We start from the raw sequence: 72,089 nt of genomic DNA, 5'->3' as shown, positions 1-72,089 counted from the left end.
AATGACGAACAGTTCAAATACGTGCGATTATTATATTATGTGCATTTATTTATATATTATGTTATGTGCATTTGTAAAAGCGCAAATGATGAAGTACATAGCTATATCATTTGGTTCTTATTTTATAATATAGGTATATTTTATTTTATAAAATATTTACTGTGTTTATAAAATTCATTATTTAAAGCGAGTACCTTTTATTTTATAAAATTCATAAAAATATTTAAAATTATATAATACATTACATTATACTTTATAAATTTTATTATATGTTATAACATATTCACTGTAAGATATTTTATATAATATTGAGGTTGTCGGAATTCTTTTAAAATCAATAAAATCAATGTCCTTGTTCGTTATTTCTATTAAATTATTTTCGACATTTCAAAATGTTTAATGTAACGGGTTATTTTATTCTTTTAAACTTTCAGCAACAATTCTTGATTCGAAATGTATTTTTTTGTTAAATATTTTGATACGTTTGACAGATTTTATTTGGCAGTGTGTTCTTGTATTTTTGTTTCCACGAAAAACAAATCAAAATTACCTTATGCAGAGTTCGAAATTCGTATAGTAGCTATTCAAATAATCACTTTAATAAATTGACAAAATATGTTGTATGTCGTAATTATGGAAACTAGTTTAATTGTTTCTTAGATGCGGTTTTAGTATTTTATGATGTTGCATTAATATCTGACATTGAATTGCACATCTGCAAGCTGCAAACATCGAAACTTCAGTATCAAAATGCCCATCTTATTCTGGTAAAACTCCCTGTAATGAGGAATGAACAAATGGAAGTATCGTGTCTACGATTGTAAATCAACAGACATCTACAATGTGGTTATTGAAATTATCATAACAATAACACAGAAGTTGGCTCATAGTGTATTTGTATTTGCATCATTGCTCAATATAATTCCCAGAAACCTGACTTTGAAACAAAATTCACGATATTGGTTCAAAAGACGATGCTTAAGCAGTATTTTCCTGTGCTCCCCTTTCGTTTCACTAGAATCTATTGTATTTGCACAAACTCTATGACAGTCTAATGTGAATTTCTCTGTTTTTACTTGAATTCCATCTATTTTAAGTAAAAAGTCAGTTGAGGGTTTACTGAGGTGGCCAACCAGAGAATTCAGGCAGCATCAAACTTATAGAACTGCGAATGTTGGCTTACAGAACGTTAAATCTAGCATGTGAAGATGGGTGAAAGTCTGTTGGTGTTGGACCTTCGAAATGAACTTGATCTGTAATTAGTCTGACACCTCATTAGCAGTAAGTATATTAGCTCTTTTTTTGTAGTCAGGAATAAGTGTTGGGGTCATTCATTGCTTTCATCAGTCATTGATGAAACTTTTCGAACATATTAATCTACTTGTATACGCTTCGCAATGGTAGATGCTATCCGTTCAACGACTCAAGTCTTTCATACAGGTTTGCTGTTATTAGAACAAAATATGCTACGTTATTCTTCATCTCTCACAAACATTCAATCACTACGCATTGTTCTTCTTTGGTACATATAGTCGGCATATCAGCTACAACGAAGTTTTAGATTTGCTGTTGTACGCATGAGCAATCGCAAAAAGCTAAATAATTTTTATGAAGAGTCTTTATAGATAACGTGCAAACCGCTCTTGGTATATCTCTTACCAAAATGCTAACTTTTCACTATTCTCTGCGTATTCGTGATTAAGTATTCAGCAACTAACAAAACAGCTGTTTAAGATCAAGAAAGAAGAACTGGCTATGACAAAATTATCACGTGATTTGCACCAAACGAAACTTTACACGACCTACATTGTAGTAAGTTGATTAGCGCAGTGATATTGATTTATAGCCATCCGATATTCTATCCAATAGAAGAAGAAATAATAGATCACCGACTGGAAGAGAAATATATTTGTGCCCTTGCTAACTCACATAGTTATATCTTTATGATAATTATTGTTCTGAATCATGCCGTCATGTGAAAGACAGTTTCCATTATTTTCTGTCTTTTAGTTTTCATCTGATATCCCACAAGCGCTGTCTGGTAAGAAACAAGAACTGGTTGTGATTTTTCTAACAATTTATTCTAGGCCATAAGGAGACGCACTGTTAAGCTAAATGATGTAGACATGATAAAGTGCATTGCAGAGTTTAACGATACATGACATTGCTTTGTTCCTGATGAGCAAATTAATGTTGTCATAACTATCGCTTTTTCTTCACTGTGTGTGTGTGTCGTGAAAATGCTTTTTGAGGCCCAAATTGTGCCATATTTCAACTAATACTGAATTTTCTAGTCGAATGGACAGTAATTTATGTTGTTTTGTATGCCACTGTTCAAAGAATTCCTAATAAATTATAATCGTTTTTTCTTATTGGGTCTCATCAGTATTTCATCGTTATTTATAAAATCCTTCTGATGATTATCCTATCCTTTCATTTCATTTCAAGAATAATTTAAATCGGTTTGTGTACCCAACTGGGTGACCCGATTTGGTTCTGTTCGCGCACGACACAGAAATTATGACGAATAAATTCACATCTAAAAGAATTCGGTTCATTGAATTAAACTATTACTTTATCTGCGCTGGGAAAACAATTTTTGTATTGTTCTTTTATGTCTCTTACAAAAACGCCAACTTTTCATTATTTTCTGCGTATTCGTGCTCAGGAAAATTAGATGGCTTTTACGTAAAATGCAACGCATTCTTTAAGTATATGAAATTCTGATATGCAATTATTATACCAAAGAATCCTTTACAAAGCATTATTCATTATAGTAAGTAACTATTCTAAAGTAATAATAATTACTACTAGATTTTAATTTGAAGGCATGTTTATGATTTAAAATGCATGTTTATGGTATTTTTTCCAAAAATGTAATAAATATATTTTTATCTAAATACACCCTTTTCACTCTTAAATCATTTTTCCATTAAAAATGAAATCCGCAATGGAAAAACTGCGGGGTGAGATGCGGTGATTGATTCATTCAATCATTACCCTTGGAGGGTAATGGATGGCAATGCTGTAGCCAGTGAAGTTCTAACTGAGGCTCGGCTATTGCTGTTACCCTCCTGCCATGATCAGAGCTTTAATTTAATAGCTCAATAACACCTTATCCCTACACTGTCCTCTACAGATAACGGGTAAGATGAAAAGCATTCTTGCTTCGCCCCTTTAAGCCAGTCCTTATAAGGACTAAGGAAAAACTGCGGTTGGATTGATTGATTCATTCAATCCAATACCCTTGGAGGGTAATAGATGGCAATGCTGTAGCCAGTGAAGTTCTAACTGAGGCTCGGCTATTGCTGTTACCCTCCTGCCATGATCAGAGCTTTAATAATAGCTCAATAACCTTATCCCTACACTGTCCGCTACAGATAACGGGGAATATGAAAAGCATTCTTGCTTCGCCCCTTTAAGCCAGTCCTTATAAGAACTATAAGGAAAAACTGCAATGGAAAGACAACATCAAAGGAAGAGCAGGGAGTTAATCGACCGTGAGATGCGGTGATTAATACCCTTGGAGGGCAATGGATGGCAATGCTGTAGCCAATGAAGTTCTAACTGAGGCTTGGCTATTGCTGTTCTCCTCCTGCCATGATCAGAGCTTTAATAGCTGAATAACCTTATCTCTACACTGTCCTCTACAGATAACGGGGAAGATGAAAAGCATTCTTGCTTCGCCCCTTTAAGCCAGTCCTTATAAGGATCACGCTTTAGCTTGTCCAATATACTTTAGTATGAATTCATTAAAAGTATTTTACTAATTTGATTCTGTATACTTGAAATGATGGGATGAAAATCACTTTGATTGGACGAAGAATAGAAAATGTAAAAAGTTTTGAATACATTGGGAGTTAGATGACAGAAGACAGTAGATCTAATTATGAAATTAAACACAGAATTAAAAAAGCAGCATTTTTCCAAATATACCATATATTAGGAAACAGAAATCTGAACAAACACTTAAAAGTAAGAATCTTCAATACAATGATCTGAAGTGTGGGGACGTATGGATGTGAGTCCTGGACGATCAATAAGGAGATGATTGAATGCATTTGAATTGTGGTCCTTGAGAAAAATGGATCGCATCAGCTGGACTGAACGAGTGAGCAATGAAGAGGTTCTTAAAAGATTCAAAATGAAAAGAGACTATATGGCTAGTATCCAAAGAAGAAAATAGCATTTGCAGGACACATGATGAGGGATTCTTCTGGAGAGCTTCCCAGAATAGTATTTCAGGGTATGATGGAGGGAAAGAGAGGAAGATCCTGACTGCAATGGAAAGACAACATCAAAGATTGGACGGGCAAGAATCTTACAGAAGCAAGAGATGGAGAAGTATGGAAGCGGACTGTTCATCAGCTGCAACCCTCTTAAAGAGGAGGTCACAGTATTAGAATTAGAATACTTGAATTTATGCGAGAAGGGAATTAGGTAAATTTAAGAAAAAAAATCCGGAATTTTAAGATAAAATAGGGATTTGTATTATTTTTTCGCATTAGTTTTGTTTTCGTTAATAATGACCGCTCAGTCCTGACAGATGATTAGGCATTCTTCATAGCTAGTGATCACGTGATCTTGGTAGACAGATTTTTCAATGTTTAAAACACACACACTCTGTATTAGAGCATGCAAAATTCAATGCGGATAAAACAAAATATGCTTTTATTTGTCTAGAAAATAAAGCAGCAAAATAATCGCATAGAGTAAAAATTCCTTTACTCCATTGTTTTACTTTGAAAAGAAAACAAGCGAAAAAAACATTATTTTGTGTGCACTTACAATAATTTATTTTAAACGAACCAATTAAAATTTATCTAATATAAAAATAAACTAATCTTAAAGGGTTAATGAAAGAAACAAACAATAAAACAATGTAAATATCAGTATTTCTTCTTACACCTAACTGATTTTTAAATCAGTTTATTTATAAACGAAACCATGTGGTATGATGAAAACGGAAGCAGTGATGTCGTTGCCTTTCTGCAGAATTTCATATATGAGTCATTGATCAGAGTAGCTGAAGTTGTGATGGAATTTGACTTATTCTTTTGTCATTTTTAATCGAAGTACAGAATTCTCTGTCTGTTATGTGCAAACAATCAATTGTAAGATGATTCGTCTCTGAAATGGAGTCATTTTTCATGAAAAACTATACAAGTAAGTTATTTTGACAAGGATGCCGACTATAAACTATCTCATTTGTTGTTATCGTAAAAAATGATTGAACAAACGGACGCAACAGTACTTTATATAAGTTTGAAATATATTGATAGATTAATATTCCATTTGTTGTACAGGCGTGGGAAACTGTCCATATCCTCGATAACCTGTTTCTGGAAATCGTCAGTCGAATTTTAAAGACAATACAAAAAAGAATTCTCCAATATAACATATTGAATTTAGAAGACTTGTAATGTTTTTTTGCTGTGTGTGTGTGTGTGTGGTATCCAACAATATGTCTTGAAACAACTGGCTTTTTCTCTAAAGTTTCTCATAATTCCCAATTCCCTTCGTTGGGAAAGATAGAATCTTTGTGTTTATTCTATAATATATTTATTTTACAGCAATTTAAATTTAGATAAAACAATATAAATAAAATAAAGCTTTTAGATAAAGGAAAATAGTTACTCCCAAGATCTTGTGTTGAGTTCAGCATCTATTATTGTCTATCATAAGGGGGGGGAGGATTTCGATAGGTTTTGTGAATTGGTGAAAGTTGCTCAAAGGAAATAAGAATCCAACACGCATTTGATAGATTCACATTTTATGATTCCAATATAAATGTAGCACTTAACTTTCCTTGAGTATTGCGTTGCTAAAATAATCTGCAATGGCTTGGGATACTTAAGGGGAGAGAGAACAATAGAAGCAGAAAGATTTGAAACATGTATCTCGTTCCTGCTCCCTCAATGCTGGGAAAGAACGTGACGTTATCTCCATTGTAGTGTAATCTGTGTGCCTCTAGACCGCACAGCTTTATGGGAAAGTAAATCAACTAGGTTCTCATATCCACTGAAAACTTGTAATAGCTTTTAACAAAAACAAAAATCTGTATATCTGACGGTATATTTTATAACGCTTTTTCTAGTGATGTAAAGTGTTCTGTGCACTGAATCAAGAATAGTCATTCTGTTTTATTTCATTTCTAAAAGCTCCAACAATTGTATAGAATTTCGCGCGAGAGAAATGTGTACGAGAATCACAAACAAATGACTACGTCACAATGCTACTTGAAAGAATCTAGTTTATTTACTGCAAACGGAAACTTGCAAATACAGCATAGCAGTGATCTTGTTTAAGAGGACATGCATATTAGGCCTTCGTTCAACTGCTCAAGCAGCTATTGTAGTATATAAGTATTAGGAGAAAAAACAAGTTTTTTATTTTATTTTTTTGCATCTCACTACACTGAATTTTCACTCCAATCACGCATTTTTCCTTTAAGACTACTTGATTCCATCTCACTTCTCGTTTCATTGGTAGCCATCTATGTACAAGTCACATAGAAAGTATTCACAAAACATACATAATGTTTTTAACATAAAAAACACAAGTTTTTTAGAAACCCACGGATATATTATCTCTTTTAATAGCACGTGACGTACTTAACACTAAACCTAGAGGTGCGGGTCACATGGCTTGTGGTAACTGCTACAGTAAAGTGACAACAGACGTGACCAGCTTATGGAATAAGCTTTTGGAGAAAAGTGAGATCGACTGAAGACTTCATTTTTCCAGTTTTTGCTTCAGTCAGCATCACATCCACTATCTAGTACATTATTAAAGAATATTTTCCGCTAAGTTTTTCGATATTTTTTTTTGAAAAAAAATGATAAGATGATCTGCTTAGTTTCCTCTTTTATAATTGCTATTAGTGAAAAGTCTGAAATATGCATACAAATTTCTGTATGTGATAGATGATAAAAGGCATCTGGTTTTGATATAAGGTTATAATGTAAGTTCCAAATATCTTAAACATTTTTATATATTTAAATAATTAATTCTAATTTATTGTTATTACTAATAATGTAAGTTATATACTACTTAAAATTCTAAATAAAAATTTAAATAAAAAGAAAAAGCTTAAAAAAATTTTAATAATATATAATACACCTTTCAGTTGTTCATATTTTTATAACTGATAATATGCCACCAGAAAAAAAATGTTATATATTTTGTATATTTTGTATTTTGTAGAATGTTATTATCTGAGATATCTGAAATATTATCTGAGATATCTGAAATATTTGAATATAAATATATATCTGAATATATTTAGATATTTAGAAAAATTATTGGAGTATTTCTAGAGCTGGAAGACTACAGTAAAATAAAATATTGAAAGATAATTTGCTTTTACTCCATTCATTTACATTTTCACTTTTAACGTCAAGGGACAAACATTTAATTATAAACCCGTCTGTAGGATATTTCTAAGGACGAATTTATGCTTCTGATAACAAACATGGCCGGATATTTATCGCATCATTTGACTTTGATCGAACATTTAGGTGACATTTTAATCACATAAAAGACCACAATTAATACTTTAAATTTTAAAATGATCTATATAAAACAATTTTATTAACATTCACATAACACGATAGGGAAAAACATTACCACAAGCCAGTGACCAAACCTCTGGTTTCACAGACAGCTCTTCACATTGACTATAAACCATAGCAAAAGTATGATAACAACACCGGGACATGCGAAACCATTTTATCGGTATAAAAACTTTGGCCGTACTTATATTTATTGCTTAGATTGTAAGTAACCGTTCATCGATGCTATATATGGATGAAATGGGTACCGTCTCCTTTAAGAAAGATTTACTTATTGCTTCTATTCAATTTTCACATGAAATTGTAGCTTAGCATTACAGTGGGACCAGCAAATGAATAATTATTTGGAGGTTAGAAGACAAATTATATTAATTCTAAAATTTTTCTAAACTAATAGTGAAAGTTTAATCTTCAGCTAAATTCTTATAAAAATGGAACCATCTGAACTTTGATCTCTGAACAATATATATCTACACTCCTTAACCTTCCATTTTATTAAATAAGTGAAGTATATGTAAACTTAATTTATTTGGTATTGTTTGATGGAGGAGTTAATTTATGGCTACATAAATTAACTCCTACATCAAAACACCTTATCCTTACACTGTCCTCTACAGATAACGGGGAAGATGAAAAGCATTCTTGCTTCGCCCCTTTAAGCCAGTCCTTATAAGGACTATAAGGTATTGTTTGATGGGGGATAATAAACACCTTTGTGCTTTTTTTTATTTTTTAACCTCCGAACAACCATTCAAAAACTAGTACTTTATAGAAAAATAAATAAAGCGACTAGCATATCGTATAACAATTTTCATAATAATAAATATATAGATAAGTGTAGGATTGATTGTATAAAATGACTTAGAGGTGTACAAGCTTACAACAACATCTAAATAACAGACTGGAAAATAATTCATTTTTTTTCCTTTCACAACTATACAATGCTGGAGTAGTAGGTGTGCACCTATGTATTATTGCTAAATGGATGAAAAGACTAAAAACCTTACCACTTAAATGGCTTCTAAATCTAATCTATGAATAGCCTCGTTTATTATACAATAGAAAGAATGGAAGGAACTTCTTTATTTTAGTCATGGAAGAATAGCTTAGTCTCTAGCGAGTATTGATGTTGTAAGAATAATATAATGAAATATGTGAACACTATTGGTTGAAAAAGTTCTTTGAAAAACTAATGTTTTTTTTTCTTTATCCTGTTAGGACAGCCTTTAATGTTTTTCTTATTTTTGCTCAGAACACATTGCTTCACTTCAATGTACGAAGAAATATTTCTCAGTTAATGAAAAACAGATTTTGTTGTTGATCCTTAAACAATTATAAGATGTAAGTTCTCTCGTTTTTCCCCACTGCATCTGGATCTACGAACAGTGGAACGCCAGCTATCAAAGAAATGCTAATTATTGACAGATGGAATGTAAAATGAATATTAGTCCTATCGATACATATAATAACTAATGCGACATCATCACATAAAATTTAAGCAGTTTGAATTTACCATTTTTTTTTCTTAATTTATTATATAAAAAGTATTTAACTTATGTAGTATTTAAAATTTGAAAGTAAAGAATAAAGTAAGCTTTTCTTGAAAAATAAATGAAACCTAATAACTAATACACCTTTAAATTTTTCATATTACTATATTACAGTAGTGGCAATAGATCACCATGACAACTATCGCATGAGAAGTGGTTACTGGGAAATTATAATAAATTAAAATTAAAAGTTGAATGAATAAATATAAAATATAATATATTCAAGCCAAATAAATACATATAATTACAATAATATAATATAATAAAATAAAAAATATTGTAAATAAAAATTTCAAGTAAATAAAATAAAAATAATATAATAAGCAGTTAATATTAAAAATATAATAAATAGTTAATATCAAAATAACATGAGAATAATCGTAAAATAAAAATAAATAATGAAGATGTAATAAATGTTTTGCTGTACAAATAAAATAACTAAGGTAATTTATTCAATATTTACATAGCAAAATATAGAAGATTATGTGAAATTATTCGGTAAAATATGAAAATCTGGAATAAATAACTGACGTTGCGATGTATTTCTAATTTAATCTAAATGCTCACTTGAAATCCTGTCAGCCATAAAAACTGCCAAAATATATTTCTTCTAATGGCCAGAAGAGATCGATTTAAATGCAACGAATTAAAGAATTCGTATAACTCTTCTTTCAATATGCGAAACAATTGTACGCAATAATTTAACACTGTTATCATCATTGGACATCTAGTAATGTCTTATTCCAAGAAACGAATGTTATTTTGCTTTTATTATCACAAAAAAATCTCCTTGTCCTTAATAAAGGCATATTGAAGAGATAACGAGAGTATTTCAATGTAGCTATCTAATGCTATCTAGCTATGAATGAAAACTCCTTAGAGGCACGCATTAGCGTATCTGTGACCACCACGTGCGCTTGCATGCACAGTAGGATAATTGATATAAATGAGAGGAATTTTTGATTTTAAGTGGATTTTTATTTTGTGATACCCAAAAGCAACATTAGTAAAATTTAGTGGAGAGTGTATTTAAAATATTCAAATTTATAATTCCAACAGTCAGTTGTAACAATTTTTGAAGATATTTTAATAAAAATGGTGGATGATTTATTATGTGATGATATCTTCAGAATTATTTACTTGTTCGCCTTAAAAGGCAACGTAATTTTATTGGCTTAACAGACACCAAAAATAGAATGAAATGATATGGATAGTGATTATTTTTGAAATTATATTATGAATGTTTAAATTTAAACATCTCTCTCTTTCTCTTTTATTTGTATTTGCGAGTAGCTTTGCAAATAGTATAGTATTATATGGAATGGAAATGGATGGTACATGAATGAAAAAACCATAAAATTATGTTTAGGTACGTACAGATGTCAATATTGCTCGGTGATTGATTTTTTGTAGCTCTATAAAGGGAGCACATAAATACCAAATTATTCCCTGTTTCAACATCTTGCAGAGCTACAACAATCTCTGGATGTCAGCCAAATTCACATATAGTACACTCAGAAAACTAAGGCTCACATACGATGAAGGTGATAAAATCTGACCCATTTTATTAGTATTTCTCTTGTAGAAGGAATTCTTTCCTTTGGTGCAGCGTGAAGATAAACTCATTCTCCATATTGTGAATATACTTCGAGAATTTATCATTCGGACACTCTCGTAAAGTCTTTCTGGTACATTCTTTAGATATTCACGTAGTTTCTCATGTTTTTAAATGGGTTTAAGAATTCAATGCAATATTAATGGTCCATTTCATTCATTGTAGAGAACAGAACTTGGATATTTAATTTTTTTAAAATTATTTTAGTTGACAAGAGCTGACATGTGTGTTCATTTTGTCTTCGAAAAATATTAGATATATTCGAGTAAGAACGGAATTCATAACTGCAATGACATCACTAAAATTATTGTTGATATTTGGAAAGAAGCATGCAAGCAGTTTCCCTTTTTTGTTTCGAAGAGTTATTTTAGGGTCATATTGCCAAGACGTTACTAAGCCCACTTGCTTTAGTTCTCTTTTAACAGGAGACTTTATGTTTAGCAAAATAAAGTACAGTTATTATATAAAAATAGAGAAAGAACACACTGAAGATATCGCATAAAAAGACAACGTTTTTTTATAACAATCCAGCATAACAGAGATTGCGAAATCTACATAAGTGCAGGATGTGGGCTAAGGATAAATGAGCTTTGTTAATGTTCTTTTTGAACAGATGGTGATCTTAGGTTTTGGTGGAAATGGGTGAAGAAGTCTGTTCCAAAGGAATAGAGGTAGATAAAATGAAATTGATTCATTTTATTCGTAAATAAATCCAAACTGATTTGTATATGAATGTTGATTTCTGTTTTGAGTTGGCAGGAATCTCTGAGAGTGGTCACTAATTAATGTAATTCAATGCATTATTCATAACATTAATAATTCATTTCCAAGGGAGGTTTTAGGAACTCCATCCCAAATATGATAACAATATGCTAAGGTGAATATGCAATTATATAAGTATTCTTAAAATAAAGATGATACAATGTTTTTGGAGGCTATGGATTTAATGGGTTTGAACCGAGAACAGTTAGAGGCGTACTTTAGCTCAAGAAGCAAAATTCGATATTGTCAGAACCCCTTAGTATTATTATAAGGTGAGGGGAAGTGCGTGAGTTCTTTCATAAGAAAAAGTAAATAAGACTGTGATGCAGAACTTGTAAATTTAAAAGGCTTTTTACTCATCCCATTGGGGGATTGGCCAGGAAATCAATGTTTAGGCCATGGTTATAGAAGACTTTGAAATTTTGATTGGCTTACGAAAAGGAACTGAATACACTTTAATCTGCAAACCAGTGGATAGGCTGATTTTCAGGTCAACCTTGTGAAGGAGGAAGAAAGATATAAACCCACCCTTGAGTAATTGGGAATTACTAGCGAATCTCAAGAGAGGAAACCACCTAACCTGACCCGTAATGAATGACTAGAGAAGTAACTGTCTCATTTGCAAGGAATGGAAGATGCAGATGATAAGATGAAAATTTTTTATAGGCCTCTGTCATACGTTATCATATAGGAATAAGTAGTTGACTGAAAATAATGTTAATTTAAATCAGCTGGTGATACCGATTTTATTTACGCTGTTAGGAAATGCTGAATTGAACTAAATATTCTGTTAGGATTGATAGCAAAATATGTTGTTAATTGAGAGCGATGGTAATACATTTTGTTTTAAAATATTTCAAAGATTTGACATGCGCTGAAGGAAGTATTTGGTTAATAGGTATCTGATAAATATGTATTCTAAAAATGTTAGTAAAATCGGATTGGTTTGGAATCATTTCAACATTTAATTTAAATAATTTTCAAAGCAAACTAATGCATCATCATCCCAAATGCTTACTTAATTGGATTCATCTCCACATTGTTGATAAAATGCGATATATTTTAGAAATTAATAAGATACGAGTATTTCACATTCTTGCTTGCTTACAATATATCCAAGAGAGAGAGAGAGAGAGAGAGAGAGCGAGAGAACGGATATTATATTTCAGTCATATTCATTCCACGACTCGACTCTTATTTTTCCTGCCATTATCCATTTCCTTCTTACTATTTACATTCATCTCCTGTATGTATAAATCCTTACTCGGAAAAAAGTTTGTAGTGTTCTTGGTAAAGAGAAAGGAAGCTATTATTTCTACTGATGTCTTGGTTACTGCACTTTTGATTTGATCTTAACCCGACACACGTCTCTGAGATAAGTGAGGCATACAGACGATTGGGTATCAGCCATCTCATACGAAATATACAGAGAAAGATCAGTTGTATGTATTGCAATGGAATATACTTATCTGACTAGAGAGCGATAGCTAACTTATTATTGCTTTCATGGTAAAAGTTCACTGCACTTCTTTGCTCTCAAGAAACGACTCAGTCAGTCGGTTGGCATTGCACACTAAAAACCACTCTCGTATATAATTTCACCGACCGTGCTATATTAGAAATCGAAACCCTTAGAAAATAATATTACAGGTTTATAAACTCTATCCTAGTCTTATATCAGAATAAAATACAATATTGCTGACTATTCCCGGCCAACATAAACATTCTATTATGCATACATTATTTTAATAAAATGAAAATTTATGAGTATTACTAAATATTGTGCTAAATTCGCATTAGAACCTATTTTCAAATATCTACACCATTTTGAAACGCAAATAATTTTAAATAAGTTGTGCATCTGGGAGAGAGAAGTTGGATTAATGTTGTTATTGAATGAATAAGTTGGTATAGATGATTTGTATATATATATATATATATATGACTAGGTGATTCACGGTGTGAACAGACCTGAGTTACTGAGACTTTAGCGAAGTGATCAATTATTGCATACATTCCATGTTCATCCTTCTTATTGCTATACATCTTAATTCCTCCTTATTGCTATACATCATTATTGCATGACTACGGAGAATTTTTTTTTTGCTGAAATCACAGTGTTACGACTAGATCATTGTACAGCTTCCACTTCCAATGCATCCCTTAATTGAGGAAATGGACGCCAATTGGCGTCTTGAGCAAAGAGGTGACCTTTCGAAGCCTGTTTTTTAAATTCTGTTTGTATTTTTTTTTAATTATTACCATTTTGGCTTTGCTCTCTTCTACGTTAGTGTAGATCACATGAGTTCTCTTCGTTAGACGAATCCACACACGTAGGATGGCTGTCGGCCGCGTTAAGGACCGCTGAGGTATTCTCTTTGAAGCAGGACGACTCGTAATGCTTGTTCAGGTAGGACTTGAGGGCAAATGACTTGTTACAACGCTGGCACTGGAAGTGCTTGAAGGCCGAGTGGGTCTGCATGTGTGCGCGAAGGTTGGAGCGATCGGCGAAGGCCTTGCCGCAGTGGGCACAACCAAACGGCTTCTCTCCCGTGTGGGAACGCATGTGACCCTGCAGGAGCCACGGCCTAGAGAACGCTTTACCACACACAGAGCACTTGTGGTTGAGGTTGTGCGTGAGCACGTGCATGGCCAGGGCCGGCATGCTGACGTACACTTTGCCGCAAGTGGGACACTTCTTGGCCTGCTGCGAGTCTGGACTGCGGTGGGTCTGTTTGTGACGGGACAGGTTGGACGAAGTGGCGTAGTGCTTCCCGCACTCCGAGCAAGTGTAGCGGGGACGTTCTCTGTCGGGCGTAGCGGTTGGCTCTTTCCGTCTTCTCGACCGGCCGTCGGTGATGAAGAAAGCCTCGTAGGTGTAGCCGACGGTGACCCCCGTCGCTCGGTCGCTGCCGTCGTCGCCTCCTCCGCTGGGTGACTGCACGGGGGTGTTGTCGGGGATGTTGCCGTTGTAGAGGAAGTGGGGGTGGCCCTGGGCCCCGCTGTTGCTGCTGCTGTTGCTCGACTCCGAGAAGTTGTAAATGGGCGATGGTCCTCCGCTCCCTTCCTCGTCATAAGCGTTGCTGACGATCACCCCTTTGGCCTGCACAACGACGCTTTCCCCAGGCGGCTTGTCGAAGAATAGAAACTCCCCTGGAGGAAGTTCCGTGGATGTTGGAGACAGATCATAGATGTAACCTGGAAGATGAAAGAAGTGAGTTAGAGGAGTTTGCGAACGGAATTTTAGTTTAAACAATTCGCTAACGACTATTTGCGCATGTGCAATGGGTCCTTCCCTACCACTCAGCAGGGTTTTTATTTTGTTTTATTTTATTAATTTAAAAGCTCCTTCACAGAGCTATTCTGTCACTAAATATTGCAATGATAGAAGCAGATTGGTCAGAATTGACAATTTCCGATTTCTCTTTACCTCGAGTTTTCTAATATGTTTTAAGTTAATATTTTAGATTTTTTAAAATGATAATCTTCGCAGTGGTTTGTTAATGAGAGACAAGATCCTACTTAAGATTGGTTTATCTCATCGAACTCCCTCATCTAATTCCAAGTTGCTCCATTACAACAATGTCAACAACAAGATAAAAGTGCGTCGTCCTACTTTTCAGTATCAATGACAATGTTAGGGTTTGCAAATTTTCCAAAGAACTAAAGCCACTTGTAAATGGACAGAAGGATGAAATGTTGGAACTGCCTGACATCAGGGAACAAGTGTAAAAATCAACGAACAGGAACGACTCCAAATACTATTTCAAGCAATTGTTCAAAACAAATATTCCATCCACTAAAATGAAAATAATACCTAAGAATACGAATATTTTAATATGCAATCAAACAAGAAAAAAACTATACTCTGTAAATGTAATACATACGACTCGCAGAGGTATTCCTCATGAAATATTATATGAGAATATTTCATGTTTTAGTAAGAATCACCTGCCAATCTTTAAAATAGAGGCTTATGTAAGGTAGAGACTGCAGCATCTTCCAGTTATGGATGAGGTTTTCTGTGTTTGTAGCGCTAAAAACTCAACAATTTGTGTGTATAGAAGAGGTCTGCTGTTCATGAATAAGCATGATGATGCATCGATTGGAAAGCCCTTACAAAGATCCTGAGAGGGTGATAGTTCCCATGAGTTCCGAACTAGGGTCTTTAACCAACAGACACGTGTCATTACGACTACTCAATGAGGATAAGTTCCTATTCGTTAAATGCTAACTTTAAAACTAGCAGCCAAGTAGTCCGGAAGATATCATTTGTTTTCAACGTGTTCCTACATGAATATCAGAAAATACTAAGACTTTTTTTCTCTCTCTCTCTCTTAGCATTATTACATAACATTAACGAGGTTGAAGTATTTCCTAATACTTCTATAACGGGAATTATTCTTAGATCGATGCTAATTTCCAAGAGGAAAAGCGAAATGGGCGATTGATTCGAAGTTTAAGACGATTGAAATTTTAGAGTATAACGATGGGTAATCATCATTGAAGTAACTTAAATTTGATAGAAGGGAATGTTAAGCTTTCGGTGTGAAAAGATGTTGCAATAAAGATGAAGTGAATCTGTCTTGTTGCATCTCCATCATTTATGCAGTAGACTTGAGTGTACGAGGATATAATTTAAGGAATTTTAATTAATATTTCCGTGTGCCTGTTGACATTGATACCCAGGAGAAGCACATATTAAATTTTCATGGGATATTCAAAATTGATTTATGTACAGCAGTCCACTGTGGATAATTGTTAGACTTTGCATCGATGGTTGCGGTATTATTTTGTTATAATTAATGTAAATTATTTAGTTTTGTTTACTTTTTATCCTTCTATGAGATGCCTCTCTTAATTCGGATATACGAGTGTTAAACATGGGATATTTGTGAAGGAAAATTCAAATATATAATATACATTGGCTTTCAATCATACGAATGAATAAAAAAGAAAAGAAAAAGCTGACGGAAATTAAATTGATATTATTTTAGAGTTTTGTTTACTTGAAAAGTCCTGATAAAAGTTCCCCCTTATAGACGGGATGCGAACCCAAGTCTTTCTAACCGACGAATATCATTGAAACCCACTGAACTATTGAAGCGCTCATCAATAAAATGGCAATCAATGTTTTAAAATGGAATAATTTTTCTCTTGGAATATCATTCAGGTGATCACTCCTAAATGAGGCAGGAACTGAAGAGATTCTGCTTCTTAGACAAACTTTGGCACATGCCAATTGTGATCACTCCAAAAACAATTAGTATGCCCACTGTATTATTTGGTAGTAATCTTTAACCAGTTCTTTTGTCTCGATCTTTCTTGATCTGATTCAAGAAGGTAGGTTGGAAGTAAGAACTGGCTATCACGTTCATAATGGATAACAAATTTAGTGATGACACCCAAATAGTCTCATCTAACTGATGCATGTGTATAATATAATAAACTTATTAGAAGGATTTCGTTGTAATCATGAACTGAGTCTGCCCCACTACAAATCTGAGCAGGTAGTTTACACCATTTTGTTGTTAGACTGATGCTGAATCAACATTGTAGCCTAACATAATAAAGTGGCTCCGATTGTGAGGTATCAGAAGCCTATGCTAATGACCTAGGCGTTTAACTCCTGGAAGAGCTTAAGGTATCACCTAAATAAAAACAATAACCACACACATCATCACTTAAACCCCTCCATACTTTATCCGATTCACATAATATGCTGGGAAGCATTAAATATGCACCGCTGAGTTGCAATTTACTTTTAATTTGTTTCTAAGAAATGTGCAGCAATAAAAATATTATGATGTCATTTATGGAAATAAAGGATTCTGTGATGGATACCCTTATTACGTTTGGTAGATTTTTTAGCATCTTTGGAAGAATCGTCCATATAGTGTACATGAGTGAAGGGTTATTTTAGAGGAACAATAGCTCACTGCCTGAAGACACGTAGAAACAAGCCACAGGCTTTAACTGCAGCGCAGTTTATCACTGTACCTGAAAGCAATCCATCACTACCTAAATGCAGAACATGGTAATGGACGTAAGAAATAAACTACAAGGAGAGTACTTGGTTTTTGTCTACCAAAAGCAAATTAAGTAATCTTGGAGACCTGAAACACTGTAAAGAGTGTTTCAGGTCTCCACACAAAGGGCAGCAATGGAAGTGTTTGCTAGCCATTATACACAAGGAATTCTAAAATCTGTTTTTCAAAATCCTCGTTCATTCTACTTTCGAACCATTTTTCAAACTCCTTTTACCTACCGAATATCATTAACACTAACTCACCTAATGAGCGAAAGAAAGAAGCATTTGGAAACACTCTATAATTCCTTAATTACTAGAACAGAATAAAAAATTGCCTTTTGGGTGAAGTATTGTATACGAGACCTTGCCTGTTGGATGTAATCTATTGACATTCGATAAAAGAGTTTTTTCTCCTTTTATTTCTGTGGGACATGCATCCATTAAAGGCTACAATGCCGAGGTTGCGGTAAATTGGCTTTGAAAGGGATAGACACAAGTGATAATAGAAAAACTATTAGTCATTAGTATAATAACATCCCTTAATGATGGTAAGTGAAAACATTTGACTTTTCATGAGTTTCTCGCTGCCTATGAAGAAAGGAGTTACAAGTGTCTGCAGGGCAGAGGGAGAGGATGTTTTTATATTGGGTTTAAAACCAAATGAGCTCCCAACAAAAAAGCTTCCTTTTGTTAATTACAGAATTGTTAAATAAACAAGCAAACAAAAAACTAATAATTTCAAAGATAATAACGATCGTCAGAGTTTTTCCGGTACTTGTTTCTATTGTAAAATATAATTAGTTCCAATTAGAAAGAAGTAATTGCTGACATTGACTTGATTTTCTTGAACGCTTAAAAATAATTGTCAAACTGCATTTAGATACCTATCAAAGACTGAAATATGAGGTGTTTAGTACGGATTATATTGGTGTTTGTTTATATCACTGAAAATATCGACGAAAGTTTAAGCTAAGATAATGATGTATTAGAATTGAGTTCACTAATATGTTTGCCTCGAATATATTAAATTACAAGCTTGAAATAAATTTCTTTACGAAAAGAGTTCCAGAAACTAATTTCAGGAAGGAACAAGTCGAGTCAACATTCAAGCATGCGAAAATTATCTTCTCATTAGCATTTGTTTTCCTCATTAGCCTTATAAGGACTGGCTTAAAGGGGCGAAGCAGAATGCTTTTCATCTTCCCCGTTATCTGTAGAGGACAGTGTAGGGATAAGGTGTTATTGAGCTATTAAAGCTCTGATCGTGGCAGGAGGGTAATAGCATTAGCCGAGCCTCAGTTGAAACTTCGTCGGCTACAGCATTGGAATCCATTTTGTTCCAAGGGTATTAATCACCGCATCTCACGGTCGATTCTTCTGTCTCACACCCCCTCACAATTTTGCTTTTTATTTCGATTCAGGAATAATGTCATTGTTATATAAAATTAAAAGTGGTGTATATGAACGAAGAACGTGTGCTTTCATTATTATTCCTTATGTGTACAGTATATTAATAAATATTTAAGAAAAAACATTAACAGAAAATATATATGGAGGTGATAGTATTATATGGGACCTAGATTAAAAGAAAAGTTTAAAAGCATTTCTAAATATAGAATAAAATAATAATCATGTATTTTTTGAGCATTGATAAACCAGAAACGGCAATAGGGGCACACACATACAGAAACATTGAACACGTTCAAAGCCTGTACCTGAGGTAGAAAACATTAAAATATCAAACATATCTCATTCACTTTCTCTAAAATATTGCAAGTAAAATAAGAACATTTATACAACTGCGTTCGCACAATTAGAGTACAATTGTTTTAATTAATCTAGAAAAAAAAACATTTCTTATCTAAAGATGTGTCAGCAGCTACATGCTAATTCTTTAATATTAGATGAAACCTAGAACACAAAATTTAGAATCTAAGATACGGTGATGGAAAGTTAATATTTAAAAAGACGTGGCCAGCTTAATCAAGATAGATTAGGAGATAAATAAAGTGATAATTATTTAGAAAGACAGAAGTGATGTGCTTTGGTAGTTTTGTCATCTTAATGGAAAATCAAGTGCGAAGAAAATATTGAGAATTGGAAGTGAAGAATGTTCTACCTATGGAGAACAAGAAGCTGATTGGTGAAAGAAGACATCAAGGGAAGGATGTTAATGTGGAAAATCGTGGAAGAGAAAGAGATGCGGTTGATAAGAAGAAATGGAAAGAACTGATGATTCAGAATAGTATCAAAGAAAAAAAAAACTGATAATAACTAAAGATTCTTCTGTTCATTTACAATTTAGTGGTAAATATCTCACATGGTTGGGAATTCAATTTAATTCACTTATTTTAGTATACCAATGCGTCACATACAGGTATTGAATGTTCCCGAACCTGTTTGTGGGGTGTACAAACGGAAGTAATTTCTGTAAAGAAAACTACGTGCATTTGTTTAAAATAGGACTCATCATTCTTATGTAGCTGTTAAGTGGAAGAAAAACGATATATATGTCAATCTGTTATATGCAAATATTCATATTTATTGAGTATTATTAGTTCAGCTGCGCATACTGTATGTTACCACCTCATAGGTCTTTATTCATTACGAGCACATTATTCTAAGATATATTTTATCGATCGATATGTAATGCAGGTTTTATTTATCTAAATCGAGTTAAAGAATCAAATTATCCTTTTTATTGCTCCCTCACCTAACGAAGCCTTAGATTACGTAAGAACACTTTAAACAGAAACATCTTACCTTCCGATTAAAAAATATTATTTTTCCATTCGTCTTTTCTCTCAAAGTCTGGTTTGGCATCCAACAAATGATGCAAATCAGCTAGAAAAATAAATGTAATTAACCTACATAATACGCTGTCACTTTAAAGCTTTAGCTGGTTTGATTATAATTCCAATCAACTCTTACTCCATTCTATTCGTCGTTAAAAGCCTTTTCTTCATCGCCAACTTTTCATTGCATCTATGTCATAGTTCGCTAACAGTGCACTATATTTTGCGATGATTTACCTCTTTGCACAAAATCATAAGTGAATTATTTATTATCTAGTATTTTATTCGTATTTACGGGTTGATGGAACTTGCTGGATTTTTCCAGTTAGGTTTAAACTGTACATCTCCATTCCACTCTTTCTTCTTCCAAATTATCTTTCAAGCAACCGCTGCATTTTTGTTTTATTCAATTAAACATTAAATGGACACCTCCAACTTGTTTTTTAATCGTTGTAATAGTTTCTTAATTTCTAAATTGTAAGATAGCGGGTTATTTAGTGGATTTATTTCTTTAATTATTAAAAGCAATAAAAACACTTGAGTTCAAAGATCAACATCAGTCGATTTTGATAACAATAACTTTCTGTTAATGCTTTTACTGAATAGATATTCAGATTTATTAAAAATATTAAAATAAAATAAACCGTTAATTGTATTAACATATTTCATAATTTATCAATAGATCTCTGGTGGGCTACATTTTAGTTGAAATCATTTCGCTGGCTGTATAAAGTAAATTATATTGCGAACCATGGATTGACAATTGCTGGCTTACATAAATACACTATCTTGAAAGGTCGCTTCCTAGCATTACACTGGTGATATGCAGAGAAACCATTATTCTGAAATGGGACTGCAGATTAGTAACAGTAATGACACGTAACGTGCTGTACATGAGGAATAGCTGCGTGTTATCATTTTAACATAAAGAGGAACACGTTTACCTTTGACCCTATTTTGAAGGAGAAATAAATTAAATGAGCAGCGAATTTCAGTAGCAGCCTTGTTTGAAATTTGAGTAAACAAATCTACTTCATGTACGACGCCTAATTCGCTCGCATTGCTAGCTGTATCCCAATGGGAATTTATTTCATGCTTTGTGTGATAGTGTTCACCGGAAGTGACGTCTTTAGTGACTTCAGTTCTATCTCTTTAAGTAATTGCACGACTTCCGTTTTGAACTGGTACCTTTCGGATTGATCTTTTGTCACTTGACGGCGATTTGACGAAGCTTATTGCGACTCCATTAGTAGCTGTCTCACGTGCCTTGTTTGCCGTACTATTTGAAGTGGCGCAAGAGTGACTCTGTTGCCGCTAAGAAAACATGAATCAGCTTAAAGAATCCTCGTTTATCTGAAACTGACGGTCACAGTTATTTCGGCGTAGCAAATCTATAAGTATTTCATCAACTTGGTTTTCTTAGTACTTGCGTATGAATGCATACGAAACTACGGAAACCAAAATTAAATGCTTTTTGTTGTTAAAGTATATTCTAATTTCATTTAGATGCTCTTGAAAATTTAATATCTCCGAATTTTCAGGTGTTTTAATGAAATTTCTGTTAGTGCATTTATTCCAACATTTGTTGAAAATATACATGGAATTAGGTTAATGATTTCTTATAATTCCATGAAATGATGCTATATTCTTGTTTTATCCAAGTGTGAAAAAATAAAAATTACTCATGAAGTATCTTCATGACTGACCTACTTATATATATAGGCTGTTGACTTCACATGTCTTATTATCCCATAATCCTTTTTGGACGTGAATATTATTATGCATTATGGGAAAGGTCAAACCTAGACCGATTTCAACTTTTATTGCGGTACGGATAAAAAGTGCAGGAGTACCTTTTAAAGTCATACAAGATCAGTCAAAACCTCAGAGTGACCCGAAAGGATCTCTAAACTTTAAACTCACCACTACTTAACTGACTCCATTTCAGGACAAAAAAACACATAGTAGCGACAGACAGACAAAACGTTTAGACATTATTATCCAAATGCCAAAAGTCCTTATAAGGACTGGCTTAAAGGGGCGAAGCAAGAATGCTTTTCATCTTCCCCGTTATCTGTAGCGGACAGTGTAGGGATAAGGTGTTATTGAGCTATTAAAGCTCTGATCATGGCAGGAGGGTAACAGCAATAGCCGAGTCTCAGTTAGAACTTCATTGCCTACAGCATTGCCATCCATTACCCTCCAAGGGTATTGGATTGAATGAACCAATCACCGCATCTCACGGTCGATTGATCTCCCCAAATGCCAAAAGTAAATTAATATACATTTCATGTATTTTTCATATATAAATATTATAAAGGTTTATTAGCATTTTTTCTAAAATTTCTGTATAATTTTTAGAAATTATCAATTTTTATTCTAATTTACGAAAGCAAATTATATTAGCCAAGGAATTATATTCTTGTTGTTTTAAGAATACTTGTGACATAAGACTGAATGATAAATGCACGTAAACACAAGAAAGATATTTAATTAACCAAATATTTCGGTCTGGAAATAGCAGACTATCCTCAGTGGTATTACAAGAGATGTCTCTAAGTATGAAACAGAATATTTAAGTAGACACATGATTGAAAAAAAATAATGAGTAATCTTGATTAGACTTTCCCAGATTTTTGATATAGATATACAGTCATTACGATTCAGGTTGGGGCGATGGAGCAAGGCCTCCACGCTTTCCTAGAACAAACGTTCAAACCTATAACAGGATCTATGTAAGAGGCGAGTCCTGGACCAAAGGATGCTGTGGTCAGTTTCAATCCCGTTCTGAGCCAATCCAGACTTTTCAGGTTTGTTGTGAAGAATGGAGGATTGATGTTCTTGGATTCGTTTTTCAAGAGAACGTCCAGTCTGTCCAAAATAGGAAAGATCACAGTTGCACGGAATTTGATAAACTCCAGGAAAAGATAAAGTTAAGCATTTGTCTTTAGGAGAAGGAAAACGAGAAGACAATTTGTTAATAGGTGAATACGTAGCTGTTAAATTATATTTCTCTAAACTTCTTGCGATAGGGTCAGAAATACTGGAGATATATATAGCCCATCATCCATGTCAAAAAACAGGAATTATAAAATGCCTCATCAGAAGAGGAAAAACTAATTGTTCTACTTTTGATTATCTACAGAAAGAACTTTCTGCTATCCAACAACACATGAAACTCAATGGCTTTTCTGGACAAGTACTCAACGTCTTCTCAATTCTTATAATCCTCTACAAAACAACAAAGTTTCAATACGTCGAGTGCCAATTCCTTATAACTCCGGTATTTCTGAACCTATCGCAGCATCCTTTGGACCAGGACTCGCCTCTTACGTAGATCCAGTTATAGCTTTGAACGTTTGTTCAAGGAAAGCGTGGAGGCCTTGCTCCATCGTCCCAACCTGAATCGTAACGACTGTATATCTATATCAAAAATCTGGGAAAGACTAATCAAGATTACTCATTATTATTTTTTTTCAATCATGTCTCTACTTCAAAATATTCCGTTTCATACTTAGTGATATAACATCACGCGGCGTGTTCTATTTTAAACGATCTATTGTTAATATTCTAGCTTGTATTTTTTTAAAACTGTTCTTGTAATACCTCTGAGTATGGTCTGCTATTTCCAGATCGAAATATTTGGTTAATTAAATATCTTTCTTGTGTTTACGTGCATTTATCATTCAATTATATTCTTATTTAATACGAAGTTTAAGTATGAATTATTTTTACAACTGAGCTTCTTATCTAGTAGAGACTGTTGACTTTACATCAATTGCCTAAGAATGACTAAAGCAGTTGAGATGATACTTGAAGCGTAAACCTTTTTTTTATTAGATAAATGATTAATCAAGAATATAATTTCTTGGCAACTATAATTTACTTTGTAACCATGTGAAAAATCTACAAATTTCTTATATTTTTATTATTGTTATTATTAAACCATTTTTACAGTAGTATTTTTCATACATGAACTATATATTTATTTTAATTATGTTCTAAATTACTGGATTCATTCAATCTAATACCCTTGGAGGGTAATGGATGGCAATGCTGTAGCCAATGAAGTTCTAACTGAGGCTCGGCTATTGCTGTTACCCTCCTGCCATGATCAGAGCTTTAGTTGTTCAATAACACTTTATTAATATTTTATATTCTAAATTAAATCTAATCTAATGCTACTTCACAAAATGTTTCGAGCGGATTTGAGGGAGAAGGCTGGAATACCTAGACGAGAATTCAAAACTAGCGCGTGTCTGAATGATAAACTCTCCGCTGGATATTTAAGGAGAAATATCGATCCATATATATGGTCCAGAAAATTGATTCATATTCCAATCAAAACCACAAATAGGTGACTTTGTACTTATTCGCTCTCATCACTGTTCCTTTGATATCGTTTTCTCTCATCCTTTTTTATTTCAGTTTTTAATTTTCTTTATTTTTAATTATTTCTTATATATCACAGAAAAATATGCCAGCGAGTACCAATTGCATAATCAATATCAGGCGTATTAATTTCTGAAAAACCATCCTGTTAATAATAATATTTTATACTATAAGTAGTTATTTTATTTCTTAGGTGGTAGATGTATGAGATTGGATATCGTTATTAGAGATAACACTCTCGAAAGGATGGGTAATTGCGTAGTGCATGTCGTACCGTGGGTAATTTTTATATATGTGACTCATCCAACCTACGAAAGCTTGCAAGCCTAGAGTATATTATTATCATGGGTGGGTTAATTATTATTATTATTTTATTTTTACATAATCTGGAAACTCTGGTTCTAGGGACCAAATCTGGAACTTTTAAAGTTCGTTTCAGACCTACAATGAACCAGGACGTTAGAGAGCGAGTGGGTGCATTAACCGCTTGCCAACCAGGCTAACAAAGGAAAGGTCAAAAGTGGAAATCTGAAACCAAACTTGAATACTTTACCACATCGTTTCAGCTGGGATGGCCTCACACTAAATGAGAAAATCATCTATTACCCAAGTAATAGAATACTTTCCCATGGACTGTAAACGGGAGAGAAATCACCATCCACTTGGTTAACTAGCTTGCAATTATCAGTACTCAAGGCACATTCCAATACCAACATCTTGAACGATGCTCTTTTGCATATCATCAGCCAACTGTAGCCGCATGAGATCGGCTAATTTGCTTACAGTTGAAAAGGTCCATCGAGTCTTAGGCGGGATACGAACCCGAGTCTCTCAAGCCAAAGGAATTTGTGTATACCGACTAAGCTACGGAGATTCTCAATGCATGAATTATGAATATAATAATAAAATTATATTTCGAGATTTTATTTAGCGGACTTCATTTAAACTGAAAAGCAGCAACTATTTCATCCTCCAATGAGTTCTGGAGGGCAAACTTTCCTGCACGCAGCACCAATAAATTCAAAGTCACCAATGTTTCCAACTCTGACAAGCCTATGTTTCAAGTACATTGAAATCACGGTTGGACTTTAACTTGCTGGTCTCATTACTGGTATCGTAAAGACGATGTAGAAGATGGTAGATATTTATACATTTTTGTTATGCATATTTTCCCCAAGATTTAGTGTACTTTTATATTAGTCAAAAAACTGAGTCTCAGTTTATATCAAAAGGAAGATATTAGCCATTTAAAAGACGCTTTTTCCTTATGACAAAGACTGAGTACTTACCATATAGATGGCTACTGGCAAAATTAGCGTCATCCACTAATAAAATGGCGAAAACAAGGCTGGAAATGTAGGTTAAACAGTTTCTTTACTTTCTATAATGGCTGTGAAGAGCAGAAAGAGAATTAGTTAGCAAAAATATTAATCTGATTTTAATTTCTGATGTCTGGCGTGCTTCCAAGCGAAAGAGGAATGGAATGGAAGAGAACCAGATGGCTCGTGTCAGATTGCAAAGAAATATCCGGAGTTTGCAGTGACGATGTTTGAATGGTTTTAAGCTAGTGATTCTCACATGAATTGACTCTTATTATGATTTCTTGAAATAGCAATTAGACGTATTAGAAAGATAGCCTACGAGAAAGCTAACCGATGGAAATATGCAAATTAGATTTGATCTTGAACGAATATTTTTCATTTGTGTCCTTGGTGAATTAGCTTTTGTCTTCCGATTTATGCCCAGAAGTAAGAGGGAACGTAATTTGCATTCGGGACAGATACTGTACTTGCCGTGAGAGAGAGAGAGAGAGAGAGAGAGAGAGAGAGAGAGAGAGAGAGAGAGAGAGAGAGAGAGAGAGAGAGTCGTGTTTTTAGCTAGTACTCTCATGAAATTAAGTAACTACGAATTATTGGCGTAATATATTGGACAATATTAAAACATATCGATAGACCTTAAATCTCCTGTTGCTAAAATATTTGATTACAAAGGAAAAAACTCCATTTAATTAATATTGACATTATTTTAATTTCATTTCAATTGATATTATTTATATATTTTTTTCAAATAATAAACAAGTGGTTGGAATTTTTTTACTAGTACGTTTCACTATTAGATGTAGTTTTTTAAGTTATTTCTTAGTTCTGAAAATACCAAAAAGCTAGCCATGACAATAAATTGAATCTGATAAATTCACTCCTGAAAATGCTATTATAGGAAGGAAGTCTTGAGTCAGATATCTGTGAAGAGTTTATCTTCTCAATGCGTGCATATGCTAGCGCAGTTGGATGGTCGACATTGTCCCTTGATTCGAAAAACCTGCGTTAGATTCTGTTTGACACGCAACATGCATGTCTAAGGGATTTTCAAATGAAAATGAGTTATATGGCCTCATACGGAGGTGGTGGTTGCTTTTTCCCCTTGTACTAAAATCATGGATTCTCCTTATACCACAAAACAAAGTTCCTGGCGAATACAACGAATTGTGAAGCACAGAGAAGACTGTGGATGCGAATTAACCTCACTATCTTAGTAAACATTTGGTCTATGAAATGCAATAAAAGATTAAGATAATCTCTCTCTCTTCTTCAAGAGAAAGCGACGCAGATAATAGGCGTGTGTGTGTGTATGTGTATGCGCGCGTGCGTGCGTGCGTTATAATTTTCGCCTCCACACTACACTAACCCAACGGTCAACTATTCAATCAAAGAATCACTGCGGTGATGAGGTGCATCAGTAAAGAGAGAATCAGTGGATTTTTTTCCACTGATGAATGAACAACCCCTTATCCTATAAGGGGGGTGAAGACGTTTCTTTCAAGTTTCTGTAGCCTGGCCGATTGTTTCTTGGGTTTCTTTTTATCATTAGATTCGTCTTTTAGTAACCACAACTTATGTAGGAGAGTCTTGTTGCATTTTGTTTCACTGTTCCGATGATATAATCTCTCTACTTCTTTCTGTCTGTCGTCTTTTTGGTCTTCTTGCTATCTCTCTCGAACTCAAATTATAATAATGGCTGTCCATCTATCAGTTATCATCCTACTAAGTGCCAACCGACTTTCCCTTTGACTATATGATTATGTCTATGACTACAGACATGTTTTGTGATCTGTTCTGCAACATGCATTTTTATCATGGGTTTATTTTTCAAATTACGTTTCAATTCCATTGAATTTGGCATATTCTAAGTTGCTGTGATTATTTATTCTTTTTATCTAAAATCAAGTTTTGGGAAACGAATGCAAATGTAAACAAATACAATATACTCCATAAGCTTCCTTTTAAGATATACGCAAGACATTCTTTATCCAATGAACTAATTTTCAGATGTTATTTTGCGCTTTGGTTAATTTGGTCTTTATAGGAGAGTCAAATTGTACTGCAATCGCAATGTAAGCTATGGTACTGCAATTGTACCCCAATACAATACCTTACAATAACACTAAGTGTGCAATCCCCGGTCCATTTTCACTACTATACACAATTAAAATAATTTAGTCCACAACCCTTGCTTTTTCACTTGATATATCACCATGTGACTTGTCCCTGCGTGTGCAGGGAATGCAGTATAACTTCTACAACGCATTATATAGAATTTGCCTTTAGGTTGCTCATTTAATTCATTCATCCCATACTAATAGATATCTATAATTAGCAGAATTCAACTATCACAGTCTACTAAATTTTATGATTTAAAAAAATGCAGAGCAAAAAAAAAATACATGAAACATGTGCATGTTTCAGTAAAGAAATGAACAGTCTGGATCTTTTAGAAAAGCGAAGCGAAGAATATTTGGAGAAGCGGCTTCTTAGAACTGTCCTTAAAACTCTTTCCTGGCTTTAATGACTTGTAGTTGTGTGTTAAATGAGCCAGTTATGCTGCGCCATTACTCAGAGAACGTATATGCAGTGCTCTATGGATGAGACTGCATCCAGCACAGTATATATATTTACAACATCATAAACTCCACAAACACCATTTGTCAAGACATAATTAATACAACACTCTACGGCTGGAATACTCTTCAACCTTTTGAAAATCAGATGACTTAAATAACAAAATTATTATAGAGTCCTTATAAGGACTGGCTTAAAGGGGCGAAGCATGAATGCTTTTCATCTTCCCCGTTATCTGTAGAGGACAGTGTAGGGATAAGGTGTTATTGAGCTATATAAAGCTCTGATCATGGCAGGAGGGTAACAGCAATAGCCGAGCCTCAGTTAGGACTTCATTGGCTACAGCAGTGCCATCCATTTCCCTCCAAGGGTATTAATCACCGCATCTTACGGTCGATCCTTCTCATCCAGTAAATAGTCCTTATAAGGACTGGCTTAAAGGGGCGAAGCAAGAATGCTTTTCATCTTCCCCGTTATCTGTAGAGGACAGTGTAGGGATAAGGTGTTATTGAGCAATTAAAGCTCTGATCATGGCAGGAGGGTAACAGCAATGGCCGAGCCTCAGTTAGAACTTCATTAGCTACAGCATTGCCATCCATTACCCTCCCTCCTCATCCAGTAAAAAAATAATAAGAATTAAATATTAAGAAATGATTAAAAACTAAATGAGGTGTGCTAACTACATAATGTTTTTTTTTTTTTTTTTTATAAACACAGAATTTAAAAAAAAAATATGGAAGTAAAACTTAATAAAAATATAACTTTTTACAAGTTTTTATTATAAAAAAAACTAATTAAAAAAAAGTTCTATTTATAAAGGAATAATTTATCCTTATAGATCCTTATAAGGACTGGCTTAAAGGGGCGAAGCAAGAATGCTTTTCATCTTCCCCGTTATCTGTAGAGGACAGTGTAGGGATAAGGTGTTATTGAGCTATATAAAGCTCTGATCATGGCAGGAGGGTAACAGCAATAGCCGAGCCTCAGTTAGAACTTCATTAGCTACAGCATTGCCATACATTACCCTCTAAGGGTATTGGATTGATTCTCCGATCCATCCAGGAATAATTTGTGCCTGTTTAAGGCTATTTATACTTTACATCCGGCCTGTCCTGTAATCAGAAACTGCAGGGATGAAGGAAATAATGGGAAATATCAAAATATCATAAATGCCTTTTTTAAATTCATTTTTTGATTTTGCTAACGATTTCCTCTCACAAAACAAGTAAAGTGGCTACGATGAACACACAATGAACATACATAATGTGCTGGATTCATAGTTTAATAGTTTCGAACAACAGAACACAAATCGGCTGCTGAATATTAAATTGCTACTTGGGTTCATTGTTCAAAATGTTCACATTGTAGTCATTTTGAATAATTATTTAAATAAATAATTTAACTTCTTAATAAGAATAATGGTACATTGTTTAGAGAGTTTAATCAGTTTCGTTCCCACATCGATTAAAATTAATAATATTTTGGTGTGGTAAATGTAGATTAACTTTAGGGAGAGATTACCCCATTTCATGTTTTGAATGCTTACGAATTTACACGTAATTTGAAAATTTATTTTTCCAGTTTATGGAGAAATACATTTGTTTTCTCTATAAAATGGACAAAAGTTTTCAAAAAAAATCTATCTCGTGTTCGAACTCCCCAAATAATTTTTGGATGACTTTTATTTATACAAGTATGAAAAAAATTCTGATAGGTTGTCATTCACACACAAAATAATGAATTTCATATTCGAATTATTTGTTTTTAGGATTTTATGTTCTTGTAACTTAGTTTTAATGTTTTAGCAAAGAAATGCAGTTGGAAAAGCATAATTGATGAATCCGAATAAATCAAAAGCTCTTATTTTTATTAATTAATTAATTTGTTTGTTTTGAGTATCAAAACTGAGCCGATAGCAGGCATGCGTATTATATTATAGTATTACACAAAATGTGAAGTTTCCACATGATCCAAAACGAATTCTATCATATTTTATTATAGTAAGAAAGCATGCAGAAGCATCTTAGGGTATGTGCCTTAATAACTATCGATTGCGTGGGTTCTACGGCTGGTTTGTAAGAAAAATATGAGTTTCTAGGAAGGAAGGAAATGTATCTCCATATGAGAAATGATATTTGGTTTTTCCATGAAAAGCTCTCGAACTTGAATTCAAAACTTTCCTAAAAGTGACTTCTGTTAGTCCTAATGAATCTAAATTCATAATATAAATATTAAGTATTTATCCACTTATTGTCTAAAAAAGTGACATTGAAAGGTTTTTGTTTTTAATTTTTGCACAAAAACGTGCTTCTTATTTTCCAATCTTGTGACGTTATTATACATTCGCCATCATCAAATCTTCATTAACTCACAACTATATATTAATCTTTGATATTCCCATCACGCAGCATCTGAACATGGCATTGCCATACCATACAACATTTCCAGCTTACATTATAAAAGGAATGTGGTTCCTACCAACTTAAAATAATTCTTTCGCTATTCGATGGCTAAAATGTTCAAATACAGTTTATGTGTAACTTATTCAAGTTAATAAGAATTAACTTGAATAAGTTACAAAGTTATAAATACAAAGAAGTGCTGCGTTAGCGACAGCACTTCTTTGTATTTAGATGATAGTTTTTGTGTGAAAATGTTTCCAAATAAAAACATATTCAAAATAAAAACGTTTCTACATCGGATTATCAGAATCATTCAGTTTACGATTTATAGACACTCTCAACTCTCAACTATTAGTTTGTTTCTTTTATTTCTTGAAAATTTAATCAGTTGAGGAGAAACGCCTCACCAGAGTAGTGGTACGGTTGCTGTCTTTCTAACAGAAAAATGCGGGGGTGTAAATCCTTTATGAGGGCTTTTCAATTAAAAATGAAATAGTGATCTCATGTGGGAGTATTAAACTTTTAATCCATACAAAATAAGCAAACCAGTCTAAGAACTCGAGATATCTGACGCTCCCCTTGATCTTTGTCATTTAGAGTTTCATAGTAGCGATACACGTCACAAGCATGTGAGGTTTGAGAGTTTTCTGAAGAAATATGAAACAAATCTTACTTGAACATTGATACAATCGATCCTCACAAAATCACAACACATTTGATCTTTATATAAAACTTAAAAAAAAACTAAATATTATAACTGCTATGCACACAGATGTATAGAGTATACATTCGTGATGTTGCTTTCACTTAAATTAGAATTCTAAAATAACCATTGTTACGTGCGGTGGTCAAAGTGGACTCCCTGGAGGAAAAAAACTATGCGAAAATATCCTTCATTTTACTAAGCTATCGATTTGTTTTTCAACACAGAACGAACACTTCGATGGAAGTCACTGTTCTGAGAATATTCACAATAATAAAAAAAAAGAAAAACATAAAAAAACTTTGTTTTAGTTTTATAAACTAAGCTTAGAAAAATCCCATGGAATATGTAGTTTGATAAATATGGAAGGATTGGTGACTGGTGCACATATTCCCAGCCAAGCAACTCATTACACCATGCATGTTTATACTTTCTCTATGAGTTATGCAACAAATGATAGCGATATATGAGTCTCCATCTGTGCATATATAAAAAAATATCTTTGCCCACCATCCAACAGCATCTGATTATTGTATACATGATAGAAGAATACATTAGCATCCAAGGCTACTTGAACATACGGGCTCTACAGTTGTCCAAGCCTATACAAATAAAGTAATGTTCATCCTTTGCGGCTATGACTTAGTTTTGCTTCTACATACACGATCTGAACACACAATGATATTTTAGACCACACAGAGATGAGTAGTCCAAAATGACAAAGGCATTATTTCTATGTTTTTTTTGCAAATCACATCTTTTATAAGGAAAACATGAGATCATACAAGACTAACAATAGATGATCTTCCCAAAGTTCTTGTACAAACTCAAATAGGAAGCCCTGCAAGTGAAAGTGTCCAGCTGTTCCACTTAAATTGAGAGTTCTCAGAATAAGATGTATACTTATTGCTGCTATTTACATAAATGACATGAAACGAAGTTTTAGAATTGCATTGTCATCTTCCGAAATGTCACGAGACACTCTGTGATTTTTATTTTAAGTAGTTAACTAAATACAACACGATTATAGATGTAATCATTTTCAAAAAAATATGGGAAATTTTTAATAAAAGATTTTAACGAAAAACAATAGACAGTTTGAATTATTGCGAAAGATATCTTCACTAATAAAAAATTAACAGAATTAAAGGTTCGTTTTCTGTATCCATTCAATGATGCTTAAGCTCTTCATAAAGTGGAAGGTATCAGAATCTCTTTCCGTTGTGCGTTCAATCAACACGGTTAATCCCACCTGTCTTTTTGATTTCACATCAACTCCAAGAGTGAAAATTATTTCTGCATTCACGAGTATAAACCATGAGTTGATTGGAAAATAAGCACATTGAATATATTGCAGTGGCGAACTCTAGAAACTAAAAAAAGAACCTTAAGACTGATTCTATCTTCGTTTTAACATTGATTGCTATAATCCCTGTTGATTGATGCAAAATTGAATACCAATATATTAAATGAAGTCGCTTGCTCGTAATGAAAATTCGTCTTAAAGATTTTTCTAAGACATCGCTAGACGTGAAGCCAAGAAGCACGAGATATAACCAATAAAACAGCTGCGCACAAAAGAGGTGTCTCAGAAACAAGTCACAAAATGGTTGTTCTTTGTAACTGTTCGCTCCAAGAGTCGTAAGATTGACTGTGATCGACCGGGATTCGATGTGTTCCATCAGTCTACGAGTTTTCTTTTTCCCCTGAGGAGCCTTCTTATTCTTCGGTTGGTATGCAAGACCTAAAACGTCTTCGATTAATAGAGATCTTTCGGTTTTCTTGACTTCGTAGAAAGTTTTCAGTTCGTGGAACATGAGGAAGAATAAAACGGGAGGAAAAGAATAAGATATTACGAGAGAGAGAGAGAGAGAGAGAGAGAGAGAGATGTACTTCTACTATAAATGAGTCAGATTCGTAGCTCTCTGTGTTTTTTCTGTTGGATGTGTTTAGGTGATCAGATATAATACTAAGGGGGGGGTTTCTCCCCATCGCGCTCGACCGCCAATCTCCGACTACGTGCCTTCTATTCACGCAGATTCAAAATACGAACAAGCACCTTCTTCGTGAGCTGTTTATACGAAGTTATCTTAAGTTTAGATAACTTAAGATAACTTCGTATAAACTTAAATTTATACGAATTAATTTTTTTGTGCTTTTTTTTAAAAAAAAATCGAATTCTTTTTATATGCAGTTAGATTATGAATATTTGGACGAAAATATTCAATGCGATTATATCACGTGCAAATTAGCCTCCCTCGTACAACATCCACATAAATATGATAATTAAAAATCCTTCCAAGGGGCGATTTGTTCGTAGAGCGTGACAACGACAACAAAATACTCAGATTTCTATTTATACAATGATACGCATGATTAGCTTTAGAATCACACTGTCATCTTCCAAAATGTCACTCATTGATTTTTATTTTAAGTAGTTATCTAAATACAACACGATTATATATGTAATAGGTATAATAAGTTTCAAAAAGTATAGGAAATTTGAATGAATGATTTTAAGGAAAAATAACAGACATTTTGAATTATCGCGAAAGATATCTTCGCTAATAAAAAATTAACAGAATTAAAAGTTCAAAAATGAAAATGTTCCCATTTGTGAACATTTTGAAGACATTTTGATTTTAACTGAAATCAAAATATCTCCAAAATGTTTACAAATATCATATATTTGGGAGGGGGAAAAACTAGCACTCGAAGGGAGGTTACCACTGAGATATCATAGATGAATATTATCGGCCGGCGTTTTTTTTACTATTATTTTTTTTTTCCACGTGACTCACACACTCGAAAAGTTTCAAAACTGTCATACAGGGGTGAACTAAGAATTTTCTAAGGAATTTCTTTTTGTCTATTTTTATTAATTTTATGTACTTTTTTAATTCTTACATACTCCGAAAATCCTGCTACAGCAAACATAAGACTTTTTCACAATAAATAGGGCAGTGGTCTCAAACCGGGGAAATGAATTTATCTTTTGCTTAAAGACAATCAGATATCCACAGAAGAATTGGAACCCGAGCTTATTGGTTGGAAAGCGGTTACTCTAAATATTGATTCAAATTCTGATCATCAACTTGCTTATTGGAGACTGGAAGCGACTTAAAGAAAGACAAATATTTGATCTTTAGGACAAAGCTTCCAGATTAGATAACCTTAATCCTCTCGTTGAGCTATTGCAATTTACAACCTTTGGTGGGTCGTGGAATTCACATAAAATGTTTAAGAATAAATTTAGTAATTACAAGGAGAAAATCGAATTAATTAAATGATATAAAATTTTATTTATAATTAATGTACAGAATACAATTACGAAGAGAAATGCAGCCATTTTAATTCGATACGTTTGAAGAATGAATTCCATTTTCCAAAAATATAGAATATTTGCAGAATGGAATTCATGAGTCAAACAGGCTTAGCAACTGTAACATTCTTACTTCAGAGAATAACCGACTTATTCGTGAAGAAGAACAAAATCTTAATTGATTTTAGACGTTGTATTTTGTTGGTGGATTCATCACCTAAACTTAGAACAAGTAAGCATTTTTTGAAATGAATTTAAGAACGAAATCAAAGTTATCATAAAATAAAACAGAGCAATGAGGAAAATTATAAGTATTGGACACGATTGGAAAGCAATCATAAAAAAAAGCATTCGTTACTATAGCAACTGAATCGGGAGTCAGTTTGCAAACTGAGTGCTTAGTTGATTCGTATGCATATTATTTCTTAGCTATGAATACAATTAATTTCAAAACAAAATCAGTAATGTGAAATCTTCACTAATACTTGTTTCGGTGGTTTCATTTTTGGTTTCAATAAGACAACTTTAAGCAATGTCAGAAAAAATGTGGAATAATATTGATAATTCTTCTCTGGATAGGCAGCATAGAAATTGATGAAAATTTTGACTGAGCGACTTCTGTTTCAGTTGAGCCATTTTAACTGCATGAGAATTCAAAATATTATTGAATTATTAATATTTTCAATACGTAAGAAAAAATAATAAGAAATGGACCTACTTCAATGTTTTCCATACTAGTTAGCTTTTGTCTCCTTTAGATATAATTTCTATTTTGCCTAGTTTGGCTTCTTCTTCAGTTCATTCGTCCCTTAGGACAGGTAAAGTGGTGTCGCGATTAAGGGTCACATATTAATGCAGCCGGAAAGACATTAAGAGCAATGATCCGTATGCTCATGAGGCCCGTTTGTCTGTTTTGGGGAAAGAAATCCCACCTCTGCACGAGACTGGCTAACCCACCATTTGAAACCACATGACAAAGATTCCTCACGTCATAGACGGGAAGGGATGCGCTCTAGCTTTGCCACTAAACTGGATTCAAATCAAAATCCAAATATCTCAACAAATTTAACTGTTTGATGTTATGTTATTTTTATGGATTTTTGCTAAAGCATTTGATGCGAAAAGCACCACATCTCAAGCCACTGTCGAAGTTGTGCATGATGGGGATGGATAGTCTGGTTACAGAGATGGTTGGCTGATAGGCGCCAGCGAGTTGCGTATGGGAAGTGTGCAGTGGCTCGAAAGGTAACAAGTAAAATACTACAGGGTTCTATTCGAATATTGTTGAATGTGCACATCGATTATTCAGCTCAAGTTTTGAGAGGAGATGTTCAACTGTTTGCTGATGATACAAAATCGGAAAGAGCAAGAAACTTTGAATAGATTGGATTGTTATGGACAGAGAAGATGAAACGAAGTGCATAGTAGTGGAGAGGGATGTGGAGCACTGTGGATAGAGAGTTGAAGTTCAGAAGCACATTGCAAAAGTTGTAAAGATACCTTAATAAACCGCTGCTAAGTAGGAATAAAGAAGCGATAGTTACAAGGCTGTAATCAGGCAACTTCTGGATTTCTGTGCAGTAATGGGGTTGCCTGCATATCCGGGTGATGAGGAAGCATCACAAATGCAGATTGGAGTGACTTTAGGATTGAGTAAACTAGTGTATTAAGAGATTGGGCTCTGTAAAGTTTTACAGATAATAAAAGAAGAAGAAGAAGTGATAAGGTTGAGACATAAACATTGGTGAGAAGAGCCTATCATATCAATATAGGGGAGATGTTGCGTTGGATAATAAGCAGCGGGAGAAGGGGAGGCCATCCCTGGAAATTGCATTACAGAAGTTAGTGTAAAGCAGATTTTTTCATGATCATCAGTGATTGAGTGGAATGTGTTTAGATAGTAAATATTCCGAAAATGAATGTTTACAAGGCTTCGTACGATGTGTATTGTGATCTATGAGAGTTTGGATTCCTGCGATGTTTTTTGACTTAATGGTCACCTAGAAATGATACTAAAATGGTTCTGGAGTACAATTTGGGAGCGCGCGTTTAAATAAGCTTAGAGAATGTAATTAAAAATAAAATAGCATTATGTTAACAATGTATTAACAATGAATCAGACGAAGTGTGATACATTTTGGAGTTGTTTATTATTATCGCCAAAGCAGCTAACACTATAAACGTTAGTACATTACGGTTGTCAGGCCTGTTTGTCCATTTAACTCTAAAAAAATTCGGGTTTCGATAAAATAAGCCGTTTCTAAGACCATCTAAGAAAGACTTTCTCCACTGAATAGTTTCTTTTTCCTTCTGTTCTTCTTCGAATAATGTTCTAATATGAGATACGTATTCTGGCTACTATATCACACACACTCTCTAGTGGAGGGCAACTTACGTCTTTCAAATCTAGATATTCTGCGAAGATATTGTCCATCGCGAGATTTCTTTCTGTATTTCGACTGAACAGTTTAGAAGGAGATGCGAATGCATTTACTCTTAGCAACCTGATACAATCTTTTCGCGATAAATAGCGTTACCTTTCTTACCATATGACTTCTATTATAGACAACTCAGGTTGCATCTTGCAACGGAGTTTGCAAGGGAGAGTTTCCATTATTTATTTATCTGATTATATCACTGACTTTATTCGTGATTCCAACTTGCTCTGAACGTATTAGGGAAAATCCTCATCCTTCATTCACTTTGAATTTTCACCTTCTATCTCACTGCTATAAAAATAAAAATTATCAAAAAAGTCTGCGTTTTAATTTTTTTTTTTTTTTTTGTCTACGTTGGAGTTGATGTTTGTAATTCCTTTAACTCAATTATTACTAACCCAAGATCCTTTTAGAAAAGACAAAAAATGATAAATAAAAAATGCGTCCAATGTTCAAAGGGCACGTTGATCAGACAAGCGTAACCGTCTGATCAGTGAACTTTAACATTGATTACAGCTTCTTCTCATCCCTTCTATGTCTTGATTAATCAAGACATAGAAGGGATGAGAAGATGAAGGGTGGTCAATAGAAAGTCTTCTATAACACTTCATGCTAAACCGAATAATAAAACAGGTAAAGTGGCTTTCCTATCACCCCTCTACGAAGCCCCGTCACCATATGATGAGAAGGAATAATGTGGTCTTATTAGAACGGACTGGATCAACTCTCGAGCTACATTGGAAATAATTAAATGAAGGAAATATAGCTGCGTTATGCGCATGTCTACTCAGCATTCCCATACATTTATTCTGCAGAAATACAAATAGCATACGTTGTGAAACCTCGGATCATATTATTTTTAAGCCTTATAAATACTGTAAAACGGATAATGAGGAATGAGAATATATTTAATACTGAATTTAAGTAAAGGCGAAATTATGAATCTCTAGTAATTAAAAAAAATGACACCAGATGGCCCAACTGTATCTCAGTTTGTGTGTAATAAATGAGTTCAAAACAAGACAATTTTTCTATTATTAAATATTTGACATTTCAGTCAAACGAAGTTAGTCGGTCTCATACACAAGTGGAGAATTTCTCCCATAAACTCGGGTTTATCGTCCCTCAAAACACTCAGACGGGCCCCATGAATACCCAGATCTACAGACATGAATGGGGGATGCAACAGAGAAGTGACGTACTGGCTGCATTCCTGACGCCTAATCAGGACGCTCTTGTCCTAAGGGACAGATGGGTCAAAAGAAGAAGGGTTCAGACAATCCCTCTCTCAGATTGTTTGCGTTGTTTGATATCACAAGAACGATAAATTGGATAAGGATTTCTATTCTTTTAATATTAAGTATTTATAAATCACTGATCAGTGTTCGTTCCGTTAGTATCACGACTATGGTATTATTTATACTTTGAGTTTACAAATTGTGTACTCTCTATTGCTTAAACTTTTCTATCTTTTGCATCCCGAGATCCTCCTTAACACAGAAGAATAATGGATATGCTTTAGTTTCAAATTCTGAGTACGAATCTAATAAAGAGCTTTTTAACTAAAGGTGATCTTTAAACAGACAAACATTCCCGGAGAACACTCACTACAATATTTGTTAAACAAGTCTGATAGCTGAAGCTCTTCAGAATACCAGACGACTCAAATGATTTTCGAATCCAAGATAAGAACAGACATCCAACAATTACTCATCAGTAGCAGACGTCTGCCAATGCAGCAGTCGTTCAACAATGTCTGGTATTTTAACAATGAAATAGATGTAATAGTAATTGTGACATAAACTAACTTATTATGCAGATTTACAGCTACATTTTAGTGTGACGAATTTCAGCAAAGATAGAAAATTCCACAAAAATCAAACGATAAGAAATATTTCAACAATTGCTGGTTATTTCATACGTCACTTCCGTCTCTTGCGTCTACAAAGTGGAATAATAATGTATTCCATGCGGAATATATTTACTTATTTCAATTGAATTCTCTACATTTTCACTAAAATCTATTAATTATCATGCACTTTCTCCCTCTTGCAGTTTTGATTAGCTTAGCCTCAACCGAGTGGCATTACGGTTCAGTGTTATTCGTTATTAGTGCATCGGTTCCTTGTAACAACAGTTGTAAATTATTGATACTTCAAAGTTCTGAGAGTTTCCCTTAAAGGCGTCTTGTAAATGAGGTTTATTGTTTTGATAAGGATGTCTTTCTCTTACTGAGAACTCCATTCCGTTGCCGAGTTGTCGGACTAATATTGGTTTCCGTAGTCGAATTTCTCTCTCTCTCTCTCTTATCATCACTTATTTGATTCTATTCAATTTTCTACGGGAAGTGTGTATGTGTGTGTGTGTGTGTAACTCGGATGGATTCGAATAAGTTTACGGCGTGTTTCATGGCAGAGCATTGGGGAAAGGGGGGGGGATTTATGCTTATCTTTCGATGGCGGGTCGTTTATCTCCGTCTGGTTTTCATTGGGCTTTGCTTCGGTCCCCAGCACGTCATGCGTGTGTTTTTAGAGTATTCTTTTAAATCAAGAATATCCCAAGGTCAAGGATGGTTTCCGCATTAGTACCGTATTCGTTCGGTTCTGTTGCAGATAAGAAATGGATGCTGTAACTTAAATTAAGATGGGCTGAGAAATGTTCTGCACGATGAAGTCGAAGTGTGTACGTTTAAGGGGGGGATGCGCAGTAAAGGGAATTGCTTTTTTACTAGCGAGATTTTTATACTTTCAGATACGATACTGTTTGTGTAAATAATGCTCTCTCTCTGTCTGTCTGGGATAAGAAATCCTTAAACTGTCTTGAGAAAAGATCTTATAATCTTAAGATATTTTCTTACAAATATGGAGTAATATGTGGTTTAATACTTTAAATTCCTTATCCAATATCTGTTGTTTTAGTTCTTGGTTTAGTATGTGGCTAAGTCCATTATACAATTTCTGTGTCTCTAATAATTAATTCAAATCTCTTAAAGCGTTATTTTTAAAAGAATAATAGATGGTTAATACAAAATAGTTTTGTATACAGTACGCAACAATAAAAATAAAGATTGCATTTCATAATCACTTTACAGTTTAGTGACGTCATCATAACGCAACAATTGAACCGAAAGCTGTTTTCGATTTATAATACTGTCAACATTTTTTTTCTTTTGCTTTATTTTGTCACTGTAAAAGCTCGGATTAATGTGAACATACATTGAGATGTCTTGTGCAATCTTAGTAGAGATCCATCATAAAAACTACATTTTATAAAATACAGTCGGATCATAATTGGAAAATTACTTTGTATATGATGATAATTATGTCTAGCGTAAATACGTCTCGTATAAATTATATGACTTATGAATATGGTGGAAAGGGAATATTGATATCGAAAAAATCACATGAAGCTTGACATTCGGCAAGATATCTGCGTGAATATTTCGTGTTATGAATCATTTAATTACTTCAGGGATTCATATGAAGTGGATTTGGGGGGGGGGGATGCACTCCTGAGTGATACTAGGTCGAAATTTAATCTATTTAACTCTCTTTTAACAGCCATTATTCGCTCCTATTCTTACGCATTGGATAAGATGCTTAAGGTTTTGATACAATGACTAAAGCGTAAACACTTTACGATAAAAAAATAATAATACAAATAGCTACCCAATATATTTAAAAGCCAAGGTTCAACCTTGCATATACATTAACTAACAAAAAAAAAAGAAAAAAAAGGACTGGCTTAAAGGAGCGAAGCAAGAATGCTTTTCATCTTCCCCGTTATCTGTAGAGGACTGTGTAGGAATAAGGTGTTATTGAGCTATTAAAGCTCTGGTCATGGAAGGAGGGTAACAGCAATAGCCGAGCCTCAGTTAGAACTTCATTGGCCACAGCATTGCCATCCATTACCCTCCAAGGGTATTAATCACCGCATCTCACAGTCCTTAACTAATAACTAACAATTAACAATTTAACTTTATTTATATAAATAAAATTATAAATATAGAATGGTGTTTGTTTAGAAAACTAAGATATTCAAAGAATTCTTAAAATTAATCATTTTGCTTTCTGTATTTCTGTTATGTTTTAGTGTGTTAAATGTTACATAAAATAAAAAGATAAAATAAAAAATAAGATAAAATAAAAAATATTCGTATACAGTCCTTTGGAGGATTAAGTATTTTTAGTGCTGTAATGATAAGTTCATAGATAGCTAACGCCATTTTCAGCGGGTTGGCTTCTTATCGCAAACTTTAGGGTTTTTTTATTTCTGCTAATAAGAATTATTTATTTTATCCTTCTTCTGAATACTTTAGTCATCAAAATACTCTCCTTAAAAAGTGCCTGTTTTCTCTTTAAAATATAAAATATAGTTCGGTAAAATGATAAATATAATAAATGTTTTAATGAAACAGAATATAAGAAAAATGGTAACAGTGAGATATGTTAACTGTAGTTTTTTTTCTTATGAAAAATAAATTAAAAACAACTTGAAACAGATCGGACAACACTTTTATGAATTCCTCAGACTTCTATAAGTGTTAACAGTCGCAGAGACGACACTGCATTTGAAATGCGATTGAAAAGGTCTAGGTTCGAATCCCGGCAAAAGATGCCAGCAAGTGATTTTCAATTGATAGTCGGATAGTGGATCTTATAGAGGAGTTATATAGAAGCTTTTATCCCTACCGTGAGTTGAAATTGTCTTTAAGTGGGAGACGTGAACATTAATACACAGAATATAAGAGGCAAAATACTTCCCGCTTACTGGAGACCTGAAGTGGCTTGAAAAAGTTCCATTTTTGGTTTCTGGATTTATGTAACTGTTAGATAATAGAGGAACTTTGCACTAGAGTCCAATGCGGATCTTTTTTAAGCCACTTCAGGCTTTCAATAAGCGGGACGGTAGTCTCACACCACCGATGAAATTCATCTTCTACTTTTTACGACATTTACGACTATCACGGTGAGACTCGAACCTGCAGTCTGTTGTTTCCAAGACCGACATTCACCAAACTCAGTAAACAGTCTTGGAAAAGCAATAATACTACAAGTGGAAACAGTTTAATATTTAATTGAAACCGCATCGAAATGGACATTAGTAATCGTTTGAACAAGCTTACAGAGTCCTTTAAGAAGATTCTAAAATTGGTCTCAGTGGTCTTGATGAAGAACTTTTAATTTATTCTTGAATAACTAAGCTGTAAATTAATTTCCAATAGTCGTAATAATTTTCACTGAATACTGCTCCGACACTTTTTAATATAAGAGGCAGAATAGTAATGTTGGTTCTAAGGTAATCAATGAAATTAGAAAGTCACTTTTTCTGAAAGAATTCAGTTGCTATGATAAGAGCAGTTAATTCTTCTTCTACAAACAATTAATCGCGAGAACTTTTCCATATCTGTCTATAGCAGAACATGGTTTATGCTTAACTTCTTAAATATTTAAATACAATCTACGATAGCAGTTGCTTAGACGGTATAAAGATTATAATTCTAGTTCCCTGAAGATAACTTGTAAGGATAGTTGGATTGAGTATTGTGATCAATGTCAGAATTTAAAGCATCAAATTGGTGTTATGACGCATGTACAAACATTTTATCCAAAACAACATCCTTACGTTTAAACCAACAAATCATAGGATAATTGATCTTGTCTTATTTTTGTATTTTGTAAGATTAATTACGACCTATTAGCTGTTTAATGAATAAATTTTGACTTTGTTAAATATTTTATTTTATAACCAAGATATTTGTTTAAAGAGCGCATTTTCTTTATTCTAATCATTTTAATTTACTATTAAAAAAAACGTATCTCTGTATCAAAATCTATTTCTGCATATTGTACGAAAACAGCCTTAGCTATACTAAAAAAGCCTCGATTAAAATATAAAAAAATGTCAGGTGATAGACAATTTACTGTAGTTGCTTACAGCCGAAAGACTTGGGCCTTATACGCAAGTTAGAAGCAAATAAATGCTCGCAGATCTGAGATGCACCGGTATTTGGATTTGAATATCTAAGCTCAGATTCCTCGGTGAAATGAATCTACCTAAATAGCATTTTCATGTTTATCTTCTAACCACGATCTGTTTTTCGCCTTGATGCTCTCCTCATCTCTCCTGGCAAAGCCAAATATGTGTCGAAATGCGCTAGACATACAACTAATTTCCCCCACCGAACTCTTACGCGTTAGTAATATTCTACTAACTGCAATTAACTACACCTAACAGAAAAAGACGAAAACAATGGCAAATATGTAATTAGCAATCATAATTAATGCCAGAAAAATATTCAGTAACAACAGAGACGAGTTAATACCTTTTTACTAATGATGGATGAGGTAAGCGAGATATACAGACATGGTTATTGTCAATGGGATTGTATAATCTTTGTAATGGAGATTTGAATTTATAACGATCAGAACAAATCCACATTAGTCATCTAATTCACATTATGCGTGTCCTTTTAATCCCTACACATGTGTTAGTCATCAATCTACCAAACAGCTGATAAGTTATGAGCGATAGAACAACCTTTGTTTCCCACTAATTAGGCATTCCATAAGCTGAGGACGCATACGTTTTTATAATAGTTAGAAATCAAATCCTGAGTTATTTAAAATAATCCTTTCTCTGTCGCATACCTGACACCGCAAACTATAAAGTAGAAATTAAAGACATAATATGTTATCATTTATGCTAAGTTTGAAACTAGCATATTATGAAACCATTGAATTAACATACCCTTCTTTTATATTATACAGGTTATGCATCTTTGTCTTTTATTGCTTAACCCCCCCCCCCCTTCTAGTATCTTTTATTGGAATTTCTTACTACGGCAAGTTCCTTACTCCGGATAACTCAGTTCACTTATCGTGTAGATCACGGCTCACAATGGAGTCTTGGAATACGCTTTGTTCTCAATGAGATTTGAAAACTTCTACGGTATAATAAAGTACAGTATTGGCGAAGAGTGCGACAACACGTAAAATGGACACGTGCGTGGATGAATGGGAAGGATGAAAGGAGAGATAATAAAATACTGTAAATGAGCTAGGTAGATTCCGCTGTGCATTTTAGGTTTCAAATATTAACGCTCTCCAGCCAAAAGGCTGGGGGTTCGAATCCCACCGTAGGTATGGATGTTTGTGATTGTCTGTGGAAATACCAGTGATGATCGGTGGTAGATGGCGTTGGTGTAGTTGTGGTCAGTGTTGGTGATTGAATGGTGGAGACGGAATTGTAGAGCATGTGCCCTTCCTCGATGAGTCCTTGGACTCCCTGGAGGTGTCAAATAATAATAATAATAATAATAATAATAATAATAATAATAATAATTACTCAGAGTTAATAACCGAATCAAGTAGAGGGTACATTTCTGCAGCCAATCTAGGTGTTCTGACTGACAAATCCGCCACTTCTACACGAGACCGACTAAACTGATCTTCAGTTGAAAAGCTCTTAAATGTTTCTCATCCCAGATGGCATTCAATCCAGATCATTCCAATCAAGGGGGATGTGCATCGTCCTTCTGAATGGTTCTCCAAAAGCACCATGCAAATAAGGGATAACCTACGAGTTCGAATTCTGCCATCCAAATTATTATTAATTAGACTGATAAGCAATAAAAGATAATCCAGAGAAGGAGTAGGCTAACAGATTCAGAAATAATGCCTCAAAGGATAATGGTGTTTGGAATGACGAAATTAAAGTGCAGAGACACCGTTTCGTAAGCAAACCAAGCTTTTGAAGTATAGCAAGAATTAAACTTAGATTGCATCAATTATTTGACACGTGACGCATTCTTGGAACGAGAGTTGAACTCGACAATAATATTTCTAATTGTTTAGTAAGTTTTTTCCAAGTACATAAAGCGATTGTTCAGAATTCGATTTCTGTATCTTCTTCGATCGTCGTCAGAGGGCGCCAAAAGCGTTCATGATCTTTCATTAGTAAACGGGATTACTATCCGAACATTAATGAATAAAAGGCAACACGTCTTCGAAACTTTATAAAAGTAAAATAAATGAGTGATTTTCGGGGTTTTAGTATTCAACCCTCACACGCCTAAAAATCCATCCTAGTGTGCGGGAGTGAGAGGGAAAAAAGGGGGGATGCAGAAGAGAGAGGGGGGTAAGGCTGTGTCGACGTTCATCTCCTGCTTACGTCTTTTCTGTCACATCGAACATAGCTTTATACCCCACAGGTCGTTGGAAATCCGCAAAATAAAGCGAGCGAGCTGGGCTCGTTCCCGTTTTCTGCAGTGATCCCTTAGCCTTGGCGGGAGAACGCCCTTCCTTCCTTAGTAGTGTCGTAAAGTGCGCCTTTCATCGTCGCGGACTAACGGAATGCAGCAAAGCGTTCAGCTGGGAGCGGTGATAAATCTTTTTTGCCATTGAATGCAACCTGTAGATAGTGGTGCTATTGATTTCCTGGGGTACGTTTGACGTCTGCCCTTACCAGGAGTCTGCAGTAGCACGCCACTGACAGCCGGGGTGTGCTTAGTCGCTCGAACGGCGAATACTTGTCCATCTCCCAGACTGACGACTAGTTTCCAGTGAACGGTGATGTGTTGGGGATGTGGGGTGGGGTGGGGATAGAGTGTGGGGGCCACGAGGAACAGACAGAAATTACCCTCTCACTCTACGTTAACGAGAATACTAAAGACGCTCCAGGCTACCAGGAAAGGTAAACAACATATGGGAGCAAAGAGGAAAATTGGTTTTGACTCGGACGCCTCCATAGGCGAAGGTCTTGAAGCGAGATAAAAAGATCCAGATCAGCACAATGTGTTAATGCTAACGAAGTCACGTGACTGCTGCCGCCAATAGAGATCTGCAGGAGAAAGAGAGAGAGCGAAAGAAAATATTTCTACCGACAGCCATGTCCAAATTAAGTGATCTAATTTTAAAGCGCCTCCACATACGTCATTAACAATCTCTTTATACTCACCGAATAAAAAATCTTGAACACCTTAAACTGTTTAATTGGGTGACCTTAACTAGCTAATAAATCTTTGCTCGTAGCTCGGCTTTTGGAGTGTTAATTTCTCCTTGGTGAATCGATAATTGAATGCAATTAATCGACGTGCATATTCGTCCAGCATCTTCGACCATTGTCTCGATAACGTTACTTCATGTGCGTAAAGGAAGAAAGTGAATTCAACGAGATTCCGACTGTTATCAAACATAAATTTCATTCCTGTTTAACAATTAATCTATACTGATTGTTTCCCTTTATCTTCTCTTTTCCGGCTCAATTTAACATCCAATAACTTCACGAAGGTGGATGCATAATTATCCTATCCATAAAAACTGACTTTTGCTGACCTTCGTAGATTGCAATATGAAATGGAGAATGAGATTTTCGCCATGAAATGCAAGCATAAATAAAGGTACTCATCTTTATGGATACGATATAGGCTAATGGAAACTTTCGCCCACTTTCAATTGAATTCATCCTAAAAGAGATTTACAGAATTTCTCCATCTTCATGGATATGATATTCGTTAATTGAGATTTAAATGAAGATTTACACTCTGAAAATCAGATGGAGATGTTCACCCGCATTTATAGGATATAGGTTAACGGAGACCTATATCCACCTTCAGGGACAGGTATAGGCTAATAGAAACTGAAAAAGTTTTGTAATGATCTGAAGGAGAAATAATTCTTTAAATATGCTTAAAATTGACTTCGTTCATTAAACTCTGCATGTGGAGATGGTCTGATAGTGTACCCATGGCTTCTTTACGGATATATCGAAGGAAATGGCCTTTGACAAATTTTAAATGGGACCTTTATATTGTTACATGCAGTGTGTTCTGCATATTAACTCTCATACGGATTACTTTGGAAGCTGTGAGTCAGTTCAAGGAAGGATTTCCATTTTCAAAATGTTTTTTGACATCTACGACTGTTGTCATACAGGATACAGTAAACAATTATAACTTTGGATAAAAGGACTAATATTTCCAACGAAAAATATTGTTAGGTAGAAGAATTCACGCATTAAAATGACTCAATAAATATTGTCAGGAATATTTTATGTATTTGGCATGATTTTTATGGTTTGGAAATCTCATCTCTCGCGCAACCAGACAAACCATTCAATGACCACACGCAAATGATAAAACATACTCGCTGTGGATTATCATTATTCCCTCTAGCAAAAAGTCTGGTTGGAAAGACCTGGATTTGAATCCCAAATAAGCTGAAGATGAATTAGCTGATTACTATACTATAATGTACGATTAGAACCTTAAGGTATTCTAAAACTATACGTTTAATTTTAGTATAGTATATTATAGCTTTAGGATAGAAGAATTTACTAATCTTGGACTTGAGAATCTTTAGGTTACAGTTTTCATGGAATACATAAAATCTATATTTTTAACAAAAAATACAAAGAAGATAGATTCAGACAAAATTTCAGACATCGTTTTAAATGTGAAAGGTGTGTTCTACTGTAGACGAATTAAGTATAGGTAAGTAGTTCGTAGTTACCCAGAAGTGAAATTGTCATCGGAGTTAAGATCTGAGAATTTGGATTCCACGGCGCATGCGTATGATAAGTTTATGCCAGAAGAAGCAAGATAGGATATCATTCAAAAAGAAAAAAAACGTTCTAGGTAGCGATGTATTTAGTGTTAAAGACTTATATTGGGTACTCTGCATTCCTATTTCTTATTGCAAAATGAGTAAACCGAATTATCCTCAAAGAATATCATTCAGATTCAAATGGGAAAACAGCAGGCTGATGAACAATATATTTAGTTATTTCAGTATTTATCACAAATTTTAAGACAAATACCATCATAACATATACTGAATAGTCAAAGATAAACGCAACTATCGAAATATGTTACGTAGAAAACAATCAGAGCCTTATTAGTGTCTTATGCCAATCTTAATTACCGGAAGCAACCGTCTGGTTTCAATTTCTTCAGTGGTGATCATTAATTACCCAAAAGGTTTTAAGCGATGTAATTATTGACTCAATGCATTATAGAGTAAGGGCAACGCAATTATTGAAGGCAAAGTTTTGTAAGACTCTTTCCATATTGCAGAAGTAATTGCAGTATAATAGAAATGCAATGAAGTTCAACGGAGAAAACAATTGAAGATATCGAAAATAACCTGGTAGCGAGATTAATTGTAGTATTTTTTCTGTCATCAATCAAAGGACACCTTGATTTAATATGTTGCTATGATAAAGTGAACTTCTGTAGCTCAGTTAGGTGGAAGCGATCCGGGTTCTAGTCCCGTCTACGACGTGAAGAATCTTCATTGGTTGTTTTCAATCAAACAATTAGTTAGCCGGTCTCGTATGGAGGTTGAGGGTTTTTCGTTCCTGAAAACAGGCCAGAAGAACTCGCGCAATACTGCGGGAATAAGAAAGAACCGTTCTGTTCAGGTTGATTTGGTTTCGAACATCTGCACGGTCAAGTATTGGTCTATGAGTAAGCGAAAAGTAAGAAGTAAAGAAGAAAGAATGACACGCAGTAGTGCGAGTAGATTGTCATTACAGGAGTTGCAATAAAAATAGGTTTCTGTTCACAGCCGAAGTAGCTAAGACACTGCGAAAAGGGTATTATTGTTGGTTAATTGCATTTGGTATTATGGCTGGTTTGTCTGTTTTGCGAGATGAATAACCAGTTTACCAGGAGGAAAAAATTCTCTCTCTCTATGAGATCGACTAACATGTTGTCATTGTTATGTTCAATCGAGTCGTTTCGACTCTTGGTGATCCTATGAACATACATTACCCATTCAGATCTATCCTTGACCATGTCTTTCAGAATTTCCAAGCGCACTCTAGTTGCTTCTTGAACTCCATCCCCCATCTAATTCTTGGTCTTCCTCTTCTCCTGCTTCCATCAACTTTAGCAAGCATCATCGTCTTCTCCAGTCTGTTATTTGCTCGCATAATATGTCCGAAGTACGACAATTTTTGCTTGATGATCATAGCTTCGAGGGAGCAATCTGGCTTTATTCTGTCTATCACTGGTTTATTGGTTTGCTTTGTAGTTCATGGTATTCTTAGTAAGCGTCTCCAATCCCATAATTCAAATGCATCTATCTTCCTTCTTTCACTCTTTCTCAGGGTCCAACATTCACGTCCATACAGCACCACAGGGAATACCATTGCTTTCACGATTCTGATTTTTGTTGCGAGGTTAATATCTTTAAAGATCTTGCTTAAATTTGTCATTGCTTTCTTTCCGAGTAATAATCTTCTTCTAACTTCAGTACAATAACCATCTTTATCAATTCGGGATCCTAGGAGCAAAAAATTGTTAACTGCTTCCATGTTCTCCCCATCTATTTCAAAATCGACTAACATACACTTTTAGAAAAAAAAAACTTAAAGGTTCTTTGTAATCTATTCGTACGCAGGTTTTTTTTCAACCAAAGGGTCGTCATTACAGACTGCGATAAGGAGGTTCTTTTTCAAAGAAATCTTCCCTGCAGATAAAAACTATTTTTTCTGCAGGAAAAGTTGAATCACACGCACATAAAATGTTTTTCTTTTTTTCATGTGCATCCCACCTACAAAAGATTGTAATCCTCTTGTAAATTAATAGGGTAAGAAGTAACTGACCTTGCTCTTGAGGTCAGACATGAATCTTTTTGAAGCCATTTCAGACCTCCAGTAAGCAGGATGGTCAAGTTAAACCGGTAGACGAAAATCACACAATCTTCCATGTAGATGTGCATGTAGATGTGAATAGGTGGAAAGTGATTTGAGATAAATGGGTTTGTAATTGAATTGCAAAGCAATTTTCGCTCTTTGTCTAAATCCTCATCTAGTAAGGTGTGTCATAATAAACCTTACTGTACATACATCAGTCTCTCTCTCTCGTTGTGGTCTGGTTGCCTACTTGGTGTACCATTTCTTTACATATCATTCACGTGCCTTTCTTTAAACCTGTCTGATCATTCATTATCACCATCCGTATTCTAATACTTTTTTTTGCAATCGGTGTTATTACAATTTATTATCATCTTAGTACATGACAATTATCCAGTAGCTCAAACATTGTTAAATCTCCTATGTTAGTAAATATCTATAGCTTTTAAACGCACTTGAATTCGATGACTCTTCAAGCAGTAGAATGGATCTTAAGCATTCTCTTCGTATCATATCGTGGCTTCAATTGCTGCCTAAAAGAACTTCAGATACGCAAGATAAAAGTCTTATTTCCTAATAGATGTAACCTGCATAGCGTGAAATAGCATATCAATAACTGTCTCCACCTGTCTATCTGTTTTACGTGTTATTTAAGCTCGACTTCCAATTTCGTTGCATGGAATCCACATTAAGGAGAAAACGCGCATTGCATGAAGCAGTCAAAAATAGTTGATAAATTACAAGAAAGAGGAATCCAAACACTTCAAATATACGATCATAACAAAGTGCGGGCATCGATCAAAACTTTTTCACTTTTATGTCAGGAATCTAAATTCGTTTTGTATTTTCCTCCCTTTACTAACAAATTAACTCTATTTAGAATTAAGTATCCCAAGCGGAACTCAATAAAATGCAGTCAGAAAGAGTTCAATTATAATTCCAATTGTGACCGTAAAACGGTTCATTTAATGAGCATGCTGACTTGGTCTATTAATCTCTCGAAATCAGCTTTATTCTGCAACCGAAATGAGGGAATGTTGATTCCAGTGATACCAAAATAACAGACCCCCGCTACATTTAAATACAACGGAAGTATTATGAAATCCATTTTAGGTCCGGTGATTGTTTGTTTCTCAAAACGATGTAATTAACGTTAGGCAACGGAAGAGATATTTATTATCTTATTTACCGCAGTTAAATTTAAACATACCCCCCCCCTTTCTCCCTCCTATTGAGAACGATGTTAACGCATTAATATATCTGAGGAAATTAAAAACTCATAGAATTTTCATTTAAGTTTTGAAACGTTTAATGTTTTTTTAGAGCGTGATCATTAATTTCTTTGAAGTTTATTATTTTAACGATCTCCGAAAAACATCAGTAACTTATATATTGTCCGCTTTTCTTATAACAGAATCATCGTCAGCGTAATGGTGAGTGATCTTAGATCATCATCATCATCAGAACACCAATGCTTTCCACGATAATCGTAACGGACTCTTGTTATAATATGAAGATAAATGTACATCACACCGAGAATGATTCTAGATGTTTATATTACACTAGGCTTTTAGTTTCTAGACAAATCACTTGGAATATTTTGCCACCGAACAATTAATACTTTTGACAAGCATCAGCCTCGAAATCACTGAATAGACATCTTATAGTCCTTATAAGGACTGGCTTAAAGGGGCGAAGCAAGAATGTTTTTCATCTTCCCCGTTATCTGTAGAGGACTGTGTAGAGATAAGGTGTTATTGAGCTATTAAAGCTCTGATAATGGCAGAAGGGTGACAGCAATAGCCGAGCCTCAGTTAGAACTTCATTGGCTACAGCATTGCCATCCATTACCCTCCAAGGGTATTAATCACCGCATCTCACAGTCGATTTTCAACCTACTCATGAATAAAAATGTCACTAAAAATAATTTAATCATGTATAATTTTTCTTTGAAATATTTGGTGTGTTAGTAAATTTTTTTATATTTTTAAAAATCTGTGAAAAATTAAAAGTATTTTATTAAATTAAATTATATTAAATCTAAGATATAATTATTATTACAATATTATTTTATAAATATATATATATATATATATATATATATATATAATATTTCTAATTCTATTTCTAATTGCTGTATGTGGAAATGTATGAAGTACACAACAATATTTTATTATATTATATTTATTAATTTATATTTTGTTATATTTATTGCATAAAATATTAATGTTACAGATTCGTAAAGTGAAAATATTTCAAAATCTTGGCTTATTTTTATTCAAACTATTAATAAAATAAGATTTTTAAATACACCTTATATGAATAAATAAATTTAAAATATAAAAACCGAAGCAAGGTAAGCTTCGACCATATATTTAATATTTAATGTATATTTAATGCCTCAGACATATTTAATATATTTAATATAAATGACTATTGTTTATATTGTTTATTTCATATAAATGACTATTGTTTATATAAAATTCTTGGGTCGAAATAGAAGTTCAATTTATTTCGGAACACACGCACAAGATTATGAGGAGCAATCATATTCTTATCGAAAAAGGAAAACAAAATAAAAAATAGAAACTCAGTCATTTCAGTTTGTAGAGAACAGAAAAGAAAGAACAAAAAAAAAAAAAAAATACATCCGTTGATGAAAAGTTTCCAGAAATTGGCAAGATGCCCTCTACGAATTACTAAAGGCGGACGAACCGTTCGTTGATATGAATTTCAAAGTGTGGGTCAAGTAATTGGGACGCTAGGCACGCGCGTAAATATGTCATTAGTCAAGTGCTAACTAGAGATGAAGAAGCGAGATGGGTTTCGCCTTGGCAGTTAGAGAAACCCTGAAATATTTCCCATCAGTAGGTTGCCAGAAAAGTTGTTGGAGGAGAGCTGTGACGGACAGCTGAAATTACATTCTGTAAATTGTTGCGTAGTGGGTCTTTATGAGAGTTAATTTACTTGTGAATTTGCGTTTATGAATCGCTGATTTCGTTTGCAATTCTTCAAACCATTTTGCTGAAATTCTCCACATGGAGAGAGAGAGAGAAAATGCTTCGAGTATAAACAGTCTGAAAGAACTTAGATCCCGAAGAAATTCAACAGAGCGCTTTTCTTCATAACCTTTAATTTTATGACACTTTTTTTTGTGAAAGACAAAGGCCTTTTGCAACCATCGTTGTTTATGGGAAGTGCCCTTCTATAGTGTGTCCTTCTTTTCATAACTGTTTATGAAAAGAAGTGCCTGTATTTTATATCTTAATAGTTAATGGGAAAATAGAGAGTAGTATCCTCCACTCATAGTATCATAATTGTTTATGAAAAAAGTAAGTGCCCTTTTATACTATCAAAGTGTTTATGGAGAACAGGAAGTACTTCCTTTTATAGTATCGGAATAAAAGTAATGACCTTCTTTCATAGCATCATAATTATTAATGGAAAAATCCAAGTATCCTTTATTTTGTCATAATTGTTTATAGAAAAAATTGTCTGGTGTCTTTAATTAAATCATAATTATTTATAGAAATAAATTTAAAAAACTATTTTTATTAAAAAAAAAGCTTAATAATCTAGTTACAAGATAAATATATATTATTTATAAATTTTAGATATTCCATTGGGTAATAAATTTATCATACTTATCACCAGTTGCAAGCTTCTAGATACATTCCCTATGCAATTAAGCAAGTAAGCTTATTATTATTAATTTAAAATTGAATTCGTTACAGAGAATGAGAGAAATTCTTAAAACCCCACAAAATGAATCTTTTTTAATTCTTGAGTAGTTTTAAGGTTTTCCATCAATCTTTTAATTAAATACTATACAACTAAACTTATTCAATATAAAAAGAAGTATTTAGAATTTTTTTGCTTTCATGATTCTACATGTTACAGTCCTATCCCTGCAAGGTTACATTGCGATCATATCAGTTATAATTTAGAAATTTTGATTTACACCTGAGAGAGAATATCTTCAAGAAAATTTTATCGTTCCAAACTGGAGGATATTATGGATCCACCAATATTTCATAGACAAATATAAAAAGAAAGAGAATGCTTCAAAAATGTACAACATAGCTTATAGGAATATAACCATCGGTATTGGATTTGCCTTGATATGCATAAACGACACGAGCTCCACCTAGGAGCCTATATGTTCGTCTTTTATCTCACCATTTAATTCGGTACGTAATCTATATCTAAACCACTAATAAGTTCCGCTCATCAATAAATTTAGCATTTAATTTTGTTAGATTACATTATGTAGAATACTAACGCGGTGATCTACCAGTATTGATTCCTAAAATATAAAATACAATATGAAATATTTAGACAATATTTATTATAGGTGACTATTATTTAGGTTAAGGATTAGAGCTAATACACGCTTTTACGTTTATTATTAATTTCGATTTGATAAATGGATGACTGTGTGGATTGAATGTTAAAAAAAAGAGATTCTGGGGAGTCAAATCAATGTCAGAATTCTGATCGAGTTACGAAATTATGGTTACACTTTTTTGTTTTATAATTAACTTTGTAAAAAATTAAGTTTTTTAATAACATTAAAAATCAGGTTTTAAAATAGTTTTTAAAAAATTAATTAAAAATTTAAATTTAGTTTTTTAAAAAAATTAATTAAAAATTTAAACTTAGTTTTTTTTAAATTAAAAACAGTTTCTAAAAGATCAAGCGTGATATTTTTTTAGCTTTATATATATATTTTGATATTTATGATATTTTAATATCATAAATGCTAACATTTGACCTACTGACTTAAATCATTTACCTATGATGGGCTTTGATCATCTTCCCATTACTGCTGCGCTTAAACAAGTTGATTAAAGAAACACATAAAAACATATATTATGTTTCTGTGACTTATTTCTAAAATAAAGTCATATTTGACGCGCATTACCGATAAATGAATTGCTAGAAACTGCCATACAATGAAAAGTCAAACTTTTTTTACTGCCTCAGTAAATTTTTAGCTGCTTTAACTCTCTAAAGGCACAAGAGAATGTAAAATTAATATCATCTGCCTGTCTATAACAAATGACAGTAAAACTAATGTTATCATAGGCGTACATTGAGGTAATATGTCACCGAAATAAATGAACACAAAAAAAGATGACTTGTACTCCAATTTCCTCTCCCCCATACAGTAAAACTCTTAGCTGTAAGAGTTGATGAACCCCCCCCCCTTGCTAAATGATGAATGCGATTTTGGTTCCACATGAAAGACTGCCGCCATTGGATCACACAGAAAAGTAACCCCTCCAAATGACATTACGTGTAGGTGACAAGGGTGGACGATTATTTCAACAGGACATGTAACTTAAAGTAAGTAATAGAATGATTCTATTTGATAAAAGGGTGATTTCTAATTCCAACAGATTCTTCGCACGTAATTTGATCTCATCCACACCTTTGTACGTACAGCAGACAACGAACCTGCAGTAATGGATGACGACAAATGATTTATACCAAACGAAAGAACCCTCTGCTGCTTAGCGTTTCAAAAGTAAGTGAAGACCAGAAGAACTCGAAATTTTCTTTTAACATAGTTTTTTTATCGTATTAAATTGCTAACTGTTAAAATAGCCTTATTTCATCAGTTACAGATTCCAGATAATTAATATTAAAATCATTTTTGTGTACATTTAATATTAAATAATAACGCTTGCAGTATGCAAGGTAAGTTTTGTTAATTCACAGTGGGGAATGAAAAGATGATTGTTATGAAGTATTGTTTTATGCTGTTATTAACTTTCTGTTTAAACAATTTATTTTAAGATAAAATAAAGTGAAGGAAAGTGTAATGTTATCGGAAAAATTTATTGTAAATTTATATTATCCCTTTAGTATTTATTGTCACTTCTGAATACCACTTTAGTAGAATTATCATTTTATTAAAATTATCATATTCATTATCACTTATGAATATCACTTTAGTAGAATTATCACTTTAAGTATAATTATCAGTTTGGTATTTATTATCACTTCTGAATATCACTTTAGTAGAATGATCACTTTAAAATGAAAGTTTGGAGATTTATCAGTTTGGAGTAAAAGTTCTGAAATTTATCCAGAGTAAAACATTATTGATAATTAGAAATCTTTATAACAAAAAGTTAACGAAACCAATCCTTTTAGTAGAATTTTTCGAAATAGGTTGTACTATTAGTATGCACAGATTTAGAAATATTTAAAAGTAGAAAGAAACGGTGTCAGAATGGATTTCTCTTCTTTTTCGTTTTGGATAGAGGCGTAATTATTTCTGTTATTATTCTAAGGCTCTTTATAGACTAAATGCTTTTGATATAGAGACAAAAGTAGTGACATTTGCGGCTATGTGAAATCCACTCTCGTTTCTTCTCGTCTTTCAATCACAGTCTCCCTCTACTCTATTCATTGCCGTGTTATATCGGTGAATTGCCCTCTTCTAAAAACGGAGTACTTTATTAAGACTAGATATTAAGAACAGGATCAGGAATGGGAATCTACGGGCATGAAGAAATTGCGCATCTCTTGTAATCTATGTCGAACGTAAATCAGGGGTAGGGAACGGAAAATGGAAGATCGATATCCTCTGAGAGCGACATGCAAGTCTAAAGCCGCTGTCATAAATGTTAAAGTCTCTCTCTCTCTCTCTCTCTCTCTCTCTCGCTATGCCGCTACGTACCATTGATTCAGTCCACTATAATTTGCAAGCAATTAGAATCATTCTAGCAACTTTGGCTAAGAATATCCTGAGATATTTCTTAAGAATAAGAATGTCTTTTGTTAAAAGACAGCTCGTCAGTTATCTTTTCGTTTTAAATTTTATTTGTATAGCTACTGTATAGCCATAAATTGAACAGCATTATTTTTAAATGATTTAAGATGCGCCTAAGAATTTCTGCGTGATGGACTTGGGCATTTTATGCGTAGATTGTAACTTTCAGCCGTTATTCATTTTCTACTGAATTACTTACAATAGGTTCACTGAGTCCATTGATTATTGATTGTTATTTATGTCTCCGGTTTATCGAAGGCGTCTTCGAATGGTTGCTTGTTTTAACGGATCACAAACTCAAGTTTTTGGGAGGGGTGAACTCTGCCATTTCTGTATCAGACTAACTAACCCACCTCCAGTTGATAATCCCATATAAAGATTCTTCCCGATAGAAGCTTAGAACAACAAAAATAAATTGATCCAAAGTGGAGGTCCACTTAAAGCTGATGTTTATAAATCTTTAGTTTAATCTTCGTAGAAAATGAACTCGGTGATCCGTTCCATTCTACATTTGACCGACTCGCGCACAGTTATCTGCAACCCTTTGCAATCGACGTCGGTGTCTTGTGGGTAAGTGCTTACACTTTGCCAACAACAAATTGTGGGTTGTTTTATTTTTAGCATGCATATAGTAACCTTCTTTTATTAGAGACCTGAGGTGGTAAAAACAATATTGGAAGTCCAGAACAGATTCGTAGAATTTCAACATAGTTGGCCCTTCTGGAGTTTCGTGTTCTGGAACTGCTGGAGTTTCAATAGACTTTTGCCACTTCTATTTTCCCACGTATCAGTACATTTCGAAGATTTTCCACTTTGAATACACCTTGCTGCTGACCACTCTTAGCAGCAAGAAAACCTACAGACAATGTGCCCTTTTCGTTTCTCTACTAGATAAACCATATCTTAAATGTTCCCAAAAAAATCCCATTAAAATAAAAATAAAAAATATTCCACTGGCATTTACTTGTTTCAACATCGATGTCCTAAGAAGAATCATATGTCAATTAAATGAAAAATAACACAATAAATATTTAAATTAGAATATTATTACATAAATTCTAGGATACACTGTGCTTTAAAATGTTATTCTAATATGAGTTCTGCTGAATTAATTTTCATTTAAATCATCCATCCAATTGTGTCATCAGAGTGACCGATTTGATTGCACCTATCAGTTTATGTGGAACTTCTCTACTAACTCACCCTGGTGACACGTAATCATCAATCTCTGTATGCACTTGATCGGACGTCAATAATTTTCCATTGAATTAGTGTAGAACTGATTGTAAATGATGTACTGTGCTATTCGTTCACTTATTTCTACAGCACTGCATAATCAACCTGAAACGTGTGTTCTAGTTTAATACAGACGACGTACATCGAGATAAAAAAAAAATCAAACTCTATATTCAAAGTAAATGAATATATCAATATATTTTGCATTATAAAAAAATTCCTAATCCACCTAATACACTACTGATTTCTTTTATACTCGTATAAATTCAGTACCAACTGAGGGTGGTCTTTTCTCTGAGTGCGTCCAAAAGCCAGCTTTTAAATTCCTTTAAATATCTAAATGGAATTTTCATCAAAACATCCAAGCTGATTTAACTTTTTGACTCTCAGTATGTTTTGTAGTGGAAACAAATATCGATTGTTATTGATTTCACGCAAGTACACCTTGTACATCAATTCCCTCTAGTGATCCTTTGTCGATGGCGTGGCTACGATTTATGGCTACAGAAACAGATAAACTTATATCTTAGAAATTCCGAGTTCTTAATTAAAAATCGATGAACTGGCAGCTGACATTTAGGAAGGAATACACAATAGCTAGCAAGTAAGAGCATGCCTGGTAATTAGAGCCATCAGTCACATGTCTACAGATACTGTCAGCCAACATCATGCATCTTGGCTGCATGTCGAGATACCGAAGCAGAACAAACATCAAAGGGGAAACGATACATTGGACACCAGATGCTCGCAGATCATAAATAAACAGATAAAAAAACATTTTCTTTCATATAGAAGTTCTTTCAGTAAATAGTAGCTTAAAATATGTAGAAAAAGTCTCCATACGTGATTCTAATGCAGTATTTCTACGTGTTTGTATTCTTCATTATTAAGGTAGGATACCGTACAAGACTTGACTGTGCATGCACTTTCAACAATACTTAGTAAGCAGCTGTTTCATGATATCTGCTATGCTCAACAATATTTAATAGTCAGTTGTTTCATGATATGCTGAACAATATTTCATAGTCAATTGTTTCATAATATCTGCTATGCTCAACAATATTTTAGTCAATTGTTTCATGATATGCTCAACAATATTTAATAGTCAATTATTTTATGATAGCTACTATGCTCAACAATATTTAATAGTCAATTGTTTCGTGATATGCTGAACAATATTTAGTAGTTAATTGTTTTATGATAGCTACTACGATGAACAATATTTAATAGTCAATTGTTTCATGATATCTGCTTTGCTCAATATATTTATTAGTCAATTGTTTCATGATAGCTACTATACTGAACAATATTTAATAGTCAGTTGTTTCATTACAACTTAGAAGGTTCAACAATATCTACCAATTGTTTCACATCATGAAAATCAATTCTACACCACTTGTTATATAATAAAACTTACATCAGAAGTTTAATCACTTTTTACAAGTTAAAATGTATTCGCATAGAATGATTTTATTAGTTATATTGAAGCGAATTGTTCTGTATAATGGGACGATGAGTTGATTGTCAGTTATTCGATGTAGAAAATACTAACAGGCAACAATTAAGAGATACCATTCAGTGTTAACGTTGACTTTACTCATTATTTCGCAATTCCCGGGTGTTGGTGGCGATAACACCATCTAGATAATCTAATAACGTGCTACACAACTCCAATAAATATCCCAGTATTTGTTGCGATGTGTCTGCTTTCATTCCACCAATAACGAATTAAGTGAGCGAACAAAATAGAAATTGTTTGGCTCTTCAGAACTTGCCAGAAGTGATCTCAGACCTCTCAGGCTCTGATTGTAAGTGGGCTAATAATTGTGCTCATTTTGTGAGCTCAAATAATACTCAGTAATGCTGAGTATTATTTAAAATTTTTATGCAATAAATCTATAGAATGTACTTCGGTGAATGCTATCCATTAGTTCTATTATTTAATCTATATATAGTTATAGTTGTCACTGGAGTAGTTATGCAATGGGACTTGAGATAGCGGAGTGTCACAATCAAATTAATGAAATTATATAGTAGTTCACTATGTGGGGTTAAATTACGAAATATGTGCTGTATGAATCTTACTTAAGGGGAATCTGTAGCGAGCGATAGAATATCTGTAGGATAAAAAGAGCCTCTGGAGTAAAATGAAACATTCAACACAGGATTATACTGAAAAACCCGATTTGCATTATAAAAAGCCTCTGTGATGAATTGAGAACTGCCAAAATGTTTTATCGCAGTCTGCTGGACATTCTTTAAAACCAGTTCGACAGCTTATATTCTGAGAAGGATTTTATTGACAGAAACTTAGATGATAGCTAAAACAAATTGAGATTTTGGAACATCCTGCTAGAAGCAAGGAATGATGAGACATTTCTTCCAGTGGAAAATAAAAAAAAGTGCGTTATGTGCTAAGCTAAAAAAGGTCGCTGTTGAAAATTAATTCATAAATACCTCAGCAGCCATTATTACTTCAGAGTGCAATTATCTTAATTGTTAAATTGGTTGGATTTAATTTAGTGTCAATAAGTGCTTTATGTATTGCAAAGCGGAAATTACGTCACAATAAAGAAAATAATGAATATAATTTTTCATTCTTTGCAAGATGAAATGACGTCACAATCAAAGCTAAAGATATATTTCATTCATGAAATAATATCAATATTCATGAAAAATTAACACAGAATAAAACAGAATACGTTTTATTTTGTTTTAAAACAGAATAAAATATTTAACTCATGAAAATAAAATATAACATTTAATAAATGTTTTATAGACATCATTAAAAACAACTGCAAAATATGTGAACCGATGAATGTAAGTTATTAAGAAGCTAAGAATAAAATAAACAGATGGAAGCAAAAAAAGTAAAACCGGATAAAATAGGCTTTTTTTCCCTAGATTTTTTCTCTTCTAATATTGTCAGAGTATCCTGAGACTCCTAATATATTAATGCAGGAAGTATTGGAACGCATCCAATTCCAGTGCGTTGTAACATTTATACCTCAAAAATAAATTTATATATCGGTAGAGATTGAAATAAGCAGCCAATATAAAGGATATATTCAGTTATTCTTCTGAAATCTTTAGCTTAAATATTAGTATGGAATAAAATAAATAACAAGTATATCTTCACAGCCAGGCTGTGTTGTTCTGAATTAAATAAACAAATGTTTTAGGTCAATTGCAAACAACAATTATTCGTTTTGTTGTCATTATGTTTCGACAGAAAGGAACTCAGTAGTCAGCTTTGGCATATATCCATCAATTTCATATTAGTATAATTAAATGAGTAATATTAATCTATTTATTATATTATTACACAACTTTTTTCGTTTTATTTACTGTTACTCATTAACTCTTTTTAATTGTTTAGAATCCCAACAATGAAAACTGAATATTGTTAGGACTTCGAAATCCTAACAATCACGTAACCTTGTGCATTGCAGCTTCATAAATCGTTTAACATAGTAAATAAGCAGTATTAAGAAAAACTGTGTCTGTTACTCCTGTAATAAGGATCTTAAGAATGGTAAAATGCAAATATTGATATAATGGAATAAGATAATTACCCAGGATGGCAAACGTAATATCTCATATTTGACAAATATTTGAAACAAATGACAATGAGATATCCTCTACTTTGTAGATTGTGAGTTGACTACAGTTCATGCATTCTACCCATGATAAAATAATAATAAAAGAAGTACTTTGTATAAGCAGTATTTTAACTATGACGCTATTGTTCGAGTTATTTTTTTATGAATTTATGATAGGATTTTTTTAATGGTATGATTTCAATATGATTCTTAAACATTCGATTGGTTCAAGTATATTATTATTGTGGCTTAATATTATACGTTTATTGAGAGATAAAAAATAGAATTTTGTTTGCTGAAGATAAAAGCAAATAGGGATGGAATAGAAACATTAATGAAAAATAAAATAAATGGAATTATCTTCAGATTATAATTTACAAAAGCGGAAATCTGGGCAAAAAACAAAATGTAAGAGAATGGTAAAGAAAGAAAGAACAAGAGAGAGAGAAAGAAAAGAAAGGATGGATAGATGGGAAAATAGGAATTGGTGTCTAGAGACTAACAGAATTACTCCGTCTGAGATTTAAGAGAGAGAAAATGAAAAACTGACTTCGTTTACGGTAAATTACGCGAATTATCTGACAATCTGAATGATGTTATCATATCTTATTCTACAGTTAGCATCCTTCACACGTAAAACCACCCCTCGCTCTTTCCTTCTACGATGCCTTCCGGAATTTACCGTACCATCTACAAGTCAACCCCCAGGAGACACTTTTAGAACTTCACTCTATCGTTAGCGCTCAACGCACATCGGAGATAGCGGGCGCGAGCACGCACGCACACACATACACAGCAAGGAGCTTAAAGCCAAGAAAGGCGTGTCTCTTTCTTGGATAGTGAACAATGTCTTAGGTTCGTAGTTAAGAATATAATACTGCTTACAGGTATTGGTCAGAAGTTTGTTATGTGATATACTATTTTTAATTGTAAATTCGAGCATTTAATGTTGAATATATGAGGCAGTTTTATTGTTTATATAATCGTCTACGATGTTTTTCTTTCTGCATCCAACTGCAGTAAATTGCAGGGCTATATCAATTCTATTTCCATTTCAAAAAATATAGTCGACGTTCTACCATTGATATGAACTTGCCTATAAGGCTTTATTAATATGGTTTCAATTCCTACATTGTTTAAATACAAATTTGCATGCCATGTTAATATTTTCTTTGTAAAATGGTCCAAGGGATAGAATCAGTAAAAATCTTTAATACCTGAAATTTGGGGATACTAAAATAACTAATCCTACAAAACAGCGCATAACATAATTTTGTCTGAAGGAAAGTCAGTTATTTAATTATATATAATGACCATTAAGCTAACAATCGTTTTTGCAAAACTGTGCCGTACATATACATATGTCCACAAATATATCTACAAATTCACCAACTACTTTAACTTCTACTAATGATTTACAATTTTTCATATATAATAAAAATTCTTCTATGTATGCAATACTTGCAAATATTTTAAATTACTTTAATAACTCTTCAAAAAATAGAAAATTTGAGCTAAACTAAATAACTAAAATATATTTTAATAAAGAATAAATATTAATTCTTCAAACATAAATTAAGCCAATGCATATTGAAATGACTAAGTCGCTAATGTTGATTTAACATATTTAAAGTCAAGTTAATTGTGAAGTTGCCCATATTATTATTATTATTGTAGACTGTCCCGAAAATAGATAAATATACTTCATGTTTCTCTCTCTCAGCATTTTCTATTTAAGGGTTAAAAGTTATCTTGAAACTCCCATTCTTAATTACGTAATTAGGTTTCTTTAACAAGAATTCTAGGGTTGCACTCACGAAAAAAGGTGACAGAAGGGTGAAGTGGCTCCAATAGGTGATATTAACCTGTAGCTGATCATCGATCGGTTCCTTAATCCGGAGGTGAAAGGAAGGAAGAAGTCTAATGCCGCCCATCCTTTAAACACACACACATAAAAAAACAACGAATTACAAAAGGCAGTCTTAAAAGCCACTTTATACAATGGAGGTGCAAAGTCCGCCTAAGACTGAGAGAGATAGATAGAGAGAGAGAGAGAAAGAGAGAGAGGGTCTTTAGAGTACCTTCGGCATACCGAGTGATCGCTAATGGATATCGGGACGGACGTTTCGTGCGATTTATCTTTTCGCCATGCATCAGTCACAAAGATGACAGGAAACTAATTAGGCCCAGCTTACCATTAGTATATCGGACGGTGAGGCATTGAGTCGATGGCGGCGGGCTTGGAGCTGTAGCGGCTTCCGTAGGACTCGAAGGCTCGCGATACTGCCACCGGTTGCCGTGGTCAACAGGATACTTGGCCTTCTTCACCAGGAACGAACGAGGCATGGCTGTGGTCACTCACTGCGGAGACGACGGCGGCCTACGATTATGGAGAGGCCAACGCTACGGTCGTTTTCCTCCTCCTTTCGAGGAAAAAAAAAACACACTCGGGGAAGGGGGGATAGGGGAGGAAAACAAAAAAAACAGAGCAAATGTCCGTCACGGTTGTCAGTAACTTCTGACCCGACAGGAGCGTTTCCGATTCAGGCTGAATGTCATAGCGGTCCAAGTTATTGCTTTTAGTTCCTTTCGCGCACACACACACACCACCACCACCGAAATGGCTTCCTCCGCACACTTGTTACGGTACAATGGTCTGCCGAAGTTGCCCGCGCGCGTGTTTCGCCCCGTCTTTCCGTCAGCAGTGTGGTGTGCTACTGCAGCGCGCGCGCAGCCAGGCTCGCGTCTCTTTTCGTTTTACATGCTCCGGGCAGCATCCGTCTGGGGTCCGTTCACGCACTTGGTTCTCCGACCGGTGGTCATGCAGGATGCGCTTTTCCCAAGCGCGAGGCAGACAGACGAACTTCGTTCTCTGTGTATGTGTGCGTGTGTGTGTGTGTGTATACGAGATGTGCGCTCTTTATACTGGCCGTAACTAGTTGGCCAGTTTCACAGACGCCCCGGCTTTCTTTTCCTTTCCCTTTGTTTCTACCCCCCTCCTTTTGCCGGTGTCTGAGCCGCCTGTTGTTTGTGTACGTTCGTCAGCCGCGCCAGCTGGCTGTCTGCCTATTAGCGCTGGCTACAGGCATCTACCAATGAGCGACAATCGGGTACGAGGCACCGTGGATGGCGAGTATTATTGGAGAGTAATCCGATCTGAAATTAGTGGGTTAAACAATGAAGTGACGTAGAGCCTGTAGAACATCAAGGCTCTGGACGATGGCGCCCCCTGGGAGGTAAAAGATCACTTATTTATTTTATCCTCCACGGTTTATTCCACTTTCATAGGAGGAATCTAATAGGCATACGAACATTGCCGTGTCTTGTCTGCGAAGAGCTCCCTAGTGGATTTGTATTTTCTTTTGAAGGATAGCAATCAGTTAACTCTCCCGTTTTAGCCGATAAACTTTCCATTGTTTCCATAGCTACGTAACAATGTATTATTACAAATACCAATTGTTGCCATTGTGACGAAAATTAATTCGAAAAAATTGTCATTGAACATTATGAAAAAACCAAAATACTTGTTGCAAAAAAGGTCTCAGTGAACATTTATCTTTCTTGATTAATGTAGTGTTATACAAAATTTATACAATCATTTATATTTCTATGAATATAAGTAAGCAATAAAGGCAATGGTGTTCATTAAAAAAATAATGTAGTGATATGCGACTGTTCTGGCTTGGATTTTCCCTGCTACTTGCGATGATGCACTAAAGTATTGATTTCGTTCTGTAAAAACCAACCGAGTTTACTTCAGCATGGGATATGCTCCTTATTTTTGCAAAAATTAAATCAGGCATGCTATTATCAGCCTACACGTTATATCGTTGTAACTTGTACTTATCTTTATGACTCAATTAAATAAGGTTACTTTTAAAACATTACTTAAAATTCAACAAGGAACATTTCTCCTAATTGTCCAGTATTTAAATGTTTTCTAGAAATCATAGTATATTAACTAACTCTAGAATAAATTAGAAGTTTCTGTTACTATATAATCCGCTGTTTAAATACGTTAAAAGTAACATATGCCGTTAGATTACTATTAACACAGATTTATATCTAACTCAGGCATAATCCATATTTAGAGTCGAACGTTCGGATTTTTTTAAAATCTAATAAATACTTTTTTCTTTCTTTCTACATTGACCATAGTAATAAATAATCAAAAGATAAATAAGAAGAAGAATAGATACCTGATTGATAAAATAATATAATTTAGGTATGATGAAAAAATCACGTTATTTCTACGAAACAATGGAGACAAAAATCTCTTTTCTTGCTTCTGTATCGGTATTCTCTTTTGAAATATTTCTTAACAAAAATGCATTGAACTCTGCGATCTCTATGGCTTTGAAAAAGTATAGAAAACGTCCTTGAGTGACCAAGAATCGGATGAATAGTTCGTGCAAGAAATGGAAACTGACAAGCAACTTATAAAAGAAATTATGAATATATATTTTTGAGATGTTAGCGGACATGACAGATCTGATGGCTGGGACAGCTCTCATTAGTTACCCAGGGGAAAAACGAATGATACTCTACGAACAATGCAAAATAAATTCTATTTGACTTGCAACACGAGTAAACAAATATATATGTACAAAACGAATGCTTGAATCTGTCGAAAAACAACAATAATTTGTAACAAAAATAAGAATTGTAGATGGTTGTTTGCTGGGTATCATTGTTCATAATCTGGCAGTACGCATTCCAGTCAAACAATTGTGTATTGCAGTGCAGTGCGTATTGCAGGGGTTCTGCAGCTAATCAAAACTTAATTGTAATCGCTAGTAGTTCTTATTCGGACGTAGTATATGTTTGAAACATTTTAAAAAGATTCTTTCTTAGAAAAATAAATAATTGTTTAACTAATACTAAACCCAGTGCCAAATTTTTCATTATCATTACCTGTATGTTTATATATAATATAACAGTTAAATTAGTTTTCATGACCGTTTATTATATCATAAAGACACGTTCTTTATAGTCATAAATTAATAATAAATATACACTAACCAGTCAAAATATTATGACCTCCGTCCTTAATAGTTCGTAGCTCTCTTTTTGCCAGAAATGCATCTATGCGGCATGGCATAAACTCTATACGACCTTTGCACACGTTGTAGGGGAATTACGTACTGTGCCTTCAGAATTACTTCACTTAGATCTATGAAGTAGTGAGGGCGGAGGATTTAAACGCTCTCGATCTACGTAATCCTATAAATGTTCTATGGGATTCAAATCCCGAAAATTCGTGGTCTTAGTAACACATAGGAATCATTTTCTTGTTCGGCAAGCCACTTGTAAACGATGCTGGTATCGTAGCACGGCGCATTATTCGACTGGGTGCATGCCTGTGCAACCTTGGAAGATCGTACGCCTGATTAGCACAAGGAATAGGTATTTTGTATCACAGTATCATCTAGGGATGTGAGTGCTCCAAGAGAATCGTAGTAAATAATCTCCATACCATAACGCTACAACTTCTTGCCTTTTTAGGTTAACCATGACATCAAGGTAATTCCCCTCCTCAGGTTTTCACCTAATTCTTAGCCTACCATCCATACAGCAGAGCTGGAAGAAAGATTCATCCGAAAGGGCAATTTTTTTCACATCCAGTGATGCCTTTAATTAGACTGCAGACGTAGTTATCGATGACTAGAAGTAATCATGAGTAGCTGCAGTGGAATCCTACTTCTGAGATCTATACGGAGGATGGTATGCTTGATCACGATCCCGGAAACACCACAATTCTACTCTAGGTTAAATTTCATGGTCATCCATTCCAAGTGTTTCATCTATGGGATTGCAGAAGTGGGACACCCTGGCTTATCGAGACTTGAATGCCAGTGTTCTTCCCAGTATCCTCCCACTCTTGGAATGTCTTAATTCCAGGACTTTGGAAGCTGCCTACAATGTTAACAATTTCATGGATACCCATCTTCAACGAGTACACTTCAATCATATTTTTCTTCTTCAGCTTCAGATTCACTCAGTCGGGTCGCTGCCACGGATCAACCTCTTCCATTAAGTTCTGTCCTGTTCTTCTCCAGTCCGAGGTCTTGGAGGTCTACTCTCAAGATGTTCAGCTATCTTTGATTAGGTCTCCCCTAATTTCTTTTGCCTGGTGGCTTCATCTCCAGTACTATTCTACCTACACAGCTTTTATGGCAACGTAACATGGCCAAACCACCTCAGTCTTGATTCCCGAATCTTCCCAGATACTTGGGTTACCTTGTTTTCCGGATTAGTAAGTTTTTGATCTTATCCTATCTTTTTTACACCACTTAAAAGTCTGTCTCGGAATTCTCATTTCAGTTACGTCCAGTTCTCTTCTCCTATCTCTTGGTTATCTGCCAAATACTGGTATGCATCATTGCTGGTCATACTAATATTTTGTGGAACTTTCGTTCTAATTGCTAGACACTCTTGTATTACACAAGATGCCTGAAACCTTCTTCGAGTTTTTTTCACTCTAATTGAAGTCTATTAGGTTACATTCCTTGCTCATATCGATCAACAACTTCAAACAAACAGTAATAACTTAATCTTCGGCATCGTGTTTACCTGCTTTTACTGATATAGGTGTCACCTAACTGATATTGAAAAATTTTGAAATAATGAAGTTGATTATTGCCAGCAGTTAATTTTTTCAGACTTCGTACATGTACGAACCAGTCTAGATATGATATATAGATATATTGACATATATCATTCATATATCGATACAACAATATACTAATTAAATGTTAAAACAAATTCATTAAAACAAGTTCATGTTCTGAAAAGAATGTCAAAATCATTACTGCATTAAAAGTAACAGAGATTCTTCTCTTGTCGCTTCGACTGTTACGTAAAAGATGCCTTTCCTTCCTTTATTTAGTGGTTACAAAAATGAGAAAAATGCCAGAAAAAGGTGTCTCGGCTCAATATTAAAAATTAAAACAAAAAATGTTGCAGCATTCTAATGATGCAAGATAATTTGTGTCGACTAATCCCCAGTTGTATGTACAAACAATTGCTGAACATCATTTTGACAGAGTTGTTTAAATCCATGTGAGTTTGTGGATTTTTCTAGTTTTTTTCAAATATAAAGAACTAACACGAACACATTAGACATACATTTAGATCGCTATAATGCTCGACTACTTATGACTCGTCCGATTGTTCATGGAATTTCGCAATGAAATCTCAAACACGAATAGCGTCAAAGTTAAAAAGCATGACGTAAAAATCTGGTGTTAGTTAACATGCTATTCAGATCTTCTATGTGATAAAAGAAGTAGTGACACCAATACTTTTACGTAACTTAATGAAAAAAATTATATACAATACTTACAAGAACAATAAAATACTAAAAACACGAACTTTTCCTTAAACTCTGTCTTTTTAAACGCTGCTCTAACACGATACATTCTCAACTTTACCAAGTTGGGAATGTATCGTGTAAAGTTTGTTACAGTTGCATTATAAGAGTTGACCATCTTTAAAACAGAATTCGCATGCGTAGAATAGTTTCATAAAGAGAACTGTTAACGATGCGAATTCTGTATACAAGATGTTATATTTAGTGACAGAATAGTTTTGAATATACTCGATGGTATTTATTTGAGAATGTTCCGCTTTCTATAATAAAAAGGAAACTTCATTCTGAGAGAGGAAATACTAAAAAATTCACAATTTTTAAATAATAGTACTTTGTTTAATACACTCTATTCAATAACTTTGGTGAAGAATATTGGTGTAATATTTGATATATTTTTAAAATTATAAAAAAATTACTTTAATAATAAATAAGTATATGGAGATTGGATAGCCTCGTGATGGATTCTTGATGATAGGTTTGCAGAATAACATATCGTTACAGATTCGATTCTAGTCATGCGCAGTAATTTTTTTTTTCTTCTGCGAGAATCTCGCGTTTTGAATCTTGGAACTCAACTGAATCTACCTTAGAACATAAGTCACATATGTAAATAAATACTAGTTAGGCATAGGAAGCATCGCTCTCTTCGAGTGCATTCCAACAATGCACTCCACTTGGATGATTTTGAGAGAAGACTGACTATATGGCTAAAGCATGACGTCTAATATTTTTGCCACTTATAATTTCAAGCTCATGTTAGCAACGCTAGGAGATTTCGTTATAAATATAAATAATAAATATAACTAAACATAATTTTAGTTATGTCTAGACGATTTTTTTATAAATATGCTTAATTTTAGTTATATTATAAAGCACACCTTCTGACACCTGAATATTTTTTATAACGATTTTTATAAATAAGTAAATGTGAACCAATATAAAAACCATTGAATTATGGATTGATTCATTCAGTCCAATACTCTTGGAGGGTAATAATAGATGGCAATGCTTTAGCCAATGAAGTTCTAACTGAGGCTTGGCTATTGCTGTTACCCTCCTGCCATGATCAGAGCTATATATTTATTTATATAAAAACCATGGCTTAGGTTTAGGAAATGCATTATTGTAATAATAAAATAAGTGTTCTGTTATTACGAAATTATTATGTATTATAATAATGAATTCAGACTATAACAGGTGCATGGAAAGTGAGAACGGACTCATATTGGTATGGTGGAAAACGAAGAGAGGAAAAGATCAATCTCATCTTCTCGTGTTTAATATTAAGAGCATTAACGTTCATGGCAAACCCTTTGCATGGGCCTCACCAATCTTTTTTTGTTCACTAATGAACTTAATTCCTATGAGTCCGCAGATGCCAACTACACAAAGAATTCAATGTTGCTAGGTAACAGAAACAGATAAGAATCCAGACAAGCTTTAACCTTATCTTTTCAATGCTATTACCTTGCTTTCAACAATAAGAGCATTACTCACACTATCATCGGCCGATCTCCTGCGCGCGCGAGCACACACACACACACACAAACGCACAGACTCCTACCCTTACTTTTAGCTGGTGTCAGCAGTCTCTCTCTTTTTTTTTTTTTTTTTTGAGACCTACTCTATCAGCTCACTTGTTTTTGCACTCATTCCCCTTCTGACGTATACGATTTGAACGCTACGTGTTGCAGCTCGTGGGAAAAAGGCATCGATCAGTGTTTGAAACCACTCGTGTTATCTCTCTTCCCTTTACCCCCAAGGGGGACCAAAGTGGCATGTGTGTGTGTGTGTGTGTGTGTGTGTGTGTGTGTGTGTGTGTGTGTGTGTGTGTGTGTGTGTGTGTGTGTGTGTGTGTGGGTCTGAAGCACGATTTCGTGCAGTGCCCACCTGTTTCGGGTTTTGGCGTTCTCGCGCCATCTGAACTACCAAAGCCATAGACGCCTAGAAACCTAACCCCCCCCACCCCAAGTTTGATGAAAGGCGTCAGCAGTCATCTCTCAAATTTGACCCTTTAGAGGCTGATCTGCCTGATCTCTTGATCACTTAACGACGGTGTTAAAAATTTAGCAATGCTCGCATATATTCAACGGCCAAGTGAGCTTTGAATAAATGTATCAATTATTAGCAGTACAATGAAAAGAGAAAACATTTAGAAAACTTTTAGAATACTTTTAGAAAAAATGTTCAGAATAATTTCACAGGCATGCCGAAAATTATTTTTCATACATAGCTAAATACCCTCACAGTTTACTTGTTAACAGATATAGATGAGAATTTATTTCAGGAAATATGAATTGACAAAAGTAAATAAAACAGTTAAGCAGTATCCTCTTGTCATCTACATTCATGCTTTTTATTTTAAAAAAATTCATACTATTTCGTATTCGCATTTTAATAAGCATACTAATTAATTTTTAAAAAAATAACGTTAGCTTATGTATTTATTTTAAATCAGATATAATTTAGTCTGACACAGACCGTTCATCCATTGAATCTTAATAATAAATCAAGTACCAATAGAAAATATTTTTATTTAAAAATATATCTTTTAATGCATATTTATTAAAATTTATATTGATATAAAATAAATAACGCAAAAATATAAATAAGCTCTTTATGAAATCATAAACTGTATTGTTTATATAAAATGGTTATTTTTCTTTTTTTTATTTAAAATATACTAGCACATAAAGATGATAATATGTTTACGTTTATAAATATAAATAGGAAATCGAAAACCACTTTGTGTGACTCATTCGATGTATTTTCTGCAAATTTAAAATTACCTACTGAAAGATGATTAAACTTAACAGTACGTTTTGAAATGTATATCTCCCTAGTACTTGAAAATAAAGATTAATACCACAGTTTTAAATATCCCGCTAGGGATTCTATTTTAATGTAAGGGAGATTTAAATAACTAAATTTGTCGCTATGGAAAATCAATCTATCTTTAATCTTAGAAAAACAGGT

The 72,089-nt window shown here is 33.9% G+C and overlaps 1 protein-coding gene across 1 annotated transcript; it reads right to left on the bottom strand.

The window, feature by feature from the left end:
- Positions 1–13,788: 13,788 nt before the first annotated feature.
- LOC150096558 (uncharacterized) lies at positions 13,789–64,087 on the bottom strand. The gene is made up of 2 exons (XM_090408638.1): positions 63,937–64,087; positions 13,789–14,699 (listed from the first exon to the last, which is right to left on the bottom strand). Exons 1-2 carry the CDS (start codon positions 64,085–64,087, stop codon positions 13,789–13,791), a joined length of 1,062 nt encoding a protein of 353 aa, XP_090264764.1.
- Between the last annotated feature and the right edge of the window lie 8,002 nt (positions 64,088–72,089).

The sequence above is a fragment of the Typopeltis vanoorti genome, chromosome 18 (assembly GCF_054136105.1).
Source record: "Typopeltis vanoorti isolate ZY-2024b chromosome 18, IOZ_Tvanoo_1.0, whole genome shotgun sequence".
Lineage (NCBI taxonomy): Eukaryota > Metazoa > Arthropoda > Arachnida > Uropygi > Thelyphonidae > Typopeltis > Typopeltis vanoorti.
Note: the sequence above shows the minus strand (reverse complement) of the source record. Positions and strands in the feature narration are given on the sequence as shown.

Excerpts from the sequence above, each read along its gene's own strand:
- LOC150096558 (XM_090408638.1), bottom strand. The coding sequence starts at position 64,087 with ATGCCTCGTTCGTTCCTGGTGAAGAAGGCCAAGTATCCTGTTGACCAC. Across the intron at positions 14,700-63,936 it reads CACCGTCCGATATACTAATG|GTTACATCTATGATCTGTCT; the intron begins GTAAGCTGGGCC and ends TTCATCTTCCAG.